Source organism: Pongo abelii, chromosome X, assembly GCF_028885655.2.
Source record: "Pongo abelii isolate AG06213 chromosome X, NHGRI_mPonAbe1-v2.0_pri, whole genome shotgun sequence".
NCBI classification, from domain to species: Eukaryota; Metazoa; Chordata; class Mammalia; order Primates; family Hominidae; genus Pongo; species Pongo abelii.
Window position 1 is genome coordinate 2,540,800 of NC_072008.2, and position 72,089 is coordinate 2,612,888.

At 43.7% G+C, this 72,089-nt stretch overlaps 1 protein-coding gene across 7 annotated transcripts; it reads right to left on the reverse strand.

The window, feature by feature from the left end:
* Positions 1-3,598: 3,598 nt before the first annotated feature.
* ARSL (arylsulfatase L) lies at positions 3,599-37,285 on the reverse strand. 7 transcript variants are annotated; one of them, XM_063721052.1, is made up of 12 exons: positions 37,120-37,243; positions 36,442-36,547; positions 29,357-29,399; positions 27,570-27,731; positions 24,702-24,823; positions 22,415-22,537; positions 18,587-19,010; positions 15,303-15,439; positions 12,452-12,586; positions 7,488-7,650; positions 6,135-6,256; positions 4,191-4,571 (listed from the first exon to the last, which is right to left on the reverse strand). In XM_063721052.1, the coding sequence occupies exons 3-12, from the start codon at positions 29,377-29,379 to the stop codon at positions 4,213-4,215; spliced, it is 1,770 nt and encodes a 589-aa protein (XP_063577122.1). In that variant the 5' UTR covers positions 29,380-29,399; positions 36,442-36,547; positions 37,120-37,243; the 3' UTR covers positions 4,191-4,212. The 7 variants fall into 7 exon arrangements, with proteins under 7 accessions (XP_054400256.1, XP_063577122.1, XP_009232842.1 ...); XM_009234567.4 differs by lacking the exon at positions 36,442-36,547 and adding an exon at positions 31,919-32,032 and having other exon boundaries at positions 37,120-37,208; XM_054544282.2 differs by lacking the exons at positions 36,442-36,547; positions 37,120-37,243 and adding exons at positions 31,919-32,032; positions 33,205-34,477.
* Between the last annotated feature and the right edge of the window lie 34,804 nt (positions 37,286-72,089).

The window sequence follows — 72,089 nt, forward strand, 5'->3', positions numbered from 1 at the left end:
GCCCGGGTGACCCACTTTCACTCAAAGGGGGTTGCTTAGGTCCTCTTCCACTGGTCAGGGACAAAATGATTCTGTAGTCTTCAAGATAACAGTACTTTCTTTTTCCAAGGCTGAGGCTGTCAAGGGTGAGGCTGTCACCGCCTCCCAAGGAAGTGGAACTACACGTGTGCACCACCACCCCTGACACTTTTTTGTTAATTTATTTTTTTGGTAGAGACTAGGTCCCACTATGTTGCCTAAGCTGGTCTCAAACTCTTGCCTCAAGCAGTCCTCCTGCTTTGGCCTCCCAAAGTACTGGGATTACAGGTGAGCCACTGTGCCTGACCAGCCACAAGACTCTATGTTGGGTGTATAGGTGGGAAGCATATCCAGGTCCTCCTCACCATTATTCTGCCTCCAACATTTATGCCATTTTTTTTCCTTTGCAACTCAGTTCTCTATGCTTACCAAATGGAATCAGTAAGGTAGGGGAGGTGGGGTGGAAGTTTGAGTTGAAAACATAGATTCAGAAGCCCCTCCTTAAATTCACTGAGTTAGGATTTTCATAAATGAGGGAGCTGCCCCACACTCCCCTGGGATGGGATGATGGGGGTGCTTGTTCAAGACAATACAGTCAGGAGCCCGACTCCTTAAATTTATTGAATTGGAGTGTCCTAAAATGGTGCTGGGAATTCTATTTAGAAAAAAGACCATTCACTTTTAATTGGCAAATTTAGTTCATTTACATTTATTACGCTGGCCATCTGTCTGGAGCTAGTTCTTGAGCACTGTTTATTGCTTCTCTCTTTGCCCTGTTACTCTAAAAGAGCTTTTATCAGACAGGCTTGGTGGCTCACACCTGTAATCCCAGCGCTTTGGGAGGCTGAGGGGGAAGGATTGCTTGAAACCAGGAGTTTGAGAACAGCCTGCGAAACACAGAGAGACCCTGTCTCTACAAAAAAAAAATTTTTTTAAAGTTAGCCGGGCATGGTGGTGTGCCTGTAGTCCCAGCTACTTGGGAGGCTGAGGTGGGAGAGTCATCTGAGTGCAGGAATTTGAGGTTGCAGTGAGCTGATTGCACCATTGCGCTCCAGACTGGGTGACAGAGCAAGACCCTGTCTCTAAAAAAAATTTAAAAAACAACTTTTTTTATCTTTGAGGGCTTCCCAACTGGGATTCCTTGCTGAGCCTCTGTCATGCAGATGGAGAAGGCCAGGCCGAGGCCTGGAAGGAGGGGGGCAGGAGACAGCCCAGAAGCAGTTCTGTAAGGAGGTTTAGCAGGGGTGGAGCGGAGATTTGATCCTTGGAAGAAATCCTGTGCTGCTGGGAGTTGAGATTCCTGAGAACTAGAGAGAAAAGAGCTTTGGGTGCCCTTAGGTAAATTATGTGAACACACTGAGCTGTCTTGGGTGCCCAGGATTTGGAAATGGGGCCTGGGGGCAGTAGGAGCTGGTGCTCCAGAAGTCATATTTGCGGGAGGTTGTGGGGATGGAAAGGGTGGGTAAGCCCTGACCCTGAGGGTCTCACATGACTTTCAGCACATGGAGCCTCCATGGGGACTTTGGCTTCAAAGCCATCAAGGTCAAGAGTGTGAACAAGTGTGGAGACAGAGGTGACTCTCCTCAGTGGATGCTGAAGAACTTAAAGGTGACTCTATGGGCCGGGAACATCGGGCACAGCTGACCCAAAGTGCTAGTCTTGTTCCATAAGCCATGGCTATGGGGAAAGCCATAGGGGTTAACTGATTCTTCCTGCCATCCCTCCCTCCCTTCCTTCTTCTTTTTGCTTCTTTCCTTTCCTTCCTTCCTTTCTTTTTAGAGACAAGATCTCGCCCTGTCGCCCAGGCTAGAGTGTAGTGGCACGATCACAGCTCAGTGTAGCCTTGAACACTTTGGGAGGCCAAAGGCTCAAGTGATCCTCCCACCTCAGCCTCCCAAGTAGGTAGGACTACAGGCACGTGTCACCACACGTAATTATTTAAATTTTATGTGGAGGCAGGGTCTTGCTATGTCACCCCAGCTGGTCTGAAACTCCTGGCCTCAAACCTTCTTAGTGTCCTAAAGTTCTGGGACTACAGATGTGAGTCACCGCACCTGGCCTACTCTTTCTTTCTTGACCCAAGAGAATTGGCTGGAGATGGATTTGACTTTGTTGCTCTCTGTGCACAGCCTGAATTCTTGGAGGCTGATGTGGATTGGATAATTTGAGGACACGTTCTTGAGGCGGTGACAAGGTGGGGCATTGCTCGTCACATACCTAGGCTTGGAAGAGTGGGAGGAGGGACCTGTTGCTTGAATCTGGAGACAGAAAGAACTATTGGAAAGACCTCCTTACTCCCAGGAGAGAATGTGTTGGGGACTGACTTGTGTTGCCCTCAAATTCACAGGAATAGGGTTTTTATTCATCCTTTAAAAGGAGGTCACAAGAGTGGGCCCTATTCTAATAGGAGTGGGGTCCTTATAAGAAGAGGAGATTAGGGCCGGGTGCAGTGACTCATGCCTGTAATCCCAGCACTTTGGGAGGCCAAGGCGGGCGGATCACTTGAGGTCGGGAGTTCTAGACCAGCCTGGGCAACATGGTGAAAACCCGCCTCTACTAAATAATACAAAAATTAGCCGGGCGTGGTGGTGCACGCCTGTCATCCCACCTACTCGGGAGGCTGAGACAGAGGAATCACTTGAACCTGAGGCAGAGGTTGCAGTGAGCCAAGATCACGCCAGTGCACTCCAGCCGGGTCAACAGAGCAAGACCCCATCTCAAAAAAAAACAAAAACCAAAAAACCAAAAAAAAAAAAACAAAAACAAGAATCAGAGATAAGACACAGACAGGCACAGAGGGATGACCGTATGAAGACATGGGAAGAAGGCAGTAGCTGTGAACTGAGAAACAGGTTCTCCCCAGATTCTGTCACGCTGTGGTCTTGGACATCCAGCCTCTAGAACTGCAAGAAATAAATGTTCTTGATGATACCCAGTTTATGGTATTTTCATTCTAGCAGCCCAGACAATTAAGGCACAGCCTGATTATGCAATGACCTTGCAGCTCAGAGCTGGGGCGAACATTGCCTGTACAGCGCGGCTTCCACAGCCAGAGTTTGCCCAAATCACCTGGGGCATTGGGGACAAAGGAAAACCACTTGAAAACAGTTCCAACGGGAAGCACAGTTCATCCTTGTGGTTTTAAACGATAAACAAACACTATAAATGGGCACCACAGACGAAGCCACATCAGTGCCAGTTTTTATCTTTGGGGCCTATCTCCTGTTCATGTGCAAACCCGTAGGTCACAGAGACACCTTTGCTGGGACTTGTGCTGTTTTGGGCTACAGGGCAGCCTCTTCCAGACCGAGCTGGGGTCCACTGACAGATTCCTCCCCGACTCCAGGAGATACTTTGCCTCTCCAGTTTGGTGTCTGAGTGATCATTCAACGGTGCATTATTAATGTTTGTTTATTTATTTATTTTTGATGAGACAGTCTTGCTCTGTCACCCAGGCTGGGGTGCAGTGGTACGATCTCAGCTCACTGCAACTTCTGCCTCCCGGCTTCAAGCAATTCTTCTGCCTCAGCCTCCTGAGTAGTTGGCATTACAGGCGTATGCCACCACGCCTGGCTGCTGCTTCTTTTTTTTTTTTTTTTTTGATAGAGACAGGGTTTCACCATGTTGGTCAGGCTGTTATTGAACTCCTGACCTCAAGTGATCTGCCTGCCTCTGTCTCCCAAAGTGCTGGGATTACAGGCGTGAGCCACTGCGCCTGGCCAATGTTTATTCTTCATTTCTACTTTTTCTTGCCTTTTCCTTTGTTTTTCACAGGGGAAAACTATTCATCTTTATGCAAATAGATATCTTAACATGACACTGAAGTTTGTTTCATTTTTTTGTTTTCTTTCTTTTTTGAGACAGGGTCTTGCTCTGTTGCCCAGGCTGGGGTGCAGTGGTACAATCATAGCTCAGTGCAGCCTCCAACTCCTGTGCTCAAATGATCCTCCTGCCTTAGCCTCCTGAGAAGCTAGAACTACAGGCGTGTGCCACCATGCAAGCTAATTTTTTTTAATTTTTGTTTTGTAGAGCTAGAGTTTCATCATGTTGCCCAGGTTGGTTTTGATCACGGGAGTGATCCTCCTGTGGTGGCCTCCTAAAGTGCTGGGATGACAGCCACCATGGCCAGCTGGTTTGTTTCAATTTGAGTGACAAAATTTAGGAATCGGGGCTCCAGCTTTTCACTGCAGACATTTATTGTGGGTCATCTTCCCTAAGGCACCAGCAGAGGGGGAACGGGCCACAGCAGGGCTGCAGCCACGGTCTCCAGATGTTGCCCAGCCTGTCCAGCTGCAGAGGAACTGGGCTGAGTGTCTGCTGGTGTTCCCTCACTGCCTGCTGGACTCGTTCCATCACCTGATAGAACACGGGCTCTGAGGCTGGTGTGAGGATGTGGGTCTCAGAAGGGTCTCTTGAGAGGTCAAAGAGCAAAGGTGGATCGTGGTGGATTACTTTTTCCCCAAAGCACGGGCAGACCTTTCTTCCATAGCAGGCACCGGCTCCCTCTGGCTGGAACACCGGGGTCACAAAGTGGACTTTCCACATTGTTCCTCCTGGTGGAAAGACAATAATTACAGAGTTGGCTTAGAGAAATAGGGTGCATTGCTGGAGAATGGCATCTTCATAGGGCTAAAAGGTAGGCATAACCTAAGCATCCATCGATGGATGGACAAATAAAACATGGTACATCGTACATGGCATACTGTGCAGCTATGAGAAGGAATGACACACTAATACAGCCTGCAACATCAACAAACCTTCAAAATACTATGCTCAGAGAAAGAAGTTACGAAAGAGCACGCATTGCATGATTCCATTCATATTGAATGTCAAAGATAGGGAAACACGTAAAGACAGAAAGTAGAGTAGTGGTTTCCAGGGTCTGCAGGGTGTGAAATGGGGAGTGACTGCTGATAGGAACAGTGTCTGCTTTTGGCGTGATGAAAATGTTCTGGAGCTACATAGACGTGGAGGTTGCACAACATTGTGAAAGCACGAAGTGCCTGTGAATTGCACTCAGTCAGTTTTTTCTTTTCTTTTCTTTTCTTTTCTTTTTTTTTTTTTTGAGACAGAGTCTTGCTCTGTCACCCAGGCTAGAGTGCAGTGGTGCAACCTCTGCCTCCTGGGTTCAAGTGATTCTCCTGCCTCAGCCTCACAAGTAGCTGAGATTACAGGAGTGCGCTTGTAATTGTTCACAAAGAAGATGAAATCATGTTAAGGTCAGGTGATTAAAACATTTGGAAGCACATCTGGATGCATAAAATAGACTACAAAAGGCTGGGCGTGGTGGCTCACACCTGTAATTTCAGCATTTTCGGAGGCCAAGATGGGTGGATTGCTTGAGCCCAGGAGTTGCCTGGGCAACATACTGACACCTTGTTTCAATTTAATAAATAAAGAAAAAATGGAGACCAGGCGTGGTGGCTCATGCCTGTCATCCCAGCACTTTGGGAGGCCGAGAAGGGTGGATCACTTGAGGCCAGGAGTTCAAGACCAGCTTGCCCAACATGGTGAAACCCCATCTCTACTAAAAATATAAGAAATTAGCCAGGTATAGTGGTGGGCACCTGTAATCCCAGCTACTCAGGAGGCTGAGGCAGGAGAATCACTTGAACCCGGGAGACTGCAGTTGCAGTGAGCCGAGATCGTGCCACTGCAGCCTGAGCGACAAAGACTAGTCTCAAAAAAATAATTACAAAAAAATAAGAAAAAAAGGAGACTAGAAAAGTCTTGAACACGTGTGTGCAAGCATGTGTGCGTGCATGTGTGTATGCATGCACGTATGTGTGTGTGATGATGATAAAAGTTGCACTTCATATAGTGCAGGGAAGAAAGAATGAAATATAGCCCATACATGGTGCTTAAACTATAGGTAACAACTCCCCATCGTTTTAAGACGATTGGCAGGTGATCTTAGAAGGCATGTCGCTGGAATGAGAGGGACACATATTGACAAAAACTAAGTTTAAAAAGCTCGTGGAGAAAAACGGAAGCGCAGAGACATGGAGATGGACTCTGGAATGCAGCTCCATCCCCAGCCTGTTCTAGGGCATGGTGCTTTCCTGCACAGAGGGACTCTTTCCCGAAGGGTGTTAGGAAGGGGCTCCCCTACTCACTGTCCCGTTGATGCCACCTGGCTGCGTGCAGAAACCTCTCACAATAATGCATCAGGAACTCGTGGTCTGAGTGCTGGGCTGTCCCTAGGAGCAAGGGCAGAAGGTCTTGGCCGTCAATCACTCTGCAGGAAGGAACATGGCATGGCTCAGGGTTGGAACAGGGACTTTGGACATTTGTCCCTCCAGCATCCACCAGTCCCAGCCCCAGGTGCTACGCTCTCCTTATGTTGTATCAGTGAAGGGAAAGTCTGGTGTGAACGCAGATGGATGGAAGACATGTGTGTGCGTTAGCACGCTTAGAAGAAGCATGCAGCAGCTGCCTACGTTAGTCACCACCAAACGTCACCTTTGGCTAAAAAGTAATTAATTGGCCGGGCACAGTGGCTCACGCCTGTAATCCCAGCACTTTGGGAGGTCGAGGCGGGTGGATCACCTGAGGTCAGGAATTTGAGATCAGCCTGGCCAACATGGTGAAACCCCGTCTCAACTAAAAACACAAAAATTAGCCAGGTGTGCTGGTGTGTGCCTGTAATCCCAGCTACTCGGAAGGCTGAGGCAGGAGGATCGCTTGAACCCAGGAGGCGGAGGTTGCAGTGAGCCTAGATCGCACCACTGCACTCCAGCCTGGGCAACTGAGTGAGACTCAGTCGCAAAAAAAAAAAGAAAAAAAAAAAAAAAAAAAGAAGAGAAAAAAGCTGAAAGAGCCATCACCCAAAGGCTGGAATGTAATAAAAGCCCACTAAGAGTTCTGCCCAGGCCTTTCCTGGACCTTGAAGCGTGACAAAATAATGAAGGAATTCTTAACAGGACCCATTTAGGATTAACACATTTTATTGGGGGTCTGAAGATACTCCCCAGACCTCCACAATGAAGTTTTATTGAGAGTCTAAAGGAACTCCCCAAACCTCCATGATTTAGCAGGAGACAAGATAAGGGTAATCACCCCAGCACCTGGAACCATCTAGATTAAGTCAATTTATTGAGGCTCCAGAGGAAGGTCCTCAGGACTTAGACCTTAGTTATAGATTAAAGGAAGTTGAATCACTTATGTCTTTAGATGAATACACACTTATATGTGTATATAGAAGCTCTGGAAAACTTTGTAATTTGGAGTTGGTCTAGTGATAATTTCCAGCCCTTCTCCCCGTATCTGGTTACAGAAATAAAACTCCTTTCTTTCCTCATTCATTTGCATCTCGTTATTGGGCCATGAGAATAAGCATCCCGACCCTCGGTTTGGTCCGGGAACAATTTCATGGACGCCTTACTGCAAAGCCAAAGTGACATTTTCATTTGCCATAAGTGTTGCTGTGTCTGTGCAAAGCTGAATTGTTTCTTTGGGTTGTTCTGTACCTGTCCTGGGGCACCTCGCCGCCCGCCAGCTGGACCACGGTGGGGTACACGTCCATCAGACTCGTGGGCTCGCCAATCACTCGGCCGGCCGGGAGCACCCCGGGCCAGCGGAAGATCCCAGGCACGCGGATCCCACCTTCCCATCCTCCCATGCCTTTCCCACCTGTGTTTGAACAGAAACAAAAGGAAGTGGTTAAAAACCAGAACTAGATGCTCAGCCTGGCTGATTTAACCTTTCTGCTTGTTTCACTTGTTTTAAGTTTCTCTCTCCCTGAGTCTCTCAATTTCTCTCTCTCTCTCTCTCTCTGTTTTAGTGACATTAAAACATTCAATCTCATGTAGTTCCCCTGTAGAGGTTTGATTTTATATTTTTTATTAACCTTGTTATTGGTTAGTGTGCATTGGATTAAGTTAGGTCCTTCACTGCAAATGACTCTTGTTCTTATAAGAGTCCTCATTCCATAGAGGAGAAGGCCATGTGGAGATGGAGGCAGAGACTGGAATGATGTGGCCACAAGCCCAGGGACGCCTGGAGCCCCCAGGCGCTGGGAGCAGCAGGAAGGATCCTCCCCTAAAACCTCAAGAAGAAAGTGGATACAACTGTAATGTATTGAATGGTGACCCCAAAACATGTTCATGTCATATCTGCCAGAGCCTATAAATGAGACTTTATTTGGAAATAGGGGGTTTGCAGACATAATCAAGTTAAGGGCCTTGAGATAATCCTGGATTAGGGTGGCCCTAAATGCAATGACAGATGTCCTTCTAAGAGACAGAAGAGGAGACACGGACACAGAGAAGAAGGTCACGTGGAGACGGAGGCAGAGACTGGAGTGATGCAGCCACAAGCCCAGGGATGCCTGGAGCCCCCGGTAACTGGGAGAGACAGGAAGGAACCTCCTAGAGCATCCAGAAAGAAGAGGATTCAATTGCAGTGGATTGCACTTTAGTCCTCCTGAAAGATATATCCACACCCTGATCCCCAGATTCTGTGAATGGGACTTTATTTTAAAAAGGGGTCCTTGTAGATGCAATTAAGTATCTCAAGATCATCGTGGAGAAGGGTGGACTCTAAGTCCAATGACAGTGTTCTAAGAGACAGAAGAGGAGACACAGACACAGAGGAGAAGGCCACATAGAGACGGAGGCAAAGACTGGAGTGATGTGGCCACAAGCTCAGGGACACCTGGGGCCCCCAGGAGCTGGCAGAGGCAGGGAGGAGCCTCCCCTAGAGCTTCTGGCGGGAACATTTCCCTGAGACACGTTGATCTCAAACTCCTGGTCTCCAGGGCCGGGACAGGATAAATTCCTGTTGTTTAAAGCTCCCCCAGTTTGTAATACTGACATTCTTGATGGCACAGAGAACCAGATTGGGTAGAGGATACATTAATATCAATGGCAATGAGATAAAGAAGGTTTCTGAGGAGTCAGGCCTTCAATGTGAAGTTGTTTTGGGAAGGCATTAGTGGATGTAGTTGGCATTTGTATATCCCGTTTTACATAGGTACTAGACTGACGGATCCATCTACTTCAAAGAAAATATACATCACAGGTATATTTGCCAATATTAGCCTAAAAAGGCTCTTTCAAGGACTGAAAAATAAAGCTCTCTAAGCAGGGAGAAGACAAAATGTGTAAGCACAATAGTGTGAAGTCATGTACACGGGGCAGCACATTTTAGAATTTTTGTAGGACACGAAATAATGGCGTGTTTGGAAACAATGGAATACAGGTTTGAATATAATGTGGCCAGCTAGGTGACTACCCTTCTTCCTTTTCTTTTTTTTTTTTTTTTTGGAGACAGAGTCTTACTCTGTCACCCAGGCGAGAGTGCAGTGGCACAATCTCAGCTCACTGCAACCTTCACCTCCCAGGTTCAAGCAATTCTCCTGCCTCAGCCTCCTCAGCTGGGATTACAGGCGTGCGCCACCACACCTGGCTAATTTTTGTATTTTTAGTAGAGATGAGGTTTCACCATGTTGGCCAGGCTGGTCTCAAACTCCTGACCTCGAGTGATCTGCCTGCCTTGGTCTCCCAAAGTGCTGGGATTACAGGTGATAGCCACTGCGCCTGGCCTTATCCTTCTTGGATGCATTGTCTGAAGGTAAAATTCAAACCTGAGTCCACACAATGGAATATATTCAGCCATGGAGAGGAATGAAACATTTCCACAACACAGATGAACCTCAGAGGCATCATGCTAAGTAAAATAAACCATTCACAAAAAAACTCCACATATTGCATGATTTCATTTACATAAATGTCTAGAGTAGGAAAATATACAATGATACAAAATAATTTTGTGGCCAGGCATGGTGGCTCACGCCCGGAATCCCAGCACATTGGGAGGCCCAGCTGGGAGGACTGCTTGAGTTCAGGAGTTTGAGACCAGCCTGGGCAACATAACAAGGCCCTATCTTTACCAAAAATAATTTTAAAAATTAAATAATAAATCAAAAATAAGTTTTTGGGTGATGGATGTTAGCACGGGGGAAAAGGGAGTGACTGCTATGAGTACAGGATTTTTTTGTGAGGTGATGAAATGTTCTGAAAATAAACAGTGGTGGACCACATGTGGTGGCTTATGCCTGTCATCCCAGCACCTTGGGATGCCAACGTGGGAGGATCACTTGAGGTGAGGAGTTTGAGATCAGCCTGGGCAACATGGCAAAACCCCATCTCTACAAAAATACAAAAATTAGCCAGGAGTGGTTGCATGCACCTGTAGTCCCAGCTACTTATGATCGCTGAGACAGGAGGATCACTTGAGCCCAGGAGGCAAAGGTTGCAGTGAGCCAAGATCATACCACTGCACTCCAGCCTGGGAGATAGAGCCAGACTCTGTCTCAATAAAAATAAATAAAAATAATAACAATAAATTTTACGAATGAAAATAGTGATTGTAAAACAAAAATAAAATTCTAAGGACCCCCAACCATCTGAATGGACTTCCTCCTCACCCAGAGCTCTTTAAAAACTTAACCTGAGAGACTGTTTCAGGCCGTGACAGGAAGCGGGGGTCGAATATGCCTCATGATTCCTCTCTGGCATTAACATCCACACAGCCTTTAGGCCTGACAAGAAGCATGTCACAACCTCTTGTCTCTGAAGCCTAGTACCTGAAGGCTTCCTCTGCAAATAAGAACTTGGGTCTCCACAATTTTTTTTTTTTTTTTTTTTTTTTTTTGAGATGGAGTTTCTCTTTGTCGCCCAGGCTGGAGTACAGGGGCACAATCTCGGCTCACTGCAACCTCCGCCTCCCGGGTTCAACGGATTCTCCTGCCTCAGCCTCCCAAGTAGCTGGGATTACAGGCACGCACCACCATACCCAGCTAATTTTTGTATTTTTAGTAGAGACAGAGTTTCACCATGTTGGCCAGGCTGGTCTCGAACTCCTAACCTCAAGTGATCCACCTGCCTTGGCCTCCCAAAGCATTGGGATTACAGGTGTGAGCCACTGTGCCTGGCCTCCACAATCCTTTATCTTAACCCAGACATTCCTTTCTGTTGATCCCAGGTCTTTAGAGAAACTCGATGAATTGTCAACCAGGAAATGTTTAAATCTACCTGTAGGCTGGAAGCCCCCCAGCTTTGAGTTGCCCCACCTTTCTGGACCAAACCAATGTGTCTCTTAACTGTATTTGATTGCTGTCTCATGCCTCCCTAAAATGTATAAAACCAAGCTGCGCCCTGACCATCTTGGGCACACGTTCTCGGGACCTCCTGAGGGCTGTGTCACAGGCCATGGTCACTCCCATTTGGCTCAGAATAAACCTCTTCACATGTTTTACAGAGTTTAGCTCTTTTCTTCGACATGCTGATGGTTACACAACTCTGATAATCTACTCAAAACTCCTTAATTGTCCACAAAAACGTGGCAGGCCACGTCTCACTAACACAGGCGTCCGTAACAACTGTTTCAGCACTGACTGAGTGGTGAAGTTAAACAGTAAAAGCTGAAACAACCAGTGCCTGTATACAAAGGCTGGGATGTAACAAAAGCACCCCAGGAGTTTTGCCCAGGCCTCTCCTGGGCCTTGAAGAGTGACAAGATAACGAAGGAATTCTTAGCAGGACCCGTTTAGGATTAAACAAGTTGTATTAGACATCTGAAAAAACTCCCCAGACCTCCATGATTTAGCAGGAGACAAGGTAAGGGTAATCAGCCCTGGCACCTGGACCCATTTATTTATTTGTTTATTTATTTATTTTATTATTTTTGTTGTTGAGATGGAGACTCTCTCTATTGCTTAGGCTGGAGTGCAGTGGCGAGATCTCAGCTCACTGCAACCTCCGCCTCCCAGGTTCAAGCGATTCTCCTGCCTCAGCCTCCTGAGGATTACAGGCTCAGCTAATTTTTGTATTTTTAGTAGAGACGAGGTTTCACCATGTTGGCCAGGTTGGTCTCAAATTCCTGAGTTCAGGTGATCTACGCACCTTGGCTTCCCAAAGTGCTGGGATTACAGGCATGAACCACCATGCCCGGCCACCTGGACCCATTTAGATTAAGTCAATTTACTTAGTCTCCAGAGGAGGGTCTCCAGGACTCAGACCTTAGTTCTAGATTAGAAGTTAATCACTAATGTCTTTAGATGAATGCACACTTACACGCAGACATACAGCTTAGAAGGTATAGAAGCTCTGGAAAACTTTGTAATTTTGAGTTGGTCTGGCAACAATTTCCAGACCTTCTCCCTGTAACCGGTTACAGAAATAAACTTCCTCCTCTCCCAGTTCATCTGCATCTCATTTTTGAACCACCAGAATAAGCAGCCTGACCCTCAGTTTGGTCCAGGAACAAAAATTAAAACTGGAGTATGTCAAATTACCACTTTTGCCCTGGATAGGAAAAATCACTGTCCCTGAGCAATAATATTGGCCCTCCTGGAATACATTGCCCTGTTGGGAATTGCAGGGAAGAGATAAACTTGCAAGATGAGGATCTGGGAGCATCTCAGTCTTACCTTTATAAATTCCATTCCAGCCACCATACTGGGTGTTTCCAAGTTGATTCTCTAGGGAACCACCATGATCTGATGTAAAATAAATGAGGGTGCTGTTGGTCAAACCTTCCATGTCCAAAGTGTCAAGGATCTGTCCTGCAAAGAACAGATGTTTTTGAGGCCGTCGAAATGGAAAAATATCAGAAATGCAGCTCTGAAGTGTATGCTTTAGCATTTGGGGGCCATCCACAAGAATGAATCCTTAGTTTTAACACATGATGGAAGTCAGTTGTTGTATAATTTTGATATCCTTTGTTGGAGATTGATGTATGACTTTATATGCAACCCATCCTTTGGTCAGAATTTTGGGCAACCTACAAGGACAAAATATCAAAAAACTTAAAAGTGCAGCATGCAGGCTGGGCGCAGTGGCTCACACCTGTAATCCCAGCACTTTAGGAGGCCGAGGCAGGAGGATCATTTGGGGTCAGGAGTTGGAGACCAGCCTGGCCAACATGATGAAACTACATCTCTACTAAAAATACAAAAATTAGCCGGGCGTGGTGGCACATGCTTGTAGTACCAGCTATTTGGGAGGCTGAGGCAGGAGAATAGCCTGAACCTGGGAAGTGGAGATTGCCATGAGCTGAGATCACGCCACTGCGCTCCAGCCTGGGTGACAGAGTGAGATTCGGTCTCAAAAAAAAAAAAAAAAAGTGAGGCATGTAAATATTCCCGAGAAGAAAGCATAGGCTGAAAATGCAGACCAGTCCTCAAAAGTGATGCTGAGCTTCTTGCAGCCACACACAAGGGAACTCATGTCATTAATGTCACTCACAGTTGGCCGGGCACAGTGGCTCATGCCTGAAATCTCAGCAATTTGGGAGGCTGAGGTGGGAGGCTCTTCGAGCCTATGAGTTTGAGACCAGCCTGAACAACACAGCAAGAACTCGTCTCTACAAATAATAAAAAAAATTAGCCGGGTGTGGTAGTGCACACCTGTGGTCCCAGGTACTTGGGAGGCTGAGGTGGGAGGATTGCTTGAGTCTGGGAAGGTAGGGTGCAGTGAGCCACGGTTGCACCACTGCACTCCAGCCTGAGTAAGAGTGAGACCCTGTCGGCCAGGCGCAGTGGCTCAAGCCTGTAATCCCAGCACTTTGGGAGGCCGAGGTGGGCGGATCACAAGGTCAGCAGTTCGAGACAAGCCTGGCCAACATGATGAAACCCCATCTCTACTAAAAATACAAAAATTAGCCAGGCATGGTGGTGGGTGCCTGTAATCCCAGCTACTCCAGAGGCTGAGGCAGGAGAATTGCTTGAACCCGGGAGACGGAGGCTGCAGTGAGCCGAGACCGTGCCATTGCACTCCAGCCTGGGCAACAGAATGAGACTCGGTCTCAAAAAAAAAAAAAAAAGTGAGACCCTGTCACACACACACACACACTTAACTTTTTCTCCTTCCATGCCTAGCTTGTTGAGGAAACAATTTTTTTTTTTAAATACGTCATTCACCCAAATCTCTGATGGCAATTATTCTGAGGATCCTGGGATTCGCAGCCCACCACCGCCTAAACCCTGCAGTTCCTAAGTTCTTTTTTGGGAGGCAGGGATGTGCTGTGCCCATATACAGGTACTCACCCAGCCCTGACTCACTCAAGCAATATTCCCCTTTCATCCTGTTCTAAACCCAGGAAATATAATGAGTGAATGAGGCAAGACAATCCGGCCCCACAGGAGCTTATATTCCCCTGGGGGAAATGGAAAATCAACCTACCTAACACATGGTCTTGAAGAGAAGCAATGGTGATGCTATGTTAGGAAAAAAAGGAGAAAGAAGACAGAAAGAAGAAAGAAGAAGAGGAAGAAGTGGAAGAGGAAGAAGAAGGAGGAGGAGGAGGAATATGAAGAAGAATAAGAACAAGAAGAAGAAGAAGACGGGGAGGAGGAGAAAGGAGGAAGAGGAGGAGGAAAACAAAGGCAAAACAAAAAAGGATCACAGGAGAATGGGGGAGAAGATGATTGGGGAGGAGCTACTTTAGGGGTGCGTCAGGGCAGGCTCTGAAGAGGAGCCAGTGAAGCCTGAGGAAGCATTCCAGGAGGGAACAGCAGCTGTGGAAGCCCTGACAGGGGACAAATGTGAAAGATACTGTGTGGCGTCCACGAGGCCAGAATGCAACAGGTGGGGAGGACAAGGGGGTTGGGTAGAGGTCAGACTAGGATCTGGGCAGCAGCAGGTCATGGGGCTTTTGTAGGTGATAGGAGGAAATTTAGTCCTATTTTCAGCGCAGTGGAGCCACTAGCCACTCTACAGCAGAGAGGAATTTTATCTGCTCTTTCTTTCATTTATCTACCACACGGCAATAGGATGTAGACATCTTTGGGGCCAAAATTCTGTATGCCACTTGGGAATTAAGATGTGGAAATCTCTGAGGTCATTATTCTCTCTAGCACATGGGAATTAGGACGTGGACATCTTTGGGGCCATTATTCTGTCTCCCACAAGGGGATTAGAAAGTGGCTATCTTTGGGGCCATTTTTATGTCTACCACATCAAGATTAGGACGTGGATGTCTTTGCAGCCATTATTCTGTCTAGGGAGTGGACAGCTTTGGGGATGTCATCCTTTCTGCCACATGGGATTAAGATGTGGTCATCTTTGGCCGAATCGCATTGCCTCCCATGCACGTGTTATGGAATTCACCGTCTGCTAATGCAGTGAAGGTCTGTGCTATAATATTTTGGACTCTTAAAATCCAATCGCACTGCAATCGCTATTCTGCATCTTCTGTCTTTAACCTTCTCATTCTTGGTTTCCTTTCCTGCTTCTGTTGCTGGAGGGGAAGCAGCCCGTTTTCCCTGGAAGTGCACTTACCTACCATCCAGTCCATCTCCTCTACGTTGTCCCCATACAGCCCGTGGAGACTCTTCCCGAGGAAGTTCTCCATAGTGATAAGAGGGATGTGAACGTGTAAAAAGGAAACAAAGAGGAGGAAAGGCCCATGCTTATTCCTAAAAATAAATACAAAGCAATTAAGGTTACTTTTTTGGTAAAACAGAGATTGAAGTCCTGTATATACTAAATACGGATCTCACTTGTCACATCATTACTCAAATGTCTTCTCAACTCTGCTCACCAAAAAGAAACACTCAAAACTCTTCTTCAACAGAAAAATAATTCTTATATGTAACAATCTTCTTTTTTTTTTTTTTTTTTTGGCTATTTTAAAGATAGGGCCTTGCTCTGTTACCCAGTCTGGAGTGCAGTGACATGATCTCAGCTCACTTCAGCCTCAATCTCCCAGGCTCAAGTGATCCTCCCACCTCAGCCTCCCAAGTAGCTGGGGCCACAGGCATGTGCTAACAGGCCCAGCTAACTTTTTTTTTTTTTTTTTTTTGGTAGAGACAGGGTCTCACTATGTTTACTAGGCTGGTCTTGAACTCCTCGGCTCAAGTGACCTGCCCCTGCCCATCTCGGCCTTTCAAAGTGCTGGGATTACAGGCATGAGCCACCATGCCTTTCCGGTCTGTTACCTCTCTCTCTTTTTTTTTTGAGACGGATTCTGGCTCTGTTGCCCAGGCGGGGGTGCAGTGGCATGATCTCAGCTCACTGCAACCTCTGCCTCCCAGGTTCAAGCAATTCTCCTGCCTCAGCCTCCCAAGTAGCTGGGATCACAGGCATGCGCCACAACACCCATCTTGTTTAAGACTCTTTAACATCATGACTTTTCCCTTCCTTTCTGAAATCTATTTAAAAATCCACACTGGGCCAGGCGTGGTGGCTCACACCTGCAATCCCAGCATTTTGGGAGGCTGAGGCAGGAGCATTACTTCAGCCTAGGAGTTCAAGACCAGCATGGGAAACACAGCAAGACCCCATCTCTACTAAAAAGACAAAAATTAGCGGGGTGTGGTGATATGCAACTGTACTCCCAACTGCTCAGGAGGGTGGGGTGGGAGGATTGCTTGACCCTGGGAGGAGGAGGTTGCAGTGAGCTGAGATTGCGCCACTGCACTTCAGCCTGGACAACGGGATTGAAATCCTGCCTCAAAATAAATAAATAAATAAAAACCCATACTGATCTAATGCATCTTTTTCCCCCCAAATAGTATGATATTCTAACTCTACTACTTAATGCAAAGTTAAAAGAACTGTAGGTTACTGACATGACTTTTATTTTGTTCAATTATTTCAATATCTATTTTTAACCTCAAGCTTTAGCTTATAGAATAAGTGGTGCCGCACATTCCATTTTCTTTATAATTGCTGTCACGTAGTGAGGATTAGGACATAAAATAGTTATAAAAAACACACTTTACAAATGAGGCATATTGGGTTGTTCATATTATTTCCATTGTCCTCCTTGAAAGCAGTGTTTTAGCTTCTCCCTCCCTTCACCCGGCCTTCATGGTCTAATCTAGATCCTTGAAGCATAAGAGCAATGGTGAAGGTGTTAGCCTTAATTAGAACACGTCAGGCTGGGCATGGTGTCTCATGCCTGTAATCTCAGCACTTTGGGAGGCTGAGGCAGGAGGATCACTTGAGCCCAGGAGTTCGAGACCAGCCTGGGCAACATAGCCAGATCCTGTCACATTTAAAATCAAAAAAGAGCACAACAGTCTTACCTGCTTTAATTTGCAAGCTAATTGTCCATGTCCTTTCTGTCATACATTAGGTATTGCCATGAAGAACTCTCTAAGAGGCTGGATGCAGTGGCTCACGCCTGTAATCCCAGCACTTTGGGAAGCCGAGGTGGGTAGATCACTTGAGGTCAGGAGTTCAAGACCAGCCTGGCCAACATGGCAAAACCCGTCTCTACTAAAAATATAAAAGTTATCTGGGCATGGTGGTGCATGCCTGTAATCCCAGCTACTTGGGAGGCTGAGGTACAGGAATTGCTTGAACTCAGGAGCGGAGGTTGCAGTGAGCCAAGATTGCACCACTGCAGTCCAGCCTGGGCCATAGCTCGAGACTCTGTCTCAAAAAAAAAAAAATTCTCTAAGAATGTTGTAGGAGATGATGACAACCTCATTGTCACCAGGTAAGGTGACTTTTGATGGTGTCACCATCTTTACTAGAATGCCCTTGGGGAGCATGAAAGTAGCTGTGTAGTATTGAGAACTATTTTCATCCCATTTCTCCCGGTCCCACACAGGAAGTTTCCTTGCCGTAAAATTGACTGCAGGCTGAATTCTGCCAAAAGACATCTGACTTCTGATGAGAGACTTTTTTTGAAGTTTATAATTTATTATAAAGCCCTTCAGGTGATGCAGTTTACTTAAATAGTGTCCGTGGTGATCTGAGGATGCTAATGGAATAAGACTGACCCCAGAGTAGCAGCAAATTCCAGCTGACCTGTTAACAATTTCTTTTTGAGACAAGGCCTTGCTCTGTCACCCAGGCTACCTTCATAGCCTCACTACATAGCCTCAACCTTCTGGGCTCAATGATCCTCCTGCCTCAGCCTCCCAAGTAGCTGGGTCTACAAGTCCATGCCACCACACCCAGCTAATTTTTAAAATTTTTGTAGAAATGGGGTCTTGCTGTGTTGTCCAGGCTGGTCTCTAACTCCTGGCCTCAAATTATCCTCTTGCCTCAGTCTCCCGAGTAGCTGGGATAACAAGTGTGTACCACTATGCCCAGCTCAGCTGTAACAATGTTTTAATGGACACAAGGCAAGTCACAGGGCTCCACTGACCCTCATCTATGCCCCATTCTTACCAAAAAATTGTCCTTCTAGGTCATGGCTATCCCATTCTTCAAACGTCAATTACAGAAGAAGACTTTTTTTTTTTTTTTTTTTGAGACAGGTTCTCCCTGTGTCACCCAGGCTGGAGGGCAGTGATGTGACCTCAACTCACTGCAACCTCCACCTCCCAGGTTCAAGTGATTCTCCCACCTCAGCCTCCCGAGTAGCTGGGATTACAGGCGAGCACCACCACATTGGGCTAATTTTTGTATTTTTAGTAGAGACGGGGTTTCACCATGTTGGCCAGGCTGGTCTCGAACTCCTGACCTCAGGTGATCCTCCCACCTCGGCCTCCAAAAGCACTGGGATTACAGGAATGAGCCACCATGCCTGACTGAAGAAGACTATTTAGGATGCGTTTTCATTCCAAAGCTGAGTGCTTGGAGGAAGCTGACCCTTTTCTGCTGACCTTTTGAGAAAGGACGCAACCTCCTGCAGAATAAGGGGCGTCGTTCTTTGGAAGCACATGGGCTGCTCCGTGATGGTGTGGTTTCTCATCAGAAAGCAATCGGCATGGACAATCAGAGCACCCACAAAATAGGAGCTTGTGAGGAGGAGGATGGCTGAAAGGGCTGACCAGATGACCGGCTTCCACGAGACGGGTATCAGGTGTGTGAGCTTCCCTGCTACCAGTGTGAGGGCAACCAAGGCCAGGACTTGGAAGAGGAAGTTGAGTTTTTGTTCCAGGTTGACACGCTTCTCTGAGAGTTCCCAGCGGGCGCAATCACCCATCAAGGAGAAAGGCATTCCGTAGAAATGGTCAAAGCCGTGGTGGAGAGGGTGGTGGCAATGATCGCTGGCTGACTCACAGTTGAGACCCAGATGCCATTTTCCTGAGAGGCAAAAAGGATGTTGATGTGACAAGCATCTGAGCATAACTGGACATGTCGATATTGACTGTTTGTCACATTCCTGATACTCTGTTAGACACTGGGGGGCCGGGAGATTGCAAAGAAGTGTGGGCAGCATTAGCTGTTATTTGCACCACAATCTGGCCTCATCGTTTCAGGGGAATGAGGACCCCATGTGTCAGCTTTAACCAAAATATTAGTTACCTATGACAGGTGGAACAAATTACTGTAAAACTGCTCGCTTAATACAACAGAAATTTATCCTCTCCCAGTCCTAGAGACCAGGAGTCTGAGATCAAAGTGTCTCCAGGCCACACTCAAATTGGAGGCTCTAGGGGAGGATCCTTCCTGCCTCTCCCAGCTCCTGGGGGCTCCAGGCCTCCCTGGGCTTGTGGCCGCATCACTCCAGTCTCCGTCTCCATGTTTCCATGGCGTTGTCCTGTGTGTGTGTCTGCGACTTAATCTCTTGTCTTATAAGGACAGCAGTCATTGCAGTAGGGCCCACTGTAGAGACCTCATCTTTACTTGAGTGTATCTGCAATGACTCTATTTTGAGCTGGATCCTGGCCTGCCTCAAATTCATGAGTTGAAGCCCTAACACCCAGGACCTCAGAATGTGACTGTGTTTGGAGACAGGGTGTTCAAAGGATAATTAATGTAAAATGAGGTCATTAGTTTGGGCACTGATATGGTTTGGCTGTGTCCTCATGCAAATCTCACCTTGAATTGTAATAATCCCTATGTGTCAAGGGTGGGGCCAGGTGGAGATACTTGAATCATGGAGGTGGTTTCCCCTATACTGTTCTCATGGTAGTGAATGAGTCTCACAAGATCTGCTGGTTTCATAAATGGGAGTTCCCCTGTGCATGCCCTCTTGCCTGCTGCCATGAAAGAAAGACATGCCTTTGCTTCTCCTTTGCCTTCCACCATGATTGTGAGGCCTCTCCAGCCATGTGGAACTGTGGGTCCATTAAACCTCTTTTCTTTATAAATTGCCCATTCTTGGGTATGTCTTTATTAGCAGTGTGAAAACAGACTAATACAGGCCCTAATCTGGTAGAACTTGTGTCCTATAAGAAGAGGATATTAGGACACAGACACACACATACTCTCTCCAGAGGCTCTAGGGGAGGATCCTTCCTGCCTCTCCCAGCTCCTGGTGGCTCCAGCTATCCCTTGGCTTGTGGTCGCATCACTTTAATCACACTGCTTTCTCCTCTCTGTGGCCCAATCTTCCTCTACCTCCATGTTAAACGAAGCCTTGTCCTTGCACAGTGGGCCCAGCTGGATAATTCAGGATCATCTTCTCACCTCAAGGTTGTTCACTTAATCACATTTACAAAGACTCTTTTTGCATATAAGCTAATATTTGCTAGATTCAGAGGTTAGGGCCTGACATCTCTGGGGACCATTATTTAGTCTATTGCACCTTGTTTTGCAGTGCAATGATGAAGGCCAGAAAGCACCATGTGATATCATCAGCATGGGCAAAAGACTTCTGGACTTTGGAATTGTTCTCTCTTTGAGAAACCACTATCATAGTGGCCATGGTTGAAGTGGGTGGTGGGTTTTGCAAGGCACACCTTTCAAATTCAGTCAAAGGAATATAGTCTTTGCTTCCGTGTAGCCACTACTATGGTGTTGACAAAGAGATGTCAACCACCCCAATGCTGTCTGCCATCTGGAAAACCTCATGATTTCCCAATGAATATCCCATAAGGATAGATTCTTCTGTCTTAGAAAAATTATAGTTGGCCGGGCATGGTGGTTCACAACTATAATCCCAGCACTTTGGGAGGCCGAGGTGAGAGGATTCCTTGTGCCCAGGATTGCTTGAGACCAGCCTGGGTAGCATGGGAAGACCCCGTCTCTACAAAAAAAAAAAAAAAAAAAGAAAAAATTAACCGGGCATGGTAGTGCAAGCCTGTAGTACTAGCTGCTTGGGAGACTAAGGTGGGAGATCACTTGAGTCTGGGAGGTCGAGACTGCAGTGAGCTGTGACTGCACCATTGCCCTCTAGCCTGAGTAACAGAGTGAGTACCCTGTTTAAAAAAAAAAAAAAAAGTCTATTGGAAAAAATGTACCTTTGTTTGACAGCAATGACTGAATCTCCCCAGATTTTTTTTTTTTTTGGTAAAAAATTAAACAGAACATTTTATAATTTTTAATTTTTAGAAATATATAATTTATTGAATTTTATACTCAGTGTATCCACTAGTCATGTTGTTTGTTATCAATAAATGGAACTGTTGATAAAAATCATGACTATAACACAATAATGATAATGGAAACTTGGTCTCCTCTCAAGGAACTATTGTCATTAATTTTATTTTTCATCTAATACATGACATGCTTTGATGACTTGTAGAAAAATAACCATGTTAGTTATGGAAGCTGACAGGGAGGTACTAAATCTAGTAAAGACATTTTCATACACACCAAAGGGAAAAATAGGTAGCATTACAGAAATTTTTGATACAAGAATATATTTTTTCTTATTTTTTTTTATCATGGTCTACGAGAACATTGTGTGAGATGCCAAATATTTCATTAAGTTGATGTTCCTTTTCTTTCTTTCTTTTTCTTTTTTTGTAGAGACAGGGTTTCGCCATGCTGCCCAGGCTGGTCTCAAACTCCCGGCCTCAAGCGATCCACCCACCTTGGCCTCCCAAAGTGCTGGGATTACAGGCATGAGCCACCGCGCCTGACCAGAGTCACTTGTGTAAGGGGACTAATCCCACACATGAGGCTCTACCTTCACAACCTCATCACTTCCCAAAGCCTTCACCTCCTGACACCCTCACCTGGGGCGTAAGAGTTTCAACATAGGAATTTTAAGGGGACACAAACATTTAGATGGCAGCACTAAACTAGCCAAGTTGATCCATAAACCAACCATAAAAGAGCTGAAGGTGTTCAGTCTAAGACATTAATGTCTAAGACAGAAAGTCCATGCGAAGGGTGGGAGAGGATCCCACAGAACAAAGAAGCAATTATGTGTTGTGCAATGGAGCTTGGAGCATACGCTATAGGCATGAGCACATTTTATTTATTTTTAAATTTATTTTTATAATTTTTTTTGTAGAAGTGGGGTCTTGCTATGTTGCCCAGGCGGGTTTCAAACTCCTGGGCTCAAGCAATCCCTCTGCCTCGGCCTCTCAAAGTACTGGGATTATAGGCATGAGCCACCTTGCCTGATCTGGTATTTCTTGAGTATCTACTTTGCAGAAAACAACCTGGAAAGTAACATGGTTCCTAGATATATGCAGCTTTCTGTCTAGTGGGAAATCCCACAGCAGCTCACCCATTTTCCTTTCCAAACTTTTTAGCTGAATGTCCCTTCCATATAAAAGTCATGTGCTTACCACTTTTAAAAACGTACATACCAATGAGTCCAGTGGCATAGCCTTTCTCTTTCAGTATTTTTGCAAAAGTTGTCTCATTTGTTGGAAGACCTCCAGATGCTCCGGTCCACTGAAGAACACGGTAACCAATGCTGGAAACCATCCCTTTGAGCAATTATTAAGAAAGAGAATTACTGTTACACATTTTCTTTTCTGTTTGTTATTTATTATTTCTTTAAAAATAGAACACTTGGTAAAAATCTCTCTTACTTAAAATTAAATTGAAAATGGACCTCCTATATGACTTTGCCTAGTGGATTGCATTTTTGGCAGCAAAGTAAATGATTAATTTATTGAAAACGTTAGTGAGAAGATGGACTTTCCAGTTATGTGCAGGTTATAAGCAATATAATTCAGTGAAAAAGGATTAAAAATTTAAATGGTTTTTTGTTTGTTAATTAATTTATTTAAAGATGGGGTCTTGTTCTGTCGTCCAGGCTGGAATGCAGTGGTGTAATCAATGCCCACTGCAGTCTCGACCACCTGGGCGCAAACGATCCTCCTACCTCAGCTACCTGAGTAGCTGGGACTACAGGTGCGCACCACCACACCTGGCTAATTTTTAAATTTTTTGCAGAGACAGGATCTCACTCTGTCACCCAGGCTTGAGTGCAGTGGCATGACTATAGATCACTGCAGCCTTGAACTCCTGGGCTCAACTGATCCTCCCACTTCAGTCTCTCAAGTAGCTGGGACTATAAGGGCACATCACCATGCCTAGCTAATATTTTTAATTTTTTTGCAGAGACGGGGTCTCACTATGTTGCCCAGGCTGGTCTTGAACTCCTAGACTCAAGTAAATCCTCCCACCTCAGCCTCCTAAAGTGTTGGGATTAGAGACATGAGCCATTGTGCCTGAACTAAAAATGATTTTATAATTTCATCAAACTCTTGATATAATCGAAAGGTTCTCAAAGCTGTCTGCCCATTGGAATCGTGTGCGGAGCTTCACAATATTCTGACGCCTGGTTATCATCCCAGGGGTGCTAATTTTTATTGGTCTTGGGTGGAACTTGGGCTTTGGGATGGTAGGAATATCCTCTGGATGATTCTAACGTACTGACAAGGTTGGTAGCCACTGATAAAATTTTATTCTGCTCTCCAGATATTTCAAATCTCTGCCCAAGGGTTTGTTTGTTTGTTTGTTTGTTTGTTTTGGGATGGAGTCTTGCTCTGTCACCCGGGCTGGACTGCAGTGGCGTGATCTCGGCTCACTGCAACCTCCGCCTCCCGGGTTCAAGCAATTCTACTGCCTCAGCCTCCCAAGTAGCTGGGATTACAGGCACTCATCATCACGCCCAGCTAATTTTTGTATTTTCAGTAGAGACGGGGTTTCCCCATGTTGGCCAGGCTGGTCTCGAACTCCTGACCTCAGGTGATCTGCCTGCCTCGGCCTCCCAAAGTGCTGGAATTATAGGCATGAGCCACCACGCCCAGCCTCTACCCAAGTGCTTTAAAATGTAGGTGTTATGTATTATTATTATTAAGGTTTTATCATTCAGCTATGGCAAGGCCAACAGATCAGGAGATGATATCTGTCATTGGAGACATAGTTTATTACTCACAGTTTCTCATAGTTTATTACTCACAGTTCAAGAGGACGCAGGGGTGAGCCATGCTGTGTGACTATATGGGGAAGCTCCAGGGTTGGTCAGGAGCCAGAGGGAGTGAGGAGAAAGCATGGAAAAAGCCTTTCTTATTTACTGTTTTTCTTTTTTGGAAAGTAATGGGCAAGGTAGGGTAAGCTGGCTTAAGACTGGCTAGTTCGTACAATTTCCGTGGGCTTTCATCTGCAAGGGCTGTCCCTAGAAAGCTGGTACCTGATTCTGGGGGGATTAGGGCAAAGAGAGAGTGGCCTCATATATGAAAATCTCATAAAGGTGATGGTTGGGGGTGTGGGCTCTGGATTGATTGGTTTATCCTTGAAAGGTGCACTCCCAGATGACTTGTTTGCTATCTCTAAGAATTGGCTAGCCCTGGGAGGGCCAGTCCTGCCAAGGTCAGCAAAGCCCTAAGATGTCAAAGCACCAGAATATAAAAGCTGCCTGGGCACGGTGGCTCACGCCTGTAATCCCAGCACTCTGGGAGGTCAAGGAGCGGGGATCTTTTGAGCCCAGCATTTCAAGACCAGCATGGGCAAGATAGAGAGAGCACCCCCCAATCTCTATTTAAATTAAAAAAAAATTAATAAAAAACCAAAATGTAAAAACTAGAAACTGTGATGAATACACCAGGCTGCACCCTAGTGCAGTTGTAAAGAGAGACTGACCTGATCGCACAGGATATCTGCCCGTGAGGAAGGCGGCTCTGCTTGGGGTGCACAAAGATGCGGCAGAGATGTGTTGGGTCAGCTTCACGCCATCCTCTGCAAGGCGGTCAATATTTGGAGTCCTATGGAGGGACAAATTAACAGCTTTACTTGTTAAAATTAGACAGGCTTTTCATAAGCATAGCTACATGCTACTGAATAGAAGGTCTGCTGGTCATCGCTGAGTGCTTCAAGATGTTCTCAGGAATGACCCAAAGGTAATGTCAAAGATTTCTAATGTCTTCTGAGCCTTCAAGGAAACATCAACTCATTTAAATAGGAGTGAGTGGCTGGACGCGGTGGCTCACGCCTGTAATCCTAGCACTTTGGAAAGCCACGGCGGGAGGATCGTTTAGGGCCAGGAGTTCAACACCAGCCGGGCCAACATGGTGAGACCCTGTCTCTACAAAAAAACCTACAAAAATAGAAAAATTAGCCAGGAATGGTGGTGCATGTCTGTAGAACCAGCTACTTGGGAGGCTGAGGAAGGAGGATTGCTTGAGCTCAGGAGTTTGAAGCTGCAGCGAGCTGTGATTGCAACACTGCACTTTACCCTGGGTGACAGAGAGACAACATGTCTCTAAAATAAATAAATGAATGAGTAGACAGAGTGACTAAGTTTCCACAAGGCACTGTTGGTACTGAGAGACCAACCTCAGAGGGAATGCAGAACTGAGAGCCCAGGGCACCTTCTCTGGAGCTCACAGTGTTCATGGGAAGGTTTGACTTCATGGATGCCAACACACTGTAAGTACTACAGGAAGGTGGAAGGCTGGAATTCGGACAGGAGGACGGACTAGCTCTAGCTCATGACAGATAGACACGCCATATTTTGGCATTAGGAGGGTGTGGACTTGTCTGTCTGAAGCAGAGCTTTTCAGCAGGGGAGGATTGAAATCCCGCATAAGTGCTGGGCTTGGCTAGATGGATAGGGTTGGGAGTGAGACAGAGATCAATATTTGTCTTCCGCTTACGGGCAATGACACTGATTTCTCCTGTATGTTTGTTTATTTGTTTGTATTTTGAGACTGAGTCTCACTCTGTCACCCAGGCTGGAGTGCAGTGGCACTATTTGAGGCTCACTACAACCTCCCCCTCCCGGGTTCAAGTGATTCTCCTGCCTCAGCCTCCCAAGTAGCTGGGATTACAGGTGCCTGCCACCATGCCCAGCTAATTTTTGTATTTTTAGTAGAGACGGGGGTTTCACCATGTTGGCCAGGCTGGTCTCAAACTCCTGACCTCCAAGTGATCAGCCTGCCTTGGCCTCCCAAAGTGCTGGGATTACAGGCGTGAGCCACCATGGCTAGCCTACTTTTTGAAACAGGGTCTCACTCTGTCGCCCAGAGTGCAGTGGTCTGATCACAGCTCACTGCAATCTCAAATTCCTGGGCTCAAGTGATCCTCCCACACCTCACCCTCTTGAATAACTAGGATTACAGGTGCATGCCATCATGCCTGGCTAATTTTTTTTTTAATTTAAAAATTAATGTGCCAGGCGTGGTGGCTCACGCCTGTAATCTCAGCACTTTGGGAGGCTGAGGCGGGCGTATCATGAGGTCAGGAGATCGAGACCATCCTGGCTAACATGGTGAAACCCCGTCTCTACTAAAAATACAAAAAATTAGCGGGGCGTGGTGGTGGGCGCCTGTAGTCCCAGCTACTCGGGAGGCTGAGGCAGGAGAATGGCATGGAGCTGGGAGACGGAGCTGGCAGTGAGCCAAGATCATGCCACTGCACTCCAGCCCGGGTGACAGAGCGAGACTCTGTCTCAAAAAAAAAAAAAAAAAAAAAAAATTAATGTTTATATTTTGTAGAGACAGGATTTCACTATGTTTCCCAGGCTGGTCTTGAACTCCTGGACTTAAGTGATTCTCCTGCCTCAGCCTCCCAAAGGGCTGGGATTACAGTCATGCCTGGCTGACAGCATTTCTAAAGCATTGTCCATTATGTACTGGGTGGATAAAAATCATATTTAAAAAATGAAATGAGGCCAGGCACAGTGGCTCACACCTGTAGTCCCAGCACTTTGGGAGGCTGAAGCAGGTGGATCACTTGAGGCCAGGAGTTCGAGACCAGCCTGGCCAATATAGCAAAACCCTGTCTCTACTAAAAATACAAAAATTATCCAGGCATGGTGGCGGGCGCCTGTAATCCCAGCTACCCTGGAGTGTGAGGCAGGAGAATCACTGGAATCCCGGAGGCGGAGGTTGCAGTGAGCCGAGATCACGCCACTGCACTCCAGCCTGGGCAACACAGTGAGACTCTGTCTCAAAAAAAAAAAAGAAAAGAAATGAGGCCAGGTATGGTGGCTTACATCTGCAATACCAGCACTTTGGGAGGCTGAGGCGTGTGGATCACTTGAGCCCAGAAGTTCGAGACCAGGCTGGCAACATGGCAAAACCCCACCTCTACAAGAAACTTACAAATTACCCAAGCATGATGGTGGGCACCTGCAGTCCCAGAATTACTCAGGAGGCTGAGGCAGGAGGATCACTTGAACCCGGGAGGTTGAGGCTGCAGTGAGCTGTGATTGTACCAGTGCAATCCAGCCTGGACCACAGAACAAGACTTTGTCTCAGAGAAAAATAAAAAATAAAAATAAAAAAAATAAAAATAAAAATGAAATGAGCAGTCATATGTAGGATGGATTGAGGTGAGGTTAGTGCTGGCATGGGAAGAAAGTAACATTAGGGAGAGTTAGAAAACGCAGAAGTGCAGAACTCTTGAAGTGTGAACTGCCAAGATCAAGGGTTATATGCATTTTCAATGGCTTCTCTTTCTTCTGGTGTCTGCATGGGGGCACCAGGTGAGTAATTCTCTGTCCCTTGCCTCATGGTGTTGTTGCCATAGCAGCCAATGTCCCCAATGCCAAGGTCGTCCGCCATCAGAAGAAGGATGTTCGGTTGGGAGGCGGAAATGTCGCTGGAAGCTGATGGCACCAAACTTAGCAGCACAGCAAGCATCGCTGCCAGCCAGCTCCTGAAACACAAACTGTCAGAGACTGTGTCATGCTCCTGTCCATCTCATTTGCAGAACTTGTGTATGGGGGAAGTTGGCATCACTATTTTAAGAGGTATTGATATTATAATCACATTTCAGAATAGCTTTGAGGACATCTCTTAGGCATTTGATTGTTTTTCTCTGGTTACAATTAACTGATACCGTTGATGGCTTTATTTGGCCTTTAAGTTTTTTTTTTTTTGATGCTGTAAAGTCTGTTGTTAAGTGATTAAACTCATGATTAACAGAAAGCCTTGGTGGGGTGCAGTGGCTCACTCCTGTAATCTCAGTATTTTGTGAGGCCGCAGCGGGTGGATTGCTTTACCCCAGGAGTTCAAGACCAGCCTGCGCAACATGGTGAAAACTCATCTCTACAAGAAATACAAAACTTAGCTGGGCGTGGTGGCACGTGCCTGTAGTCCCAACTACTGGGAAGGCTGAGGTGGGAGGATCGCTTGAGCCTGGGAGGTTGAGGCTGCAGCGAGCTGAGATCGCACCACTGCAGGGCAACAGAGCAAGGCTGTCTCAAAACTACAACAACAGCAACAATAAAAAGCAAAAACAGACAGAAAGCCTGCCTTAGTCATGGTTTCTTGGATGGATCGGGTCCCCAGAACAGCTATTGCCCCTTCTCCATTCCCTTTTCTTCATTGTTCTTCCTTAAGCAAACTGTGTTGAACATAGGGAATGGAGGCTGGGGTTAGGGTTTGGACCACCCAGCAGAGCAAGGAAGAGACACAAGCTTGGGGCAAGGTGAGACCACAGTGAGCTGCTACTTCTGAGTCTATGAAAACCCTCTGTTCATTGTAGCACGCAGATGAAAATACCCAGGACTGACTTCTTTAGCCCACTGGTATCTGACGAGAAGTGGGTTTGGAGGTGAAGGAGGTTCCAGCCTGGAGCAGAAAGCCCTGGTAGTTGCGTACCATGAGGGAGCATTTCCGCAGGGGTTGGTGACATACAGCCTGCCACTATCATTGCTGCCTCTTTCATCGATGCCACCCTGGGAATGCACATGGACAGCAGGGCCATAGTGTCCCAATCCCCAGTGGGATGCAGTAAAGATGTAATCTGAGTCTCCAAGAAGGTTTGCAGTAGGGGAAACCCTGATTTTCCCTGGAAAACCAGACACCTGGCCGATGGTAGAGGTTGATGCCCACCTGATTTGCAAAGAATGAAATACAATTCCTTCTGAGGCTGCCTGGGGCAACATCAAATCAAGGGAGCATGGAGCACATCTATTAATCATGGGTCCCATGCTTCATTCTCCAGATGCAGGATAAATCACTATCAGTGCATTCTGAGAAAGCACCATCAAGAGATCCAGAAGCAATCAGGCATGGTGGCTCATGCCCATTGTCTGAGCACGTTGGGAGGCCAAGGCGGGAGCATCGCCTGAGCCCAGGTGTTCAAGACCAGCTTGAGCAACATGGTGAGACCCTGTCTCTATATAAGAAAGGAAAAAAAATAAAGAAGGGAAGGAAGGAAGAAGAAGAAAGAGAGAGAGAGAGAAAGAAAGAAAGAAAGAAGAAAGAAAGAAAAGAAAGAAGGGAAGGAAGGAAGAGAAAGAAAGAAAGAAAGGAGACTACTAATGAGTGCATATAATTGTATCTTACCAAGAATGGTGCAGATGTAACATGTTGGCTCTCTCTATACTTCCTGTAAGACATAAAGATGTCCACAATCACATTGACAGCAGAAATTGAACTGATTATAAATAAAACAGTAAGTAAGTAACTAGAAAGGGGAACTTTGATTCCCACTGATGATAACAATAGCAAAGATATCTTAAAACAATGACCAAAATCTCATAAAGGAATGCTCTTCCCGAGTAAAAAGGCTTCAAAAGTGTTTAATACTATGTTAAGAATGTAAAACATGTTTCAATACACAGCCAGATGGAGTCTTCAGAGAAAGAGGAAGAAAGTGGTCATAGGGTCTCCATCCCCTTTACCAGCTTTCATAGCCCATGAGTGATCACAAAGTGATGAGAGAATCCCAGTGTCCGGAAGCAGATTATTTTGTCTTCTGCTTCCTCAGCCCAGGGCAGGGGTGATTCCTAGTGTCCAGAAATGCAGAGAGAGTCCTGATTTGGAAGGGGGAAGCGGGGAAAGATCAAAGCTTGGATGACACACAAAAGAATCTGAGTAGAGGGTATGAAGATCAGAAATACAATGAGAGGCTGCGCGTGGTGGCTCATGCCTGTAATCCCAGCACTTTGGGAGGCGGAAGTGGGAGGATTGCTTGAGCCCAGGAGGCCCAGACTTGAAAACAGAACTGGGAGTGTCAGTGTGAAGGAAAAAGGCCTAGAGGACTCTGCAGGCACTGAGTGCTGCATGAAGGAGAGACGCATTTGCCTTCGTCGCTAGGGGTAGGTGCTGCAGGGAGAGGGGGCGACCATTACCCACACTTGGAAATGTTCTGTCCACAGAGGGAAATGGGCGACCCCCAAAGCACAGAGGGGTGGCCCCTCAGTCTCGCCAAGAAGTGAGGGAGAGCCCAGGGTGTAGAGCAGGAAAGGAATGAGATGGAAGATAACAATTAGAGTTGCAGGCAGCAAGAGGTCACCTTCAGGGTACTGCAGTGGTCTGACCCCATGTGGCTTGTTCATGGGACTGAGGACGAAGCTCTGATTTTTCTTTTTATCTTGCCCAAATTCCTATCTAAGGGGTCTGGAGAGTCATGCCCTACAAACCATAAATTCTCATCCGAAGGGTTTCATTTAACTATATATCGTGACTTACTTTCCAATCTGACTCTGGCATAACATGGGACAAATAAGAAAATCAAAATATTTTACCCAAAAGCATGTTTCTTTGCCATATCTTGAAATGGCCCTGCAAAGCTGTCCTTTGTGGGGAAAAATTTGCATCTGTAAAGATGTAAAGAATCTCTATTCACATAGAGATTCACATCTTTTTCTTCCAGACCCTTCCAATCCTGAAAAGATTGACTAAGACTTCAGCACCTTTTAAAGGTCTGAATAAGAAACAATTGTCATCTATTGTCTCTAAGGGCAGCCACTACAAGACTTCAAAAGAACCTTGGTCTCCACAATCTTTTCTCTTAACCTGAACATTTCTTTTCTAGGGATCCCAGGTGTTTTTTTTGTTTGTTTGTTTTTTTTTTTTTTTTGAGACGGAGTCTTGCTCTGTTGCCCAGGCTGGAGTGCAATGGCGCGATCTTGGCTCACTGCAAGCTCCACCTCCTGGGTTCAAGTGATTCTCCTGCCTCAGCCTCCTAGGATCCCAGGTCTTTAGATGAACTCAACCAATTGTCAACCAGGAAATGTTTAAATCTATGTATAAGCTGAAAGCCCCCGACTTTGAGTTGTTCCACCTTCCTGGACCAAACCAATGTGTATCTCAAATGTATCTGATTGACGCCTCATGCCTCCCTAAAATGTATAAAACAAGCTGCACCCCGACCACCTTGGGCACACGTTCTTGGGACCTCCTGAGGGCTGTGTCATGGGCCATGGTCACTCCTATTTGGCTCAGAATAAATCTCTTCAAATATTCTACAGAATTCGCTTCTTTTCGTTGACAGGACGTGGCATGCATAGAAGATAAAGAGACAGGAGCGTGCAGATGTGTTGGGTTTCTGCCTCTGAGTAACCAGGGGAGTGACCTGGCCACTTTTAGAAGGGCCGAGCGGCCAGTGAGTGAGGACACACTGGAGCCAGCAGGCACTGAGAGCCTAGAAGTGGCCGTGGTGGCTGTCCAGGTGAAACCTGACCAAGGATAGACACAGCTGGTGTGGGAGCGGGGAGGGCAGAGAGGAGGGGTGGCCAAGGTCCGCAGGGCTGCAAAACCCCAGGGTGTGAGTGGGAGAGAAGCGATTGGTTGAGGGATTTCCCCTCATCGCCTTTTCGGGGATGCTGAGAGGGGTGTTTGCTCCTAGCAGGATTCAGGGACAAAATCAGTCTTCTGAGAAAGACAATGAGCTTTGTGAGAGGAAAATAAATCTTGAGGCCCGCAAGTCACTAAGCTAAAGGGAAAAGTCAAGCAGGGAACTGCTTAGAGCCTCTGCCTCCCATTCTAGTCAAAGTCCCCACTCTGCTCACTGAGATAGATGCGTATCTGATTGCCTCCTTTGGAAAGGCTCATCAGAAACTCAAAGAAGGCAACTGTTCCTCTCTCACTTATCTGTGACCTGGAAGCCCCCTCCCTGCTTACGGTCTTCCTGCGTTTGCTTCAAGTTGTCCCGCCTTTCCAGACCGAACCAATATACTTCTTACATTATTGATGGATGTCTAACACTGCATTGCTACATCTCCAATAATTTTTTGTCTGTTGAAGAGAAAAAGACCTTAGATATCATTTGTGCTTTGTTTAGAACACAGAAGGAAGGGATAAGGTGTACGCCCTGCTCGTGAGGTTTTTTTGTTTATTTGTTCGTTTGTTTTACCCTAGAGAGCACATACAATTCTCATATTCTAAAAGTAATAGCAAAAGACGCAATTACTTTTCACCAACCTAATAGCATCTTCACTGGGAAAGAGATTGATTTGAAATTGTACATGGAGAGAAAACCAAAATGAGCATTTTAATACCCTCAGCTTTGCTTTCTGACCTACAATGACATGCTGCCAATGGTCAGAAAACTGAATAAAAGCAAAATACTGTACAAATGTAATGAGAAAACCCCAAACCACCACAAAGTAGGGGAAGATGGTTTTTGCAGCAATCTCCCCAGCAGTGGTTTATCTCTGGGTGTGGAGATTTAGGAAAAGTGTTCTTTTTCTAATTTTTCTTTTCTTTTCCTTTTTTTTTTTTTTTTTTTTTTTTTTTTGAGATAGGGTCTGGCTGTTTCACCTAGGCTGGAGAGCAGTGGTGCGATCATAGTTCACTGCAGCCTCAAATTCTTGGGCTCAAGCGATCTTCCTACCTCAGCCTCCCAGGTAGCTGAAACTACGGGCACATGCCACTATGCCTGGCTATTGATTTTTTTTTTTTTTTTTAAGTAGAGGTGGGGTTTCCTCTTTTGCTCAGGCTGGTCTCAAACTCCTGGGCTCAAGCAATCCACCCGCCTCAATCTCCCAAAGTGCTGGGATTACAGATATAAGCCACCGTGCCCGACCTAATTTTTCTTTCTCCCACAGTGTTATGTATTTATAAGTAAAAATATGAATATTTTTTCTTGGAGAAAAACGTTAAATAAATAAAGAGATGGTGATAAAAGCCTTGAATGAGTTTAATTTTGGAAACTGTGACATTGAGGTGACCTAGAGCATGAGGCCTGCCCAAGGCCTCTCCTGCAGATTAGAAAACAAATCCCCCTTCTCCGGGAAAGAGCTACATTCCTAGGCCTGTAAGTCACGGGTACATTTCTGCTTTATAAAAACAAACTGGGCAATTATTCAGAGACAGAAAAGGGAACGGGGAGCTCTTTGTTGACCACACTACTTCATGCCTGGTCACGGAGCCCAAATCCAGCACAAATGAACATTCACAGGACTCACCTCTGCTCCTGGGTTCCCTCCTGAATCCCCGATCAAGAAGAGGAAGGTTCTCTCCCAAAGGAAGCAAGCGTGAAGGCAGAGAGCACTCGCACAAGGCTTTGAGCTGGGAATGATTGACTTCGAGTTTGTTTTTCCCATGTCAGAAGATCAGAGAGAGTTAGGACAGACAGACCAGACACCTCCCACATCGCAGCATGGGGGAATCTCAAAGCCACGCCCAAGTCTACCAAACCAGTGGTCAGTTTCCTTAGGTTTTTATTTTGTTTTATTTTTTGTAGAGACGGGGTTTTGCCATGTGGCCCAGGCTGGTCTCAAAGTCCTGAGCTCCAGTGATCTGCCCTCCTTGGCCTCCCGAAGTGCTGGGATTACAGGCGTGAGCCACCGTATTCTGCCAGTGTCCTTAGGTTTTTAAGTGATTGCGGGTGCTGTTACACAGGGTGCTGGCTATAATATGATCATATCCAGCCTGGCATGGTGGCTCATGCCTGTAATCCCAGTTCTTTGGGAGGACGAGAAAGGAAGATTGCTTGAGGCCAGGAGTTTCAGAGCAGCCTGGGCAGCAAAGTGAGATGCTGTCTCCTCAAAAATAAAAAAATTAGGCTGGGCATTGTGGCTCATGCCCGTAATCCTAGCACTTGGGGAGGTTGAGGCAGGAAGATGGCTTGAGCCCAGGACTTCGAGACCAGCCCGGGCATCATAGCAAGACCCTGTCTCTATAAATAATAAAACAATTAGCCAGGCATGGTGGCATGTGTCTCTACTCCCAGCCACTCAGGAGGCTGAGGTGGAAAGATTGAGCCTGGGAGGTTGAAGCTGCAGTTTCACTCCAGCCTGAGTGACAGAGCAAGACTCTGCCTCAAAAAAAAAATTGTTTTAAAGAAGTTATTTGTTGAGTGGTAAATGAAGTAAATAAGAAAAAATAAAGATAAGATAAAAATAAAAAAGAAAACATTTTTTAAAGTAAACAAAAGAAGTAAAAAGGCCAGGCGCAGTGACTCATGCCTGTAATTCCAGCACTTTGGGAAGACGAGGTGGGCCGATCACTTGAGCCCAAGAGCTCGAGACTAGCCTGGCCAACATGGTGAAACCCTGTCTCTACTAAAAATACAAAAATTAGCCAGGCATGGTGTCACATGCCTGTAATCCCAGCTACTCGGGAGGCTGAGGCAAGATAATTGCTTGAATCTGGGAGTTGGAGGTTACAGTGAGGCAAGATCGCAGCATTGCACTCCAGCCTGGGCAACGGAGAGAGACTCTGTCTCAAAAATTATAATAATAATAATAAACATAAGATAAAAAGAAAAAAATTAAATAAGCAAAAAAAAAAAAAAGTAAAAAAGGGATTATTTTCAAGCAATGCTTGGTTTAAAAACATAGAAAAGACGGGCTGGGCACGGTGGCTTACGCCTGTAATCCCGGCGCTTTGGAAGGCTGAGGCGGGCTGATCACCTGAGGTCAGGTGTTTGAGACTAGCCTGGCCAACATGGCAAAACCCCGTCTGTACTAAAAATACAAAAATTAGCTGGGTGTGGTGGCGTGCACCTGTAATCCCAGCTACTTGGGAGGCTGAGATAGGAGAATCACTTGAACCCGGGAGACGGAGCTTGCAGTGAGCCGAGATTGTGCCGCTGCACTTCAGCCTGGGCGACAGAGTGAGACTCCGTCTCAAAAAAGGAAAGAAAAGAAAATACAAGACCAAGAGGGCAGGAAGCAGTTTCTGAGGCACTGCGTGATCATTGTTGGGAAGTTACTCTGTGGAATGGAACCCTACGCAATGGTCCCTATTATTTAACCATCCTTGACCTACAAGGACGGGGTTTCATAGAGTTCCACCTGCTGTCTCTTCACAACTTCACATGCAGTCACATGCTGGGTCTGTGAAAAGTCACATAACCTACCTGATCCCTCTTCCTCCTTATGTGGGTGTGGAAACCACCCTCCTTCTGGGATGAGGCACTGAAACGCTGGCACACTCCAGCCTCACTCATTTTTACAAGTGGACAGTTTTGATGGCATGTCTCAAAATGAGTATCAGGAGGGGTGTCAGAAATGTTTTCTTTTCCTGCCACAGGTGTGTGCCCTAATGGTAATTGCTTTTACTTTGTGATTTTTGGCAACAAATCTTAAGTCATTTCCTCATAGGGGGCCTAAAGGAATATTTTCACCTATATTTTAATTTATATATTCATAATTATTATATATAATATAGTACAACTTTTGTACATCATACATACTATAAATGTATCACATAAAATGTGTAAATAAGGCTGGGTGTGGTGGCTCATGCCTATAATCCCAGCACTTTGGGAGGCCGAGGTGGGAGGACTGCTTGAGCCCAGGAGTTCAAGATCAGTCTGAGCAACAAAGTGAGAGCCTATCTCTAGAAAAAAAAACAATAATAATAATACAATGAAATATATAAATATAATATATAAATATATAATAAAGCATACTTTTTCTTTATTAAAATATGCATGCTTTTCTTTACAAAAATAATATATACTTTAAAATATCTATGTACATATGTATAGATACATAAAACATATACATATATACACATCTACATATAAATACGTTATAATATGCACATATAAATATAAACATATAACATATATAAACATGTACACATAGACATCTACACACATGTTTATGTGTTCATATATGTATGCTTATATGTATACATGTACATGCATGTATACACACATACATATATGTATACATAACATATATACCTATAAAACATGTACATATAGGCATGTAACATTAATATATGTACTTTTTAAGTAAAAATGTTTATGTGTGTATGTATAGTACATATATACATATAAAACAAGTACATATATGCATATAACATATATATGTACATTATTTTTCAAGGAAAAAGCATATTATGGGCTGCTTCTGACTTGCCTGGGGGACATGACTGGTTGTGTTTGTTTTATCTGGCTGGTTATATTGGTGTCTAAATATAGGACCCTCAATCATGGTTGAACAGTCATATGACATACGGTTATACATCAAGTCTGTGGCCTGCCTCTCAACTGATGTATTTATGTATTTAGTGACACAATAAAAGCCGATTTTTCTTTTCCAAAGAACTCTGCACTTTAACCCTTGAAATGTTAAACATTTTGGTCCAGATTTAATTTTTACTACTGAATAAAACTTTCTACTTTTTTATTCTAAAGATACAAGCTATCTTTAGAAAGAGACAAGAGGCTGGGCGCGGTGGCTCACACTTGTAATCCCAGCTGGCACACTCTGGCCTTTGGGAGGCCGAGATGGGAAGATCACTTGAGGCCAGGAGTTCGAGACCAGCCTGGACAACATGGCAAGCTCCTGTCTGAATTTAAAATAAAACAAAATAATAAAATATAGAATACAATAAAATATAATACAATACAATACAAATAAAGATAAAAGAAAAAGACGAGGAAACACCCATGCGAGACTGACAATGTAGACTTTGATTCTCTTCCAGGGAGAAGGAATCGCAACCCTCCTTTCCCGCCCTGATCTTCAAGCCCCGGGCTGCGAGCCTGTGTTCAACGCTTTGCCTGGGCCCTGTTCCCAAAGCCAATTTCGCTTTTCACCTCCAGTGTCTCCTCAATATTCACTGCATGTGCCTTCAGCGTCTCTAAGATAAGAATCCAGTGTGGATGCAATGTCTTCCACTTGGTACATCTTCCCTCGTTGCTTTGTTTTACGCATTTACGTTTAGAAATCTCCCATGTAAAATCTGTACTTGATATTTTCACTGATTATTATTATTATTTTTTGAAAGAAAATTACTTTTAAAACATTGACAGGGACTTGTTTGAAAAGACGCAGTTTGGCATAAAAGAATATCCCCTGGAGCGTCTCTGCACATGCAAAAGCCGGCCTGTAAGAAGAAGCCCAAGGAAGGCCAGTTACCTGAAATGCAGTTGTGTAAGGGCGACACTGGCTGGATTTAGCAGGGAGGCTGCTCCTTGGAAGAAACGTCTTCTGCTTGCCAAAACAGACACGCACTGGCTGTCTCGGCAGCACTGAACGGCTGGCTCACGCATGTGCGTAGCTGACTCACTCTGAAAAGCAAAAACAGGAATTCCGCAGAAACCAAGTTAGGTTGTCCCAGAAACAGATCAGGCAAGTCCCCAAGGAATGTACTGCTGGGTCTTTCAGGCGTCCACAATAGACCTTCTGTTCTATTTGCAGAACCTCACTCTCACGGAAGGAGACGAGACATCTGGTGCTGAGCACGGAGTTTTTCAATGGCAGGAAGGCGGAATCCCTTCTGGCTTTTGATGTAGACAGAGTGCATTTTCCAAAATGGAAAAGTGGTTCTCTTAAAACTCATCTTGAATAATCACTCCACAGCCCTTAAATTTCATGCCTTTTTCTTTCCTTTTGCTATTTGCCTCAAACATAAAAAGAAGACAGAAAACAATTCAGGTTACAGTTGCAACTATGACCGTGTGTACATAGCCACAACTATTACCATATGTATATAGCTGCTTACCTATGTGACTCTGTCACTATCACTTCCGTTTAGCTCTGTGCACCAATGTGTTTTCTCATCTATTTGCCAGGGAGCGCATTTCTTTTTTCATATTGAAGCAGAGCATACATTGCAGGCAATGTTAGATGTAAAATGAATCACTTCAAGGACTTTTTTTTTTCAAATAAGAGCTGTCTGCACACTTCTACGTGTTGAATCACAAAAATATTCATCCTAATGCATTTATAGTCTCTATAGCCTGAACATTGCAGAGCTTCGATTTGAGACTCCCGCTTGCCAAATAAGCCCTCTTATAAATCTGCAGCTGCGTACATTCTTTATGAGTTTAACACATCAGAAAGAACAAAGCATAGGCTTGATGTGCTGAGGAACACCTACCACTCTAGGCCAAGTCTACTAGGTTACGTTGCTCTTGAGGGAAGGCTGTCAACACTCATGCAGTTATTTTTTGCACAAGTTGAACATCAAGGAGATAAAACCAGGATCCAAATTGGAACTCCCAGGTTGGCTGAACTTCAGCCTGACTTTCTATGTTCTGGGACGAGGCATGGTTACGCCACTACCCTACTATTGACCTTTGAGGAGGATGATTCTTTATTGTAGGGGCCGTCCTGTACCTTGTACAATGTTGAAAAGAATCCCTGGGCTCCACTCCCTAGAAGCAGGTAGTGATCACCACCTTCTCCCCAGTTGTGACAACCAGAAATATCTCCAGCCATGGCACAATGTCTCCTGGGGGTGCAGAATCACTCTGGTTGAAAACACTGGTGTTAAGGACGTACTTTGCAGATGACTGGAGAACACTTCATTACAATCATGCTGGGTGAGCAATTTCAATTTGTTTCTCATACTCCCACATCCTTCAGAGCTGGTAGCAGAATCAAGCTCCACACCTGAAACTCTTAGCACGAACGTTATACAACAGTACTTGTCAGCTGCATTTACAATACTAGCATCCCAAAAGAAATACTTTCTTAGCATCAAGTAAACTCATTTACTCTTTTTTTGTTGTTTTTTTGAGACAGGGGTTCGCTCTGTTACCCAGACTGCAGTGCAGTGGCACAATCACTGTCACTGCAGCCTCGACCTCCTGACTCAAATGATCCTCCCACCTCAGCCCCCTGAATAGCTGGGACCACAAGCACATGCCACCACATGTGGATAGCTTTTTTTTTTTTTTTTAAATGGGGTCTTGCTATGTTGCCCCCCATAATCGCTAACTCCTGGCCTCAAGCAATCCTCCTGCTTCAGCCTCCCAGAATGCTGGGATTACAGGTATGAGCCACTGTGCCCAGCCTAACAATATATATTCTTTAGCAAAGTTCAGATCCCTACCATAATCCTAACTTTGTCTTCTGCATGCAGCTTTCATCTCGGAACAAGGCGGACGTTCGCTTTCCCTTGACTCCAAGTTTAACTACGAACTAAATTGGTCTCATTGTTATCTTGGGCACCATGCTAGAATAAGCAAAACAAATACAAGACAACAACAACAAAAATGTAGCCTGTGAGGGTGGAAGCAAGATGGAATCAGTCATGTTCGATTTCTCTCATTATTTATAACTCTGTAAAGGTGGTTTCATCCATCTTTCCCAAACAACCACTTCATATTCCACTCTAGCTGGAATTTATTTATCCTGGGCTATGGTTTAAAGTGTCACTGTAAAGGGTGACATAAGGAGCCACTCCTTTTGGGCAGAATTCCTTCTCTACCTCAAATTCCTTCTCTACCTGGCCACCATTTTCCATATTCCTTGCATAGGTAATACTTGAAAATATTCAGACATAACTTAAAATTTTCATATGGGTTGCATATAAGAAGACAATCTTGAAATCCATGTTTCTAAACTAGTTGCTTCAGCTTTGACATTATGAAGAAAAAGAAACGCCCATGGGGGTAAAATGAGAAATTTCTCCACATGAGAAAATGTCTTATATAAGGTGATGTATTTTTAAGAAAATCTATGAAAAGCTATTTTTATCTCAACTATCATCATCTACTTTGAACAGAACCTGACTTAACAAAAAGTTGGGTGGGTGCAGTGGCTCGTGCCTGTAATCCCAGAACTTTGGGAGGCTGATGTGAGAAGATTGCTTGAGCCTAGGAGTTCGATACCAGCCTTGGAACATAGTGAGACCTGGTCTCTAATAATTTCTTTTTAATAAAAATGTTGCTCTTACTATTTTGTCTTATAAGTATGAAATCCTTTCTAATCTCTTTGGACTCCTAATCCCTCACCCATTCTGAAGATGTGCATGTCAGCATGCATCTAATTTTAAATAGCAATACATTTCTTACGTTGCACTTATATTGCATGTCATAAATCAAGAGAAGTCGGTGGAGAGCTACAAAAATACCATTGGATAGAAGGGATAAGTTCTAGTATTTGATAGTACAGTAGGGAAATTATAGTGAACAATGATTTGTCCAGCCTATGACCGTGTCTCAAAAATTAAAATGAAAACAAAACAAAATAATGATTTGTTTTATGTTTCAAAATAGCTAGAAAAGAATTGTAATGCTCCAAACATCAAGAAAGTATGAATGTTTGATGTGATGGATACCCCAAATTCCCTGATTGGATCATGACACATTGTTTGAATGTTTCAAAAGATTACCTATACCCCCCAAATATGTACACAGCCAGGCATGGTGGTGCACACCTGTAGTCCCAGCTGCCCATGAGGCTGAGGCAGGAGGATCGCTTAAGACTAAAAGGTCGAGGCCACAGTGAGCTGTGATTGTGCCACTGCACTTTAGCCTGGACAAAAGAGTGAGGCCCTTTCTCATGAAAAAAATGTACAATGATGATATATTAATTTTAAGAAACGAGATGGGATTTTTCCCTTGACCCCCTTCATGGGCAGGAACTGGAGTGGCTCATTTCACTCAGCCTGCAGTCCATGGATGACTAAGTGTTAACAGCCCAGCAAAGGGTCAGGGTGACAGCCTTCTGCACCTGCCCTTTTTGACACCCGAGTTCTTGTTTGGCGTCCAGGTGGTCACAGGAATGGATTGAAGGGTAGTGTATGCAGAGGATTTTACTGGGTGATGGATGTGGCTCTCAGATGGATGTGCTCTCAGCAGAATGGGGAGTTGGAAAGGGGATGGTGTGGGAAGAAGGTGATCTTTCCCTGAAGCCCAGCCATCTCTGACTGGGCTCCCATCTGAAGCTGCACCATCTGAAGTTAGCTTCTATTTGTAGTCTCCCTTGCTCAGCCACTTGTATACCCAATGTTCAGCAGCTTGCATCCCTGACTGCTTGCATCAGCTGCTTGTATTGCTCTACCAGCGGAAGTCTGGTTTTTATGGGCACAGGACAGGGGGCAGGGCAGGCCAAAAGGGCAATCATTGGGGTTGAAAAATGGGTTCAGCTGTTTTCACTTAGGACTAAGGTTCCAGGCTTGGGGATGAAGTTTAGCCAGGAGCCCAGTTGTTCTGTACCATTTCCCCCCTCTGGAGAGGCACATCTAACTGCCCTTAGAAAATAGATGATGACCAGTCTGAGCTACTTCCTGCTGAAAGAGGGCATTGTTTGGGGAAAATGGCAGTTAGATTCCTCCCAGAGGTCTCCCAAGAGTCCCCGGCAAAGGCGAGCCATCATCCGAGGCTCCGGCTGCCTGCCCATTTGGAGCCTTGATGGCCTCTAGGTGAAAGAATAAACAAGCTTTACAAGGTTAAGTAGGCATGGATCAAACATGTGTATTATATGAAGAAAGAATGCATTGCAAAACATCTCAGAAACAAGAAATAAAACTTGCTAACAACATTGTACCCCAAGCTGCCTCACCCTGGTGAAAGAAATTAAACCTCGTATGGGAGCAGTTAAACTTTATGAGACAGATAAGTGCTCTTGCCACATCTGTAGGAGTTAACAGGTGAATCTTAGGAATTGTGAGGTTTATGGGCTTGCCAGTGGGCAGTAAAGTTTCTGCCTCTTTCTTATGTCTAAAAGACCAAGGTGGTCGTTTTCAGGATGTCCTCTAAAGTACTATCTGGTCCCAGGGTCTATTTCTGAGTATAAACTGGAGGGGGAAAAGTGTGTTGGTTGCCCATTCTGAAAGACAGGGAATTAGACTTCCCTCAATTCTCTTTCTTCTTTCAGTGATAACCTGGGGTATAAGGGAGAGAGGAAGCGGGCATCCTCCTTTCCTCTTCTATCTTTTCCTCCCCAAGTCCCAGCAACCTTGACAGGTGCCACCCATGGGTGCCAATGTGGCTTGCACCCATGAAGCAGGGGGAGCCTAGAGAATAGGAATGATTCACACTCACCTATGCCTCTACCTCCCCTACTGTTGACAACCTTTGAGTTCCTTGGCAGGTGCCACCCATGGCTATCAATGCAGCTTCCACCTGTGAAGCAGGGAAGACCTAGAGAATGGGAATTATCTGCACTCACCTATGCCTCTACCTCCCCTACTGTCAACAACGTTTGAGTTTCCTGGGCCTAATTTATGCCATAGAGTATGGCCTCCTTCCGTAAAGTGGGGGTTTAATTGACGGGAATTTGTCCTGCCTATTTACACTGTGCCTGTTGCCTGGCTCAGATCTGGTTTTCCTTTCTAGTGCCTCGACCTGAAGCTTGGAATCGAGTTTGAGACCAAAAAAAAAAAAAAAAAAAAAAAAAAGTATTTCAGGGGCTGCATAAATTTATTTAGATTAAGTCCCAAACAGGCCTTGCCAAATTTATAGCTAACAGCCTGCAGACAATGCCCCTCTGTGGTTTCCCTATCATAAGCAGAGTGCTGACGTAGAAAGAGAACTCTCTTACTTGGAAAAGAAGAAAAACAACTTAAAGTGCATGGTGGCGGGGGAACCTGGGGAAAGAGCCTCTTGCTCTGCGGAAATGGGTTCCTTTAATCACTGTATCCCTCCCCCGGTTCAGACAGCTAGACTTTCATGAAGGGAAACAGAGCCAACATTCCTTTTACCTGAAGAAAAGACAGAGGTAGCAGGGTTTCAGAAAAGAGACAGATCCAACAATTCCGCATTTTAACCCACCCTTTGTTGTATCCCAGACGAGCCTCCAGATGAGATGGGATTGTTCCCTTGACCCCCTTTGTGGGCAGGAACTGGAGTGGCTTGTTTCACTCAGCCTGCCATTCCTGGACAGCCAAGTGTTAATAGCCCAGTGAAGGGTCAGGGTGACAGCCTCCTGCACCTGCCCTTCTTGACACCTGCATTCTCGTTCAGCATCCAGGAAAAATCTGGTCACATGAGCAGATTGAAAGGTAGTGTACATGGAAGATTTTATTGGGCAATGGATGTGGCTGCCAGAGGAATAGGGGGTTGGAAAGGGGATGGTGTGGGAAGATGGTGATCTTTCCCTGAAGTCCAGCTGTCTCTGGCCGGGCTCCTCTCAGAAGCTGCACTGTCTGAAGTTAGCCATGTCTATCTGTAGTCTCCGATGCTCAGCCACTTGTATCCCAGCCTTCAGCAGCTTGTATCCCCAACCACTTGTGTTGCTCTGCCAGCTGAAGTCTGGTTTTTATGGACACAGGATAGCAGGTGGGCCAGGCCAAAATGGCAACTATTTGGGTGGAAAAACGAGGTCAGTTGTTTTCACTTAGGTCCGAGGTTCCAGGCTTGAGGGTGGAGTTTAGCCAGGAGCCCAGCCATTCTGTACCAAATAGACATAAAATAAAGTAGAAAAAGGTTAAACAAACTGAGAGAGAGAGAAAAGTGCCTAAACTCTATGAGTGGCAACTTCAAGAAACCGAGTAAAGGGTCCCATTAGGACAATAAGGAAGGAACCCACAAATCAGCGTGACTAAATGCTGCTTCTAAGGTCCAACACTGAATTTATACCAGCGCGGGTCCACAAAGAATAGAAGAGGAGACATAAATGGTAAGATAAAAAGTGAAATCTTCTTCCTTGGTCTGTGCTTTTTATCTCATCTCTAGCCTATCCGGTCTTTATTTTATCAAAGTGGGGCATCTCCTAAGGCATGTTTGTGAGAAACAAGAAAGAAAAAACTCTCGTGGAGAGAGTTAGTATAATCCCAGCACTTTGGGAGGCTGAGGTGGGAGGGTTGCTTAAGTCCAGGAGTTGGAGACCAGCCTGGACAACATGAGGAAACCTGGTCTCTACTAAAAATACAAAAATTAGCCAGGTGTGGTGGCTCACACCTGTAATCCCAGCTATGCAGGAGGCTGAGACGGGAGAATCTCAGAGCCCGGGAGTTTGATGCTGCAGTGAGACAAGATTGTGCCACTGCACTCCAGCCTGGGTGAGAGAATGAGATACTGTCAAAAAAAAAAAAAAAAAAAAAAAAAAAGAAAGAAAGAAAGAAAGAAAGAAAAACATCCAAAAAACCTGTGAGTCAGAATTTCTACAGGTTGGCTCTGTACCAGAATTGCCTCAGACAGTTTTTCAAATTGTGGGTTTCAATCCTCCTTCCCAGCTTGTCTGAACCGTGGCATTTAGGTTTGGACTCCATGCAGTATTGTTTTTTAAAAATCTTTCTAGTTGAATGCGCCCAACCGCAACTGTGAATGCGTCACAGCATTCAGCTCTAATTTAGCTTTTTCTTGCTAAATATGTATAAATATATGTATAATTCTGCAAAAGAGCACTTTTCTCAGAATTATACACATATTTGTACATATGCAAATGCACACACATATACATATACAAACATATATACATACACATACCATACACACATGCATAAATATATACACATTTGCACACATTTATAAAGATACACTTATATATACCATACACACATATACACATACATATATACACATGCACACACACATACATATGCATACACACATATACACATATGTATACATACACACACTGTACAGTTATACATATGTATATACATGCACTCACATACACATATATGCATGCATATACCATACACATATGCATAAATATTTACACATTCATACACAAACACATAGATATACACATATTTATATGTGATACACACATATATACACATAGATATACATATACATATAAACACCATATGTATACATATATACATCCACATACTATGCACATAGATATACATACACATATAAACACCATATGTATACATATATACATCCACATACTATGCACATAGATATACATACACATATAAACACCATATGTATACATATATACATCCACATACTATGCACATAGATATACATACACATATAAACACCATATGTATACATATATACATCCACATACTATGCACATAGATATACATACACATATAAACACCATATGTATACATATATACATCCACATACTATGCACATATACACATATACACACCATATATGTACATTTACACATATACATACCCAACATATACACATATATGCATATATACACATATGCATATACATATATGTACACATATATACCTGTGTACATACACCATACATATACCCATACTAATTTGTATGTATATTTTAAAATTTTTTTGTAGAGATGGGGTCTTGATATGGTGCCAAGGCTGTTCTTGAACTCCTGTCCTTAAATGATCCTCTTGCCTAGGCCTTCCTTAAAGTGCTGGGATTACAGGTGTCAGCCACTGCACTCAGTCCCCTTACTAATATATAATGCACATGCTATACACATATGCAAAAACAGACACATTCACACAAGCACATAGATATACACATATATGTCATACACATATACACACACATATGTCATACACATATATACACACATATATGTCATACACACATATACACACATATGCATATATATACATACACACATATACATACATCATGTGTACACACATATACATATATAAAAACCTATACCATACACATATATTTAAACATGTACCTATTAAGAGGCACACACATACATATATGCACATACAAGTACCATATACATACATATAAACATATATATACCATACACACATAGACACATGCATATATATGCGTATATATACAAGTAACACACATGTACATATGTACACACACCATACACATATACATATACACATGCACTCACATATATGTATGTGCATGCATATACATATACACATAATGAATGTATATGCACATATCACACACATATACCTATACAAACATGCATGTATACATATACATGCATGTGTATATGCCATATACATAAATATACACACATGCATATTGACATACACATAGACATGTACATATACACATATGCATATATATACACATATAAACACATATTCTTCAGTAGGCTTGAGAAATGCAGTTAGAGAGACTTAATTTAGCTAGCAGCACTGGACGGCCTCCAAAAAATATTTAGAGTTGCCTGGAGTCTTATTTTTAATTTAGTTTTTGTTTAAAAACAATCAACTTTATTGATCAATACTTCACATACAATAAAAGTATCAGTTTTAAGCACACAGTTCAATAAGGTTCAACTAATGTATACACCCAAGTCACTACCGCCTCAAATGAGGTGTAGAACATTTTTGCCACCCCAAAATGTTCCTTCATGCTCCTTGGCAGTCGAAACGATTTCACCCCATCTCCCAATCCCTCACTTTCTGGCAGCCGCTGATCATTTTTTCATCATTATAGATTACAGTTGACCTTTGAAAAACAGGTCTGAACTGCATGTGCCCACTTATACAAGGATTTTCTTCCACTCTGCCATCTCTGAGACAGCAAGGCCAAGCCCTCCTTTTCCTCCTCCTCAGCCTCCTCAACTTGAAGACAAGGATGAAAACCTTTATGATGATCTACTTCCACTTAGTGAACAGTAAATATATTTTCTCTTCCTTATGATTTCCTTCCTTCTTCCTTCCTTTCTTTCCTTCCTTCTTCCTTCCTCTTTCTTTCCTTTTCTTTTTCTTTCTTTCTTTCTTTCTTTCTTTCTTTCTTTCTTTCTTTCTTTCTTTCTTTCTTTCTTTCTTTCTTTCTTTCTCCTTTCTTTTCTCTTTCTTTCTTTTTTTTTTTTTTTTTCAAGGTCTTGCTCTGTCATCCAGGCTGGAGTGCAGTGGTGCAATCATGGCTCACTGCATCCTCAACCTCCTGGACTCAAGCAATCCTCTCACCTCAACCTCCAGAGTAGGTGGGACTACAGGCACATGCCACTATGCCTGGCTAATTTTTCTATTTTTTGTAGAGACAGGGTCTCACTGTGTTGCCCAGGCTGGTCTCAACCTCCTGGCCTCAAACAATCCTCCCACCCTGGCCTCCCAAAGTGTTGGGATGACAGGTGCGAGCCACTGCCCCCGGCCATGATTTTCTTCATAGCATTTTTTCCCTCTAGCTTACTCTACTGTAAGAATACAGTATATAATACACAGAACATACAAAATATGCGGTAATTGACTGTTTATGCTGTTAGTGAGGCTTCTGGTCAACTGTAGGCTATTAGACGTTAAGTTATGGGGGAGTCAAAAGCTATGTGCTGACTGCACCCCTAACCCCTGAGTTTTTCAAGGGTCAACTGTAGGTATACCTGTCCTAGAAGTTCACATACATGGAGTCACACTAAGTATATAAAATATTTGTTTTACATCTGGCTTCTTTCAGTCACCAAACTATTTTTAGGATTCATTCATCCTGTTGCATACCTTATCAGTGTGTTCCTTTTTATAGCTAAGTACTAGCAGATTGTATAGATATCAATCCATCAGTTCTTCCCCAACTGATAGAAACTTGTATTGTTTCCAGTTTGGGGGCAATTATAAATAACACTGCTATAAACAGTTTTTGCGTGTATGGACATATTTTCCAGTTCTCTTGGATAAGTACCTAAGAGTGAAGTTTTTGAGTCACATGGAGAGTTGTATGTTTAACTTTTTTGTTTTTGTTTTTTGGAGACAGGTCATCTCACTCTGTCACCCAGGCTAAAGTGCAGTGGTGTGATCTCGGCTCACTGCAACTTCCGCCTCTTGGGTGCAAGTGATTCTCATGACTCAGCCTCCCGAGTAGCTGAGATTACAGGCGTGCACCACCACACCCGGCTGATTTTTTGTGTTTTTAGTAGAGATAGGGTTTCACCACGTTGGCCAGGCTGATCTCAAACTCCTGGCTTCAAGTGATCCTCCTGCCTCAGCCTCCCAAAGTGCTGAGACCACAGGTGTGAGCCACCACGTCTGGCCTATTTAACAGCTGGGCATGGTGGCTCATGCCTGTAATCCCAGCAATTTGGGAGGCTGAGGCAGGCAGATCACTTGAGGTCAGGGGTTCAAGAGCAGCCTGGGCAACGTAGCGAGACCACGTCTCTACTAAAAGTACAAAAATTAGCTGGGCGTGGTGGTGCACGCCTGTAATTCCAGCTACTTGGGAGGCTGAGGCATGAGAAACACTGGAACCCAGGAGGTGGAGGCTGCAGTTGAGCTGAGATCATGCCACTGGACTCCAGCCTGGGCAACAGAGGAAGACTCTGTTTCAAAATAAATAAATAAATAAATAACTGAGTTGTTCATTTTCTTATTATTGAATTGTAAGAATTCTTTATATAGTCCAGAAATCAGATGTATGTTTGGCACGAATATGAACTGATAATATATTGTAACAATTTGTTGCTTTCCTTTTCATTTCCTTAACACAATTGTTCAACGAGCAGGAGTTTTTAATTTCAATGAAGTTCAATATACCATTTAAAAAAAATAGTGTGTGCTTTTGATCTCCTTTTAGGTAATCTTTGCCTGCCCCTAAGGCTGAAACTCCTAAGTTTTCTTCTAAAAATTGTAAAGATTTACATTTACATTTAAGTCTATAATACATTTCGAGTCTTTTTTTTTTTTTTTTTTTAATAGCATGAGAGAAAGGTCAAATTTCACATCAGTTGTTCTGGCACTTTATTTGTTGGGAAAACCATTTTCTGCCTTTTTGCTTACCTTGGCGACAATGTGGAAAAATTCATAAATGAGCGTGTCATTCTTGAATTCTCCTTTCTGCTCCATTGACCCGTAACTGTGCTAATCCGAGACCATACCTGTTTGGAATCTTTTTTCCCCCTTCTTTTCACATGTGTTTATGGAATCTTACGTTTTCTTTCTTATATTTTTCTTTTTTTTTTTTTTGAGACAGAGTTTTGCTCTGTCGCCCAGGCTGGAGTGCAGTGCCACAATCTCGGCTCACTGCAACCTCCACCTCCCGGGTTCATGCACTTCTCCTGTCTCAACCTCCCGAGTAGCTGGGACTACAGGTGCACACCACCACATCCAGTTTTGAGTACAGAAAGTGATGGTGGCTACACAACCTTGTGAATGTGTTTAATGCCACTGATTTGTAAACCTCAGTGTTCCTTCAGAATAAATTGACATTGATCATGGTCAACATGATAAATATTAAGCTATGTATATTTTACCACAATAAAGAAAATCCAACCAAAACAAAAAACGGTCCAGAAAAGACTGAAGGATGCTAAAGAGACATAACTAAATGTGACATAGGTTCTTTGATTAGATTCTGGACCTTTCAAGGACATTTTTGAGGACATCAATGAAACTTGAATGAAGTCTGTGGATTAGACAGTAATTTTGGGTGATCATTTTTTTGTTTTCTTTTTAGTTTTTGTAGAGATGGTGTCTCACTCTGTTACCCAGGCTGGTCTCAAACTCCTGGGCTTAAGTGATCTACCTGCCTCAGCCTCCCAAAGTGCTGGGATTATAGATGTCAGCCACTGTGCCTGGACTGGGAGACTGTTAATTTGTTGGTTTTGGTGATTGTTCTGTGTTTATATACATTGAATATCCTAATCTGTAGTTGATAGTGTTTGGCTGTGTCCCCACCCAAATCTCACCTTGAATTGTAATAATCCCCATGTGTGAAGGTTAGGGCCAGGTGGAGATAATTGAATCATGGGGGTGGTTTCCCCCATACTGTTCCTGTGGTAGTGAATAAATCTCGTGAGATCTGATGGTTTTATAAATGGGAGTTCCCCCGCACAAGCTCTGCTGCCTGCCACCATGTAAGATGTGACTTTCTTCCTCATTCACCTTCCACCATGATAGTGAAGCCTCCCCAGCCATGTGGAACTGTGAGTCCATTAAATCTCTTTCCTTTATTAATTACCCAGTCTTGGGTATGTCTTTATCAGAGGCATGAAAACTGATTAATACAGTAAATTGGTACTGGATAGTGGGACACTTCTGTAAAGATACCCAAAAATGTGGAAGCAACTTTGGAACTGGATAACAGGCGGAGGTTGGAACAGTTTGGAGGGCTCAGAAGAAGACAGCAGAATGTGGGAAAGTTTGGAACTTCCTAGAGACGTGTTGAATGGCTTTGACCAAAATTCTGATAGTGATAAGAACAATAAAGTCCAGGCTGACATGGTCTCAGAAGGAAATGGGAAACGGTTTGGGAACTGGAATAAAGGTGACTCTTGCTATGTTTTAGTAAAGAAACTGGTAGCATTTTGTCCAGAAATCTGTGGAACTTTGAACTTGAGAGACGTGATTTAGAGTATCTGGTAGAAGAAATTTCTAAGCGGCAAAGCATTCAAGAGGAAGCAGAGCATAAAAATTTGTAAAATTTGCAGCCCAACAAGAAAAGACAGCTCCATTTTCTGGGGAGAAATTCAAGCTGGCTGCAGAAATTTGCATAAGTAATGAGGAGCCAATTGTTAATCACCAAGACAATAAGGAAAATGTCTCCAGGACATTTCAGAGACTTTCACAGCAGCCCCTCCCATCACAGGCCCTGAGGCCTAGGAGGAAAAAGCGGTTTCCTGGGCCAGGTCCAGGGCACCCCTGCTGTGTGCAGCCTTGGAACTTGGTGCCCTTCGTCCCAGCCCCTCCAGCCATGGCTAAAAGGGACCAAGGTACAGCTCAGGCCATTGCTTCAGAGGGTGGAAGCCCCAAGCCTTGGCAGGTTCCATGTGGTATTGAGCCTGCAGGTGCACAGAAGTCAAGAATTGAGGTTTGGGAACCTCTGCCTAGATTTCAGAAGATGTATGGAAATGCCTGGATGTCCGGGCAGAAGTTTGTTGCAGGGGCAGGGCCCTCATAGAGAACCTCTGCTAGGGCAGTGTGGAAGGGAAATGTGTGGTTGGAGCCCCCACACAGAGTCCACACTGGTGCACTGTCTAGTGTAGCTGTGAGAAGGGGTCTGCCATCCTCCAGGCCCAAGAATGGTAGATCCACCAACTGCTTGCACTATGTGCCTGGAAAAGCCACAGACATTCAATGCCAGCCTATGAAAGCCACTGGGAGGGAGGCTGTACCATGCAAAGCCACAGGAGTGGAGCTGCCTAAGACCATGGGAACCCCCCTCTTGCATCAGCGCACCCTGGATGTGAGACATGGAGTCAAAGGAGATCATTTTGGAGCTTTCAGATTTGACCACCCCTCTGGATTACAAACCTGCATGGGGGCTGTAGCCCCTTCATTTTGGCCAATTTCTCCCACTTGGAATGGGTGTATTTACCCAATGCCTGTATCCTCAGTGTAACTAGGAAGTAACTAACTTGCTTTTGATTTTACAGGCTCATAGGTGGAAGGGACTTGCCTTGTCTCAGATGAGACTTTGGACTGTGAACTTCTGAGTTAATGCTGAAATGAGTTAAGACTTTGGGGGACTGTTGGGAAGGCATGATGGGTTTTGAAATGTGAGGACATGAGATTTGGGAGGTGTCAGAGGAGGAATGATATGGTTTGGCTGTGTCCCCACCCAAATCTCATTTTGAATTTTAATAATTCCCATGTGTCAAGGACGAGGCCATGTGGAGATAACTGAATCATGGAGGCAGTATGTCCTATGCTGTTCTCATGGTAGTGAATATGTCTCACGAGATCTGATGGTTTTATTAAGGGGAGTTCTGCTGCACAAGCCCTCTTTCATGACACCATGTAAGATGTGACTTTCCTCCTCATTCACCTTCCACCATGTCTGTGAGGCCTCACCAGCCATGTGGAACGGTGAGTCCATTAAACCTCTTTCCTTTAGAAATTCTCAGGTGTGTCTTTATTAGCAGCATGAGAACAGACTAATATAGTAGTAAATACACCCTGCACAATTACACTATAATCTTCTTTGCAAGTTATTCTCAAAGGGCTTAGAAATGTTAGCAATCGGGGAAATCTATGTAAAGTGCATATGGGAGGCCTGGGTACTGTTCTCTTCCCACTTTTATTCAAATTTGAACTTATAGTATGACAATTTTTTAAAATAAACGTATTCTGGTTCAAAGTGCCCAGTATGATCAGTTGTAGTCTATAGTGAACAGCTTTCATCACGCTTCCCCAAATATTTCGAAAACCCCTTTCAGGCTAGACATAGTGGCTCATGCCTGTAATCTCAGCACTTTGGGAGGTCGAAGCAAGAGGATCACTTGAGCCTGGGAGTTCAGGACCAGCCTGGGCAACATAGTAAGACCCCCAACTCTATGAAAAGGAAAAAATATTTTAAAGGGGAAAAGAAAACTCCTTTTGTAATTTGATAGTTTCCTATCTGGGCTTTATTCCAGACCTACTGAATGTGACATTCTGCAGGAAACGTTCCAGAAACCTTCAGTCCTGAGAAGCCTCTCAGTTAATTCTGATGAAAATTAAATTTTGAGAACCCCTGGCCAGGCATAAAGTGTGGATCCCATGAGTAATGTGTGTGGATCCCATGAGTAAGGTATGTGGAGACGAAAACTAAGAAGTGGTCTTGTCACACAAGAATACAATCTTTAATTCACATCATCAATGCTGTGTTTTCTTTTGTTTCCTTTATTATTATTATTATTAGAGACAGGGTCTCATTCTGTCACCCAGGCTGGAGTGCAGTGGCACGATCATAGCTCACTGCAGTCTCGACCTCTCTGGGTGCAGGTGATCCTCCCATCTCAGCCTCAATGTTGTATTTGAGAGCTGATCTTTACAGTGAGCTGAACATTTTGAAGTGTAGTGCTCTGATTAATTAGAAACACAGATTTTCAGGCATTATCTTCACTTTTTAATTTTTTTGAGACAGGATCTTGCTCTATTGCCCAGGCTGGAGTGCAGTGGTACAATCATGGCTCACTGCAGCCTCAACCTCCTGGGCTCCAGCGATCCTCCCACCTCAGCCTCCTGAGCAGCTGGAACTACAGGAATGCATCACCATGCCTGGCTAATTTTGTGTGTGTGTATTTTTTCCAGAGAGGCAGTTTCATCATGTTGCCCAGGCTGGTCTCAAACTGCTGTCAAGCGGTCTGCCTGCCTTGGCCTCCAAAAGTGTTGGGATCACAGGCGTGAGCCACTGCACCCAGCTTGGAGCGCATTCCCTCCCAGTTTGGCAGGGCCACATTCCCTCTGGAGACTCTAGGGGAAGAGGCTTCCTTGCCTATTTCAGCTTCTGGTGCTTGCTGGCAATACTTGGCATTCCTTGGTGTGTAGACTCATCACTGCAATCGCCCTTTCCATTTTCTCATAAATGGTTTCCCTCTGTGCGTGCCTGTGTTTCTCCTTTTCTTTTTCCTTATTTGTTTATTTATATTGAAACTATGCATGAATGTTTCTCTCCTTCCTAGAAGGACACCAGTCATTGCCTTTAGGGCCCACCCTACTGCAGTACCCCTTTAGCTCAAGAGCCTATTCCCAAATGAAATCACACTCACGTATACATGAGGGTTAGGACTTTAATGTGTCTTTTGTCGGGGGACACACTTCAACCCACACCAGATGGATAAAGCAGAGGCTTTGTGTAGGTAGAAGCAGAAATGATGCAATTCCCATTTTAGGGGATGGGTTCCTGTAAATCCTGCCTGCTCAGAAGGGCAAATGTAGAACCAACAGCAGCCATGGTGAAACCTGGTAGACGCAGAGGCCTTTTGGCTATCAGCCAGACCTATTTGCAAGCAGTTTAGTTGTCCCCAAAAGACTCCCCCAGTTTAACGAGGAGGCATTTGGAAGCAGGAGAGGAGATAACTTAGGTGTGTCTTATCAATAGGATTCCACTGCACCCACAAACTGGTGAAGCAAGGAGAGAAAGCTACAGATGGAAATTACTTATACTATGACGCAGTGGTAAACTTTTGATTCAACTTAGCAGAACAAAACCCAAATGGAAATAATGATGGTGGACACAGTGAGGTGCTCCTGTGTAACACTGATGCTTCTTGGCCAGCACTGTCCTGATCTTGCCAGGAGATGCCAGCAGAGTGAGGTTGCGCTGTCCCTTGGCTGGGAGGGAGTGCAAGACGCATCTCAAATTCAGAAGCGTTGACACCTGGAGCTCTGTGGTTATTTTCTTCCATGCTGTGGATTATCTTCACTCTTTTGATAGTGTACTTTAATGCAAAGAATTTTTAATATTGGTGAAGTCCAATTACTCTGTATTTTTTCTTTTATTGCTTATACTTTAGGTGTCACATTGAGAAACTATTGCCAAATCTAAGACCTATCTATCTGGATATCTATCTGGAAAGCCCTTTCCAGAGAAACAGAACCAATAGGAAGGATAGATAGATAGATAGATAGATAGATAGATAGATAACAGATGGATAGATATATGGAGGGATAGATAGAGTGATAGCTAGATGGAGGGTGGATGGATGGATAGATTGATAGATACATAGATAGATGGATATAAGAGAGATACATAGAGTGATAGATTTTGGTAAAGTCTAATTACTCTATTTTTTTTGGTACTGGAAGGACCAGTACATTAATCTAAGTCATGACTTTTGGGGTATTTTTTTGGGGTGTTTTCTAGAGACCAGCCTTGCTCTGTTATCCCAGCTGGGGTGCAGTGGAGTGGTTATAGGTCACTGCAGCCTTCACCTCCTGGTCTCAAGGGATTCTTCTGCCTCAGTCTCCTAAGTAGCTGGGTCCACCATGCCCAACAATTTTTTTTTTTTTTTTTGAGACAGAGTCTGGCTCTGTCGCCCAGGCTGGAGTGCAATGGTGTGAGGCTCACTGCCACCTCCGCCTCCCAGGTTCAAGCGATTCTTCTGCCTCAGCCTCCCAAGTAGCTGGGATTACCCGCACATGCCACCACACCTGGCTAATTTTTGTATTTTTAGGAGAGACGGGGTTTCGCCATGTTGGCCAGACTGCTCTTGAACTCGTGACCTCAGGTGATCCACCTGCCTCGGCTTCCCAAAGTGCTGGGATTACAGTCGTGAGCCACCACACCCAGCCTGTGTTTGTTTTTTTGTAGAGATGGGGGTCTCAGTATGTGGCCACGGCTGGTCTTGAGCTCCTGGCCCAAAGTGATCCTCCCACTTCAGCCTCCCAAAGTGCTGGGATGACAGATGTGAGCCACTACAACCAGACCTCATTCTGGTATCATTCTTTGCCTCACTTCCTCCAGTATGGGATCCCAAACTGCAGAGGCTATGGAGTTAGAGTGACAATGGCAGAACTTAGAGAATCAGTGCCCAGCTAGGGCGCTTCCCAGCTGTGTGACCTCGGATAGGTTACTCAATCTGTTGTTGTTGTTGTTGTTATTCTTCTTCTTTTCTTCTCCTTCTCCTTCTTTTCAAATTTAAGAACTTCTCTGTCTCTCTGTTTTTCTTCTTCTTCTTTTTTTTTTTTAAATGTTTTGAGATAGGGTCTTGGTTTGTTACCCAGGCTGCAGTGCGGTGGTGCGATCTCAGCTCACTACAACCACCCCCTCCCAGGTTCAAGCAATTCTCCTGCCTCAGCCTCCTGAGTAGCTGGGATTACAGTCGTCCTCCATCACGCCCAGATAAATTTTGTATTTTTAGTAGAGACAGGGTTTCACCATGTTGGCCAGACTGGTCTCAAACTCCTGATCTCATGTGATCCACCCACCTTGACCTCCCAAAGTGCTAGGATTACAGGTGTGCCGTCAACCTCTCTGTTTCTCGATTTCCTCCTGGGCAGGATGGTATTGGAGTGCCCACTGGTGAGATCACTGTGGGGACTACACCTAACACCTTTTGAATAAGGTGAGCTGGACACACAGAAACACTGAGGACTGATGGTTATTCTTGGTAGCTCATGATCCAGCCCCTCCCTGTCACTCCTTGCGTATTCCCTGGATTAAGTGTCTCACAACAAAGACTTTTTCTGCTGCACTGAAATCAGATCATGGTGTGTTTTGCCTTTGAGTCATTTTGGACTCCAAGGTAACACGTAAGTGTGTGTCTATGTAACTTTCCAGAAATTCTTTCCAGAATAAGCTCTGCTTTGGACTCTATTTTCCCCCTCAGGGCTTCCACTGGATCGTCCAGTCCGGGAATGGTATCTGACCTTCCCAATACATTGATGGGCTTTAGTACTGTATTTTACTATTTTATATTTTATGTTTTTTTAAAAATTTTATTATTATTATACTTTAAGTTTTAGGGTACATGTGCACAACGTGCAGGTTTGTTACATATGTATACATGTGCCATGTTGGTGTGCTGTACCCATTAACTCGTCACTTAGCATTAGGTATATCTCCTAATGCTATCCCTCCCCCCTCCCCCCACCCCACAACAGTCCCCAGTGTGTGATGTTCCCCTTCCTGTGTCCATGTGTTCTCATTGTTCAATTCCCACCTATGAGTGAGAACATGCGGTGTTTGGTTTTTTGTCCTTGCGATAGTTTGCTGAGAATGATGGTTTCCAGTTTCATCCATGTCCCTAAGGACAATGTCACAGTAACCTACATGTCCACTGAAGGCCTGGAAGTAGCCATCTATCTTAGTCCTTCATGGATTTGTTTGTTTGTTTGTTTTTATTTCCTTCAACTATTTACTTATTTATTTATTTTTGAGACGGAGTCTCACTCTGTCGCCCAGGCTTGGAGCGCAGTGGTGCGATCTTGGCTCACTGCAACCTTCGCCTCCCAGGTTCAAGCAATTCTCCTGCCTCAGCCTCCTGAGTTGCTGGGATTACAGGCACCTGCCACCACACCTGGCTAATTTTTTTGTATTTTTAGCAGAGATGGGATATTGCCATGTTGACCAACCTACTCTCGAACTCCTGACCTCAAGTAATCCACCCACCTCTGCCTCCCAAATTGTTGAGATTACAGGTGTGAGGCACGGCGCTCAGCCTCCTTCAACTTTTATTTTCAGTTCTGGGGTACATGTGCAGGATGTGCAGGTTTGTTACATAGGTAAACGTGTGCCATGGTGATTTACTGCACGGATCATTCCATCAGCTAGGTATTAAGCCCGGTATCCATTAGGTATTCTTCCTGATGCTCTCCATCCTCCCATCCCCACTTCCAACAGGCCCTAGTGTGTGTTGTTCCCCCTGACTTGTTCATTATTCTCATCCATCAGCTCCCACTTATAAGTGAGAACACGTGGTCTTTGGTTTTCTGTTCCTGCATTACTTTCCTAAGGATAATGGCTTCCAACTTCATTCATGTCCCTGCACAGACATGATTTCATTCCTTTATATGGCTGCATAGTATTCCATGGTGTATATGTACCACATTTTCTTTATCCAATCTATCATTGATGACATTTAGGTTGATTCCACGTCTTTGCTATTGTGAATAGTGCTGCAATGAACATATGTGGGTGTGTATGTTTATAATAAAATGATTTATATTCCTTTGGGTATATACCCAGTAATGAGATTGCTTGGTCAAATGTTATTTCTGCCTTGAGGTTTTTGAGGAATTGCCACACTGCCTTCCACAATGGTTGAACTAATTTACACACCTATCAACAGTGTAGAAGTGTTCCTTTTTCTTCACAACCTCGTCGACACCTGTTGATTTCTGTCTTTTTAATATGAGTGGTTCTGATTGACATGAGATGGCCCTTTGTTTTGTTTGTTTGTTGCTTTTGTTTCTGTAGATACAGGGTCTCAGTATGTTGCCCTATCTTTCACAGAGACAGACTGGTCTTGAACTCTTGGGCACAAGTGATCCTCCTGCCTGTTTCTCAAGGTGTTGGAATTACAGTCATGAGCCACCACGTCTGGCCTCCACTCTGGCTCTTTTGTCTTAAAGAAAGAGTAAATATTTCTGGCTTCCTCTAAAGCTGGAATCAGCTCTTTAACTGAACTAGAATACTCATATAGGCACTTTTCACTAAAATTATTTATTGTAAGAAACAAGAAAACTAGTTGAATTCCTCTAAGCTCCTATTTATGGTCTAAAATGTCATTGAGAATATTGTTATGTTGTTGGTAATATAATCATTAAGGATTATTCTTGGCCGGGCGTGGTGGCTCACACCTGTAATCCCAGCACTTTGGGAGGTCAAGGTGGGCGGATCACCTGAGGTCGGGAGTTCGAGACCAGCCTGGCCAACATGGAGAAACCCCGTCTCCAAAAAAAAAAATATATATATTAGCCAGGCGTGGTGGCACATGCCTGTAATTCCAGCTACTCGGGAGGCTAAGGCAGGAGAATCGCTTGAACCTGGGAGGCGGAGGTTGCGGCGAGCTGAGATTGCTCCACTGCACTCCAGCCTGGGCAACAAGAGCGAAACTCCAACTCAAAAAAAAAAAAGAAGAAAAAAAAAAGAATTATTCTTATGTCTGCAGTCTGCATAGTTTGCATGTTATTTATTGAAAAGGCACATGCAAGTATATATAAGTCTAACAGTGTCCTTAAAAGATGCTCATTTTTTGGTAACTTTTAACTGGAGTTCTTTTTCACTAAATTTCTCACATATGCATCTTGTTGTACTACTCTTACCCAAAACAACCCCACTGTCCCCCAACCACAGTTACCACACACATAATAAGACTTTAACCAGGCTGGGTGCAGTGGCTCACGCCTGTAATCCCAGCACTTTTGGAGGCCGAGGCGGGTGGATCACGAGGTCAGAAGATTGAGACCAGCTTGGTTAACATGGTGAAACCCTCTCTCTACTAAAAATACAAAAAATTAGCCAGACTTGGTGGCACACACCTGTAGTTCCAGCTACTTGGGAGGCCGAGGCAGGAGAATTGCTTGAACCTGAGAGGCGGAGGTTGCAGTGAGCTGAGATCACGCCACTGCACTCCAGCCTGGGCGACAGAGTAAGACTCCGTCTCAAAAAAAAAAAAAAAAAAAAGACTAATCAATGGTGAAAACAAATGAGAAAATGTCCTGTGAGAAAAGTGCTTCATGAGGAATGTCTAAGCTAATCTCGCATGAAGCACGTCTCGATACTTCCACATATAAATGCAGGTAATAATGTTCACCCACCTCAGAGGAGAGTGTTGAGGTTGAGGCTTTATGATGTACTGCTTGTAAGATGCATTTAGACCCAAAGGTGGAAGCTGTACTGTAAAGTCTGCAGTCATATTTCAAATGCTGAAATTCACCCTGTTATAATTCTCTTCCCTCTTCACTTCCTTTTAAGCCCAACTGTAGCTCTTAGCTAACTTTTCTAAAAAAATTATCTTGATGGAAAGCATATTCAATTTTATAGAATTCCCTTCATTCCATATGTATGAGTGTCAGTTGAAAGGCTGAGATAAATTATTCCTTTCTTAAATAACTATGTAATAGCTGTCATGGTAGGTTATGTTTAATATAAAAATAATTGGTAGACTAGAGCAGTGGCCAGCCTCGGCACTTAATAGATATTTAATTATAATAGTGACAAGAGCAACTAAGGACTACAGCAGGATCTTGGAATTGTAGAATCAGTGTCTGCAAATGCAGGAGCTGGGGAATCAACTTGTTGTAAGTATGTAAAATACGTTAAGTTTCCTGTAATTGTAGTTGGGCATACTTAAAATTTTAGGTAAGCAATGGGGTTGAGAGTGAAGAGTTGAGTAGTTGTTTTATCTAGTTTTTTTTTTTTCCAGCATGTTTCTAGATTTTTATCTAAATGGGCTAATACAATACATACTGTTCTCTGTGGCTTCTCATGACATCGATGAATATTTTGCCTATATCAATAGTTGATTCCTAGTTATTGTCGAGTTGACTTCCATTGGATACTGGCTGTCCCAGAGTGGATTTTCCACTCACCTGGGAGTGGATGAACACTTTGGGTGTCAAACCATATTTTCTGTAGCTGATTTTATAGCCATCGGTGGCATTCCTATTTAAGACTAGTGATGCTAATTTCAGAAAGAGAAAAGAACCAAATAGACATATCCAAGACCACAGAGGTAGATTTTTTGTGGTTGAATTAGGAAGTCTACACAAGTAAGTGTGAATACCCAAAGGCTTGTATTTTATTTTTAATTCTCTAAGAGGGTGTTTGTTATAATATCTGAAGGGGATTATGCATCTCATAGCATTGCAATGAATAAATGAATATTGTATTTTCTTCACTTTTTAAAAAATCCAATGTTGACTTACATTGTATAATATAAAAATTTTTGCCACTTTATAGAGCAGACTTTCTTATGTTGCATTTACTTTCATATTGGGTATATTTTATTTTACTTTATTTTTTATTGGTAGTGTCTTTCTGAGTAAAAAGCAAATAATGAGTTGGTAAGATGTATCTCATTCAATGTAAGAACCTAATGGTTAGAAAAGAAAAAGAAAGGTTTTTAGTTACTTGCTTATAGTTTTTCTATACTGCTGAGTATTTCTCTTTCTACTTTATAATAATAACATTCCAAGAATTATTGAATATCAGACCATTTGTGGGAAGTTTGGGAATGTGTGTAAATTTCTTTAGCAATCTTTAAAAATTACTTCTATATGTAGGTGAGAAACCGCATAAGAAAGCAGAAATCTAGTAACAAGTTTCTTCCAGCAGTGAATGAGTAAAATAAAATACATAAGGCACTGCTAAGTTTTAATTATTAAACTATTTTAATTAAAAAAAAGATACTATCAGCTAAGGATAGCATAGCTTATATTCCAAATAAATAACTCTTTGAATGAGAAAGCCAGAATTTTGATTCATTAATATACAATGCAGCATTTGGTGTCATCCAAGAAGATACTTTTCATAAGTTCCCCCATTCTAGTTGCAAGTACTGTTTGGTGTCTTTATTCTTTTCTTTGAGAGAGGGTCTCACTCTGTCGTCCAGCCTGGAGTGCACCAGTGTGACTGTAGCTTTCTGTAGCCTCGACCTCTGGGGCTCAAATTATCCTCCTGCCTCAGCCTCCCAAGTAGCTGAGACTACAGGTGCATACCACCATGCCTGGCTATTTTTATTTCATTTTGTTTTCTTTTTTAGTAGAGACAAGGTCTCCCTATGTTGCTTAGGCAGGTCTCAAGCTCCTGGGCTCAAGCAATCCTGCCTAGGCCTTCCAAAGTGCTGAGAATACAGGTGTGAGCCACCATGCTGGCCCTCTTATTCTAGTTTTACCATAACTAGTTCTAGTTTATAAATTCCCATTACTTTAGCTTTGTTTCACTGTGAAGAGGCGGTCATTCTGTCCCCTTGGAAACCCTTGGCCATGTCTGGGGACATTTTTGTTGTCACATTGGTGGGGCGTGGGTGGTCCTGGAACCTGGTGAATGAAGCCCAGGGACGCTGCTGAACACCCTACAGTGCCCAGGACTGCCTGTGTCCTCCAGAAAAAAAAAAATTAGCTCTTTTCTTCCATTCCCTATACCCCTGAAAAACACGCAGTCCTACACGGAACCCACAGTGAATTTTCACCAGGCACGTGGCCACCAAGTCGTCCAGCTCCAAATGTCAGCTGGACCAAGGTGGAAAAAGCCTGGTCCAGTGCATTTTACCCAGCTCTTCAAAGCCCCTCTCACCCTTGTGTCTCCCCCCTCCATGTGGAGCTTTACTTCTGTATAGATCCTCAGGAATCGCCTCTGCTCTTGCTGCCTTTACAGACTCTCTCTAGGTTTGTGTTCTGAGCCAAGAAAGGAAGAAGAAATTCCAATGAAAAGTGTGATAGATTACATTTCTCCACGTTAAAGTACCAACTGCTGAAACCTGATGAATTTTGCCTGGGTTTTGATTATGTCTTAGACTTTCTTGTCTAAACTCTACTATCATCAAGATGACTTGGTGAAAATTCACTGCAGGTTTCATTCAGGACAGCACATTTTGCAGGTGTATAGAGAATGGAAGAAAAGAGCTTATTTTTTTATCTGGAGAACACATGCACTTTCAAGAGTAGCTTCAGTGCCTATAATATTTTTGTTAACGAATATTAATGGAGTGTTTTAATGAATGCAGAGGCTGCTCTGGATTTTATTAGTTGACTTTAAACAGCACTTTGCTCATGCAGCCCAATTTACCTACATAGACTTGGGAGTACTGATGTTATTACCATCCTTCGTCATTGAGAACAGAAAGGTTAAGAAGGTGATGTCCGGGTAGTGTTGCTGTTTCCTGAGATGAAAGTTCTCATAAAAGTAATTATTGTTTTGGTTTCACCTGCGGTTGGGAAATGCCTTGTAGAATTATACAGTTCTACCATCAAAGTGGCCCAGGAAACCGAAGTGACTGAGGGCATCTCTCTTGTTATTTTAATTTTAAAAATTTTACATCTTAGGCCAGATGTGATGGCTCATGCCTGTAATCCCAGCACTTTGGGAGGCAGAGGCAGGTGGATCACCTGAGGTCAGGAGTTCTAGACCAGCCTGGCCAACATGGTGCAAACCCATCTCTACCAAAAATACAAAAATTATCTGGGCATGATGGTGCACGCCTGTAGTCCCAGCTACTTGGAAGGCTGAGGCAGGAGAATCGCTTGAACCTGGGAGGCAGAGGCTGCAGTGAGTCGAGATCGCGCCATTGTACTCCAGCCTGAGTGAAAGAGTGAGACGCCATCCCCCCCCAAAAAAATTACATCTTAATTGATAAATCATATTTATACATATTTTTGGGGTACATGTGATATTTTTATACCTGTATACAATGTGTAATAATCCAGTCAGAGAAATCAGGATATTTATCACCTCATTTATCTTTTCTTTGTATTGGAAACATTACAATTCTTTCTTCTAGCTATTTTGAAATACGCAGTAAATTATCTAATCTCCCTATTTTATTTTTTATTTTTATTTTATTTAGTAATTTATTATTATTGTTTTTTCATAATAGAAATGGGGTTTCACCATGTTGCCCAGGCTGGTCTCAAACTGCTGAGCTCAAGCTATCCTCCCACCTCGGCCTCCCAAAAGACTGGGATTATAGACGTTAGCCACCATGCCTGGCATATTTTTGTTTTAATAAAATACAGACAAGGTTTCACTATGTTGCCTAGGCTGGTCCTGAACTCCTGAGCTCAAGTGATCCTCCCACCTTGGCCTCCCAAAGTGCTGGGATTATAGGTGTTAGCCACCATGCCTGGCCTATTTTTAGTTTAATAAAATAAATAGAGAGAAGGTCTCACTAAGTTGTCCAGGCTGGTCCTGAACTCCTGAGCTCAAGAGAACCTCCCACCTCGGCCTCCCTAAGTGCTAGGATTACAAGTGTGAACCACCACACCTGGCCCCAGTCTCCCTATTTTAAAGGAAACAGCATTCCAGATTCAGTACGAAGACTTGCAAAAGCCACATAGTGAATTAATGTGAAATAGGCATCATCTCTGGTTTTTTTTTAAGTTAAATTTTAAACTACTATTATAGGTAAAGCTCAACTTGGCCAAAACCTGTCTTCATCCCTGTGGCTCCTGACTTTACCTGGGGGTTACAATTCCTATGAGTCTTTTCCTTCCAGATATCTGCCCCACTTTTATAAACATTCATGAAAAGGGAAATCTTGATGTGTGAATGCGTTAAATAAAAGGTATCATACTGTATATATTTTCAGAAAACTTATTTAAATTAAAAAATACTGTACTATGTATCTTGGAAATCTACTGCTATTACTAGACATAGAACTATCTTACTCTTGATCTGATACATGGAATCTCATAGTAGGAATATATACCAATGTATTTAGCCAATCTACTTCAAAGAGTGGAGATTTCAGTTGGTTTCAATATGACTCTACTTAAACACAATGCTGGATTAAACATCCTTCCTCCATCCCGGCTCCCTGGACTGAGTGTGGGGCTAGAAGCACAAGGGCTTTGCTAAACTTTAGGCTCACTTTTAAGTCTTGATATTTAGCGGCAACTGAGGAACACCAATACTTTCAGTGGGACTATGAAGGTAACTTTCTGTGAATTCTTCTTAGAACATATATTTTCACACTTTAAAAGTTTTTGGTGTTTTGATAGTGAGCCATTCTGTCTCATTATCCTTAAAATTTACTTTTTCTAGTTGGTGGAAAAGTTAAAAATATTTTATGTGCCTATTGATAATTTGTAATTTTGGGGGCCTATTTCTAATTTATTTATAGAAAATATGACCAGGTGGAGTGGCTCATGCCTGTAATCCTAGTTCTTCTGTTCCTGGACCAAACCGAGGGTCTGGCTGCTATTTCTTGCGGCCCAATAATGAGATGCAGATGAACTGGGAGAGAAGGGAGTTTTTATTTCTGTAACCAGGTACAGGGAGAAGGCCTAGAAATTATTGTAAGACCAACTCAAAGTTACAAAGTTTTCTAGAGCTTATATACCTTCTAAGCAATGTTTCTATCAGTAAGTGTGCATTCGTCTAAAGACATAAGTGATTAACTTCTTCTAATCTATAACTACAACTAAGGTCTCAGTCCTGGAGACCTTCCTCTGGAGCCTCAGTAAATTCATTTAATCTAAATGGGTCCAGGTGCTGGGGTGATTACCCTTATCTTGTCTCTCGCTAAATCATGGAGGTTTGAGGAGTTCTTTTAGACCCCCCTATAAACTTGTTTGTGGAGGTCTGGGGAGTTTCTTCAGACCCCCAATAAAACTTTTTCAATCCTAAACGGGTCCTGTTAAGAATGCTTTCATTGTCTTGTCATGCTTCAAGGCCCAGGAGAGGACTGGTCAGAACTCTTGGTGGGCTTTTGTGACATTCCAGCTTTTGTATAACGACACTGGCTCTCTCAGCTTTAAATATTTAACTTCACCACTCAGTCAGTGCCGAAACAGATGTCATGGAGGCCTGTGTTAGTGAGACCTGGCCTGCCACACTTTGAGAGGTCGAGGTGGGAGGATCACTTAAGGCCTTAAGGAGTTTAAAACCAGCCTGCAAAACATAGCGAGACCCTATCTCTACAAATAATAACAAATTTGCCAGGCATGGTGCACACTTCTAGTCCCGGCTACTCACGAGGCTGAGGCAGAAAAATTGCTTCAGCCTATAGTTCACTGTGCTCCAGCCTAGGTGACAGAGCAAGACTCTGTCTCAAAAAAAAAAAAAGGAAATGTTACAGATATTTTTTCCTTCCCTGTAACTCCTTTTTGCTTTGTTGATGGTCTATAAAACTGTTTTCAGTTATTTATATTAGTTTCTTGTGGCTGCTGTAACAAAATACCGCAAACTGGGTGACTTAAAATGACAGTTATTCTCTCCTGGTACTGGAGACCAGAAGGCTGAGATCCAGGTGTGGGGAGGGCTGGTTCCTCCTGAGGCCTCTCTCCTTGGCTTGGAGATGCTGTCTTCTCCCTGTGTCCTCACATGGCTGTCCCTGTGTGTGTCTGTGTCCTCATCTTCTCCCTTTATAAGGACACCAGTCAGATTGGATTAGGGCCAGCCCTGGTGATCTCATTTTACCTTAATTATCTGTTTAAAGGCCCTGTCTTTAAATACAGTCACATCCTGGGGGACTAGGAGCTAGGATTTCAACATACAACTTTTTGGCAGACACAATTCAGCCTATAAGAGATTCCACTCCTTATTTAATCAGAGGAATTTAAAGATAGCTACTTTAAAGTCCTATCCTGGCCGGGCACAGTAGCTCACACCTGTAATCCCATCACTTTGGGAGGCTGAGGCAGGCAGATGGCTTGGGTTCAGGAGTTCTAGATCAGCCTGGGCTACATGGTAAGACCCCATCTCTACAAAAAATACAAAAATTAGCCTAGTGTGGTGGCTTGTGCCAGTGGTTCCAGCAACTCGGGAAGCTGAGGCAGGAGGACGGCTTGAGCCCAGGAGGCAGAGGTTGCAGTAAGCCAAGATCCCATCACTTCACTCTCCAGCCTGGGTGACAGAGTGAGACCCTGTGACAAAAAAAGAAAAAAAAGAAAGGCAGGAAGACAGGAAGGAAGGGAGGGAGACGAGAGAGAGAGGAGAGAGAAAAAGAGGAAAGAAAGAAAGAAAAAAAGAAAGAAAGAAAGAGAAAGAAAGAAAGAAAAAAAGAATCCACTGAACTCCAGCTTGGGAGACAGAGCCAGACTGTCTCAAGAAAAAAAAAAAAAAGCACAAAACACAACAACAACAAAAAACAGATGACTCAGGATAAGATTTTCTTTCTTTCTTTCTTTCTTCCTTCCTTCCTTCCTTCCTTCCTTCCTTTCTTTCTTTCTTTCTTTATTTATTTCTTCCTTTCTCTCTCTCTCTCCTTCCTTCCTTCCTCCCTCCCTCCCTCCCTCCCTTCCTTCCCTCCTTCCCTCCTTTCTTCTTTCCTTCCTTCCTTCCTTTCTTTCTTTTTTGTCACAGGATCTCAGTCTGTCACCCAGGCTGGAGTGCAGTGGTAGGATCTTGGCTTACTGCAACCTCCATCTTGTGGGCTCAAGCAATTCTCCTGCCTCAGCCTCCCGAGTAGCTGGGATTACAGGCATGTGCCACCACATCCAGCTCTTTTTTTTTTTTTTTTTTTGAGTAGAGACAGGGTTTCACCATGTTGGCCAGGCTGGTCTTGAACTTGTGGGCTCAAGCAGTCCTCCTGCCTTGGTCTCCCAAAGTGCTGTGATTACAGGTGTAAGCCACCATGCCCAGCTGCTGAGTCATCTGTTAATTCACTGGACTTGTGCACAAATAATTTCCCTCATTCATTGCTGTTGGCTGACCCCAACTGTGTGGTGACTCCATAATAGGCCATCATTAACCATCATCAAATTCCCTGTGTCCTGGCTGGTGACATCTCACTCCAGTCTTATAAGTGTTTCTCTGGCACCCTCAGATGCTTCCAGCATTGACATTGCTAGCTACTGTGGGTTCCCATCTGTCTTCCTTCTTTTCTAGAGCATGACTTCAAAAAAACAAAACAAAACAAAAACAAAAACAAAAAACCATATCTTTCTTGTTTTTAAAGCATGACTGTGCTCTTGCAATCTTTGTCTAATTCTGTGACTTTGGCCCAGCCGTGTTCAAAGTCCACCATTCTGAAATGGAACCCAGAATTTGGTTTTGTGATCTTTGATATTTCTTCTTCTCCCTTTTCCCACTATAGTGTTTCCTTCTGGTTTTTTTTCCACTTTAGAGTCTCAATCAAGTTGATGATGTGTAGACAGTGCTCAGTGACCATTTATTTTATTTTATTTTAGTATAAAGTAAAGGGCTACAAGTGCAGCTATGTTGCATGGATAGATTGCACAGTGGGGAAGACCAGGTTTTCAGTGAATACATCACGAATAGTGTACATTGTACTCACTGAGTAATTTCTCATTCCTCATCACCTTCCCACCCTTCTGAGTCTCCAGTGTCTATTATTCCACTCTCTATGTCCAGGTGGACACTCTGTTTAGCTCCCACTTATAAGTGAACATGCAGTATTTGACTTTCTGTGTCTGAGTTATTTCACTTAAGATAATGCCCTCCAGCTCCATCCATGTTGCTGCTAAAGACTTGATTTTATCCATTTTTTCTGGCTGAGTGCATGTGTGAGTGTATTATATAAATTGGATATACATAGATATATATATATCTCACATTTATTTAAAAACACACAGAATGGCCAGATATAGATATATGTATCTCAGATTTCTTACATATATAAATATGTGCGTGTGTGTATAATCTCTGATTTTCTTTTAACTTTTAATTTTTATTTTAAGTTCTGGAGTACATGTGCAGGATGTGCAGGTTTGTTACATGGGTAAACGTGTGCCATGGTGGTTTGCTGCACCTGTCAACCCACTTCCTAGGTATTAAGCCCAGCATACATTAGCTATTTATCCTAATGCTCTCCCTCCCCCTACTCTTACCCTCCAACAGGCCCCAGTGTGTGGTGTTCCCCTCCCTGTGTCCATGTGTTCTCATTGTTCAGCTCCCACTTATAAGTGAGAACATGGGGTGTTTGGTTTTCTGTTCTTGTGTTAGTTTGCTGAAGATAATGGCTTCCAGTTCTATCCATGTCCCTGCAAAGGACATGATCTCTTTCCTTTTTATGGCTGCATAGTATTCCATGGTGTATAAGTACACACTTTTTAATCCAGTCTATCATTGATGGACATTTGGGTTGATTCCACATCTTTGCTATTTTAATCTCACATTACAGTCATGGCTACGGTGAGCCATGATTGCACCACTGCACTCCAGCCTGGGCAGCAGAGTGAGACCCTGTCTCTAAATGAATAAATAAATAAATAAAAATAACCTTTATTCCTTGCTAGTTGGAGAGAACATTGCACTGGTTGCTAGGACCATTCACGGTGATTCTTACTAATCTTGTCCTGGAGAGATACTTATTAAAGGAGGGTGGAAATGGCTAAATATGGTGAATAAAAAGACAATATTCTCAATTCATCCATGTTTCTGTCTCTGTCTCACCTAACTATTGGGAAACTCTGGATTTTCTCAGTGTGAACTTTATGGGAATACTAAATAGTATATTAGGCAGTGGAGTTACAGACATGAGAACCAGAATGTGATATTTTTTAAATGTCACATGTGCGCAAGTCTAATATAGAGGTATTAGTTGGAAGTTGTGGGGTAGAGAAAATGGACCACTACTCAACGGTTAGAACGCGGGCTTCACCAAATGCCGTAAGATAGTTAGTCTCTAAGGATATTACATTTGAGAGCCATATTGGAGGGCTGAAGTTGAGAAGATGGCCTGGGGAATTGGCTAATTTACACACACACACACACACACACACACACACACTCCTGAGAATCAGTCCTCATTTTGAATCCCAGCTCTTCAATTTACCAGCCTTGTGAAAGTCTTTTAAGCAATATGAAACCCAATTGCTTCTCCTAGAAAACGGAAGAGTCATCATTAACCCTTTGAGGCAAGCGGGGTGAGATATTTTGAGGATCAAATGGTAACAAGTGTGTGGAAATGCCTGGGGAATTATAAAGCTCTGCTAACAGTATGGCGGTGCTATTAATCTTTATTATATATTATTTGTCTTGTGGGGCAGTTCCTCAGCCTATAAAGCCTCACCAACTTGGAATCACTTGAGGATTCTAGGCAGGGAAAGACCAGATTGTACCACTCGTTGCATTCTTGTAAAAAGATCTTAATTACAGCTGCTAAACATGTCTTCCTCCACCAAACAACTCTGTCCGCCATGACTGTCACAGGTCTATGGTGTTTCTTGTTGTGCATTTTAAGGTAGACACCACAGTTGATCCAGTATGTATAAAAACAAAGTGCTTTCCAGAACAGTACCACACATAAATTAGATCTGATACAAAGCAGTTATTGAATATATGCGCATTCATTGATTACTGATTTACTTTACTGACACCAGAATAGTAGGTTTTTGTTGCTATACCAACATAATTTCTTGTAACTTTGCCATTAGAATTATCCTGAGCTGCATAGACCATGCATATAATTTTGCCTTATTCTTTGTGAGCAAATATCACTTATTTGCAAATAGGTTTAAAGAATGTACTGGGCTGGCCAGGCACAGTGGCTCACACCTGTAATCATAGCACTTTGTGAGGCCGAGGTGTGTGGATCACTTGAGGACAGGGGTTCAAGACCAGCTTGGCCAACATAGTGAAACCCTGTCTCTACTAAAAATACAAAAAATTAGCCGGGCATGGTGGTGCACACCTGTGGTCCCAGCTATTTGGGTGGCTGAAGCATGAGAATTGCTAGAATCTGGGAGGTGGAGGTTGCAGTGAGTCGAGTCACTGCACTACACCCTGGGCGATAGAACAAGACTCTGTCTCAAAAAAAAAAAAAAAAAAAAGAATGTACTGGGTTTACTGGGACACCACAAAACAATCTAGTTAAGCCTTTGGATCATTATCTGCCTAGCTATGAGGAAAACATTTGCTTTGCAGATGCTCTTATTTTATTCTTCTCTTCCTTAGATAATCTAAGAAGAAGCCATGAAACAATTGCTGTATGACTGGTGAGCTGGCAAATTCATGAACATTCATCACTCTCCATTTCTAGAGAGAAGGATTCTTTGTCAAGGTTTTCTCTATCCTGGAGGACTTGGGTTAAATATGTGCTTAAAATGTTCTTTATGATGGTGGATTATCAATTATTCCTCATATTTTATTCAAGCTGTGCTTTCTATATTTTGTCTTTTATTTATTTATGTAATTTTTTTCTTTTTTATAGAGATTGGGTCTCACTATGTTGCGCAGGCTGGTCTCAAACTCCTGGACTCAAGGGATCCTCCCATCTCGGCCTCCCTAAGTGCTGGAATTAGAAGCATGAGCTGCTATGCCCAGCCTACTTTCTATATTTTCAAGCCATAACTAAATTCATACTGGTTTATGATGTTCATATCATCTTTGTGGATTTGTATTTTTATTATTCTATAATAGTCTTGCCATTCTATATTAATGATTTTGCAATTGTAATTTTCTTCTGGCTGATGTTATTATTGCTACAAGTTTCTTTTGATTACTACTTGGCTGGCCTACTTAGATGTTTACATCTTTTTAGTTTCAAGTTTTATTTGTCATTAGGTTTTAGGTGTGTTCTTTAAGAAAAACATAGGACAGATTTTTAAAAATTAGTATGGGATTCTTTAATAGGCAGGTAAACCCACCCACGTTTGTTATAAATATTAAGATAGTTGATCTTATTTCTGTCATCTTACATGCTATTTTATATTTTCAAGATTCTCCTGTGGTTTTCTTTTTTCCCCTCTTGCTTTTTACGGGCTGCATTAAGGGTTCTCTATTTCCTGGCTGATATGGTTTGGCTGTGACTCCACCCAAATCTCAGCTTGAATTGTAATAATCCCCACGTGTCAAGGGGGGAGCCCAGTGGAGATAATTGAATCATGGCAGTGGTTTCCCCCACGCTGTTCTCATGATAGTGAATGAGTCTCATGAGATCTGATGGTTTTATAAATGGGAGTTCCCCTGCACAAGCTCTCTAGTCTGCCTCCATGTAAGACGTGCCTTTGCTTCTCCTTTGCTTTCCACCATGATTGTGAGGCCTCCCCAGCCATGTGGAACTGTGAGTCTATTAAACCTCTTTCCCTCATGCCTGTAATCCCAGCACTTTGGGAGGCCAAGGCAGGCGGATCACAAGGTTAGGAGATCGAGACCATCCTGGCTAACACGGTGAAACCCCATCTCTACTAAAAATACAAAAAATTAGCTGGGCATAGTGGTGGGCACCTGTAGTCCCAGCTACTCGGGAAGCTGAGGCAGGAGAATGGTGTGAACCTGGGAGGTGGAGCTTGCAGTGAGCCGAGATCACGCCACTGCAGTCCAGCCTGGGCAACAGAGAGAGACTCTGTCTCAAAAAAAAAAAAAAAAAAAAAAAAATTACCCAGTCTCAGGTATGTCTTTATTAGCAGCGTGAGAGCAGACTAATACACTGGCCCATCCTTCTCCCCTCAAGAGGCCTGGTAACTATACCTCATGTTTCCCTTACTCATATTAACATCATTATTAACTTACCAAAATATGATTCCTTTTGAAGAAAGGAAAGACTGGAGAATGTTTGAATGCCACAGTCCTACCTCCCCTTCCTCCATGTAATTATTGCTTAGTGAATTATTTACTCCTTTCCAAAATAATAATAATTAATAATAGTTTCTGTCAATACGTATTTAATGTTATCAACATGTTTTATCTCTTTTCAACATCTTTTCTTATGTCTACCCTTTTATTTTTATTTATTTATTTTTGAGATGGAGTCTTGCTCTGTCACCCAGGCTGGAGTACAGTTGTGTGATCTCAGCTCACTGCAACCTCCTCTGCCTCCCTGGTTCAAGCGATTCTCTTGCTTCAGCCTCTCTAGTAGCTGGGATTACAGGCACATGCCACCATGCCTGGCTAATGTTTGTATTTTTAGTAGACACGGGGTTTCACTATGTTGGCCAGGCTGGTCTCAAACATCCAACCTCAAGTGATCCACCTGCCTCAGCCTCCCAAAGTGTTGGAATTACAGGCATGAGCCACTGCCCTTGGCCTGTCTACTCTTTCTTTCTAAGATAAGTTTGCCTTTTGCTGAAAATATTCCTTACTAGTTTTTTCATCAAGATTTTTTGGGTTCATGTACAACCCAAATGCCTGTAATCCTTACTCATTCTTCAATGACGTATTAGAAGGGTTTGGAACTCTGAGTTCAGAGTGACTTTTGTCTCAGCACTCTGGAAGCAGTGGTCCCTGGTCATCAGGCATCCACTGTGGCTGTTGGGAAGTCTCTTGACATTCCAGTTATCCTCCCATTTTAGGTTATCTGTGGTTGTGTTTAAACCAAGTGCCTCTGTCTCCATCATTGCCCTTTACTGAGCTAGGTCTAACTGGAGATTTTTAATTTTTTTAACTGGGTTCAGTCTGAAAACTTATGTCTGTCTTCAATCCTGAAAAATTCTTAGCCAAGATATCTTTCAACGTATCATCTCCCTATCCTCATCCTTAAACCCTCTTAATGGTAAGCTGGGACTTTTTATCCAAAACATAGAATGTACAACAGCAAGAGTGACCCTTAAATTAAACTATGGACTTTGGGAGATA

Excerpts from the sequence above, each read along its gene's own strand:
- ARSL (XM_054544281.2), bottom strand. The coding sequence starts at position 37,253 with ATGCGTGAGCCAGCCGTTCAGTGCTGCCGAGACAGCCAGTGCGTGTCT. Across the intron at positions 22,538-24,701 it reads CAGATATCCTGTGCGATCAG|GGATGGTTTCCAGCATTGGT; the intron begins GTCAGTCTCTCT and ends AATTGCTCAAAG. Across the intron at positions 6,257-7,487 it reads GGCGAGGTGCCCCAGGACAG|AGTGATTGACGGCCAAGACC; the intron begins GTACAGAACAAC and ends TCCTTCCTGCAG.